This window comes from Hemitrygon akajei, chromosome 2, assembly GCF_048418815.1.
Source record: "Hemitrygon akajei chromosome 2, sHemAka1.3, whole genome shotgun sequence".
In the NCBI taxonomy this organism is placed as follows: Eukaryota; Metazoa; Chordata; class Chondrichthyes; order Myliobatiformes; family Dasyatidae; genus Hemitrygon; species Hemitrygon akajei.
Window position 1 is genome coordinate 74,674,534 of NC_133125.1, and position 72,089 is coordinate 74,746,622.

General features: G+C 44.1%; 1 protein-coding gene across 7 annotated transcripts; it reads left to right on the top strand.

The window, feature by feature from the left end:
* The first annotated feature begins 6,267 nt into the window (after positions 1-6,267).
* Positions 6,268-58,822, top strand: LOC140714186 (uncharacterized). Of its 7 annotated transcripts, XM_073025087.1 has the most exons (5): positions 6,268-6,527; positions 7,048-7,236; positions 8,188-8,455; positions 9,060-9,230; positions 42,075-44,074. In XM_073025087.1, the coding sequence occupies exon 5, from the start codon at positions 42,555-42,557 to the stop codon at positions 43,674-43,676; it is 1,122 nt and encodes a 373-aa protein (XP_072881188.1). In that variant the 5' UTR covers positions 6,268-6,527; positions 7,048-7,236; positions 8,188-8,455; positions 9,060-9,230; positions 42,075-42,554; the 3' UTR covers positions 43,677-44,074. The 7 variants fall into 7 exon arrangements, 6 of the variants coding, with proteins under 6 accessions (XP_072881188.1, XP_072881198.1, XP_072881207.1 ...); XM_073025097.1 differs by lacking the exon at positions 9,060-9,230; XM_073025106.1 differs by lacking the exon at positions 8,188-8,455.
* The last annotated feature ends 13,267 nt before the right edge of the window (positions 58,823-72,089 follow it).

Here is a 72,089-nt window from a genome sequence, read left to right on the forward strand (position 1 = left end):
ACATTCCACCTTTGTGTATCTCTGCGTTGTCTCTCTCTCATTACTGACATGCTGTGTATCTCTCTCATTTCCTGGGTATCAGACCCGAAGTAATAGCGATTTTGCGATTCTCAAAAATGGGGGGGGGGGCGGGCATTAGCGATTCTGTACCCTTCTGCCCATCAGAGTTGCTCCTCATTCGTAACACCTCTCTTTTAGCAAGGAGAGCAATCTTGCTTAAATGGAAGGAGTCTACCCTTCCTACACACCTTCAATGGCTACGTGATATTATGACTTATTTAAATTTAGAAAAGATCCGCTGCACAGTCTTAAATTCGAAACAATCTTTTTATGATATATGGGGACCTTTCATAACTTACGTTTCCAATTTCTAAAGTTTAACAGTGCACAGACTTTTATGTATATTTTTATCTTCTCTTCTTAAGCGAATATGTTTTCTTTTCTGATTTATCCATTATCATCCATCAGCTTTTTTCTTTGGTAGTTGGTAGGGGGTTGATTTTTTATATATAATTTTTTTATGATGTATGACCTATCTTTAAATTTTTGATTACAGTGGTATACCTTTATGTGTTATGCTATTACATTTTGATCAATTTTATCACAATATATGAATGTACACAAGTTATGTTGAGATGTATCTATGTGTTGCACTCTGTAAATCTTGTTTTTTTTTATAAAAAAAAGTTTAAAAAAAAAGCTCAGCGATTTGCTTACAGTGTCAACCATAATTCCAAAAATTATCCAGCTGCTGCTGGGTGATCAGATTAAATCGGTTATTTCCCTCAGCCCTATTGCTTGGAACACTGTAACTGCAGACGCCAAATATAGTTGTAGAGTGTACCAAAATTTTGACCACCCTTGCGGAATACAGCTGCACACTGTCTTCCAGCCAAAATTCACTCTGATCATCTGCCATCTGCCTTCTGTTCGTAAACCAATTGTGAATCTACCAGCCAGGTTTCCCTGGATCCCATGCCTCCTGACTTTCTGAATGAGTCTATACTGTGGAGAGCTGCTCAAACGCCTTACCAAAATTAATACACGCACATCGACCGACTGTTCTGTTTCGTATGTTCGTTTTATATTCACTTTTTCATACAATTCAATCTGGCTCATGAAGCACAATATTCCATGTTGACTCTCGGTAGCCAGATTACATTTCTCCAAACCCTCCTTGTTACGTGTCAACATTTTTTTTTACTGCGAGCGTCATTTTAAGCGGCCGGACGAGGCGGGTGGATGCCGTCATTGTAAGAAAATGTGGACAGGTTGCTGGGACATTTGGCAGAGAAGGGACAGCGGACTGCGAGCGACCAGCAAGAAAAGCGAGCTGGGTGGAGATAGTTGAAGAGTCTAATCCTTCTCTATGTCCAGAGGATTGTGATAATCAGCGGCACACAGTGCATATTGGATACGTGTCTGTCACTTTACATGATCCATACTCGGATTTATGGAGTTTCCTATGGCGACCACTTTTTGTTAACCCATACATGGATTTGGGTGTATTCGGTGGCGACCACTTTGACTGTCACCTTGTAACATCCCTAGGTGGATTTTGGAACACTAGTCAACATCTGGAATCTGCTGTGACTGCTATTTCGTTTTCCCAGCGTGGATCCTCTGGAATTTTCCGTGATCGCCTCCTGGTGTCATCTTAGTGTGGATTTACAAGTGTTTTTCCCTCACCTGTTTCCGTGGATTTCTGGAATCATCTGGATTGCCATTCCTGGGACTGTGTTTGAGTAAGATTTGAGAAGAACTGTTCCCAAACCTGACACCGTTTGTGAACTACAAGTGCGTAGCACTGTTAATTTTTATTTAGGGGAGTAATTTGTTTACTTGTCTGTGTTTTGGGTAGATACTGAAAATATAGTTGTTTAGCATTAAAACTGAGTCGGTGGTCTATTGCTGCTGGCACGTAATATCATAAATTCCTTCTACAATAATCGTCTCCAGTAGTTTACTCATTACTGACGTAAGACTCAACCGTCTATAATTCCAAGGAGTATCGCCATCATTTTTCGAATGAGTACCATTTGACACCCTTCAACCATCTGGTTCCGTGGCCAGTGAAGACAGAAATATCCTGTCCAAAAGCTCAGAAATCCCTTCACTTGCCTTCCCAAATTACCTGGACTATATCCCTATATGAGAATCATCTATCATAATGTTTTCCAAGTTTCCCGCGCATCCTCTTTCTTAGCGTCGACATGTTCGATCATATCTGCCTTTTAACGCTGTGTTCACATTCATCAATGTATTCAGTAAGGAGTCCCACTGCCTCCTTGGATTCCAGATACAAGTTTTCCTCTTTTCCTTCTGATCTGCCCACACTCTGTCCAGTCTCCTGTTCTTCACAGCACAACTCGCCAAGTCCTCTTCTACCTCTTCTAAGTCCATTGTTAAATTCATTTCTGTCTACTGTTATGACCCCAGCCCCCTCCTTTGTGAGATTCGCAAGAGCCCTAGTCAAGGGGGGGGGGGGGTCAAATGACCCAAGAGAGAGAGGGAGACGTGCTGAAGACCACGTTCCCCAGGGAAGCAGAATAAAGCGACTCTTTGACTATTGTCTCATGAAAACCACGTGTAAAGCCCTCGGGCAAAGTGGGCTGGTCGCTCAACAAGACAAAAGCCTCGGACATAGCCATTGTCTTGGGAGACACCTTTGTGGGATAAGGAATTGGCCTACGTGCAAAATCTCAGGGCAATGTGAGATGGGTGATGGGGGAAGGATTGCCTCGCCCCCCTACCCTGATGGACATCTACAACCCTTCCAGTCCAGATAAAAGGTGGGCTGCCGAAGCGGGGCGCCAGACGCACCAGAATATACGCGAGAATTCCTGCGACTGCGTTTGGAGAGCGACAGCCGGTGGTGGGGTTCGTGTGCGTCCTTCCCTTGCCTGGGATTGGCGACCTCACCATGGAAGAACGGCCTAGCTACAGGGAAAGCCACAGATGAGAGCCCATTCCCCAACGAGACTTCCGACTACCTCCTACAGGTTGGAAAACCTGTCGGGTAAATGTTTCATTCTCTCTCTCTCTTTCTAACAAAAGTGCACCAACGCGACACCACAACCGACGGCGGCTGGTGGAACTGCAGTGACCGCAAAAAGACTTTTAAATATCCAGTAAACAATATATATCTACATTACCCCTAGACAACTGTAGAGCTTATTTCTGATTGATTATTACTATACCTGTGCTTTAGATTGAGTTGTGACGACGTATATGATCTGAATGTTTTGTATTAACCATACGTTTGTGTCCCTTTATAAATAAAAACGCTTGAAAATAGTAGCATCAGGCTTCGGTGGATCCATCTATCTTTGCTGGAAAACTACCCGGTTACTGGGGAACGTAACACTACATTGTGACTTACTACAGCCTTAGCTGATCCTTTCTTCCTAATCTATAGATATCGTTCTTTCTTCCGCTTGACGAGTTGTTCCAACTTTCTTGTCTCCGAGGGTTGCTTTACGCTATCATCCTTTCCCTGCCTCAATGATACAAGCCTATACTAAACCTTATTTTAGTGTTCCCTAAGCAATCCCAACCTATTTGTTGCGCATTTCCCTGAATACATCATTTCCCAATTTACCTTCCCATGTTCCTGCCAGATAGCACAATACATCACAGAACCCCAATTAAACACATTCCATGCTCCCTAGTCCTATCCCTGTGCAAGGTAAATGGAGAGGAGTTCATTTCTATCGTTCTGAAATGCTGACCAGCGGAAAGATCTGTCACCTGATCCATTTCCTTTTCTAATATTAGATCCGGTATGGACTGTTTGCTAGTCCACCTTTCTTCATATAATGACATAAATCCCTCCTGGATATAGCTGAGAAATTATGCCATACCTAAACCTTTTACCCTTGTTATGCCATCGGCCCCCTCCTTTGTGAGAATCTCAAGAACCCTAGTCAAGGGGGGGTCAACTGACCCAAAAGAGGAAGAGACGTGCTGAATGAACGCAGAAAAATGGGAGAGAGAGAGAGAGACCACGTTCTCCCAAGAAGCAGAATAAAGGTGACATTGACTATTGTCTCATGGAGACCACGTGAAAAGCCCTCGGGCAAAGTGGGCTGGTTGAGAGAGAGATCGCATTACCTGCAACCTGATTGACACCTGTGATCCCATGAAGAAGTATAAAGGAGTGTCTGAAGGGGGGGGGGGGAACCCTCAGACGCACCCAGGAGACGAAGGAAGCACGATATCGATTCCCGTGGGAGCGGGAAGCCATTCTGAAGGAAGCCACGTGCGTTAGATTCCAACTTTTGAATCTGTGGCTAGAACCAACGAAAGACTGCTTTTAGCTAACAACGGGGAAGTCTGCGCCCCTGATTCCAAGGATTTGCTCTGCCAAGACGACGGGCAAGTGTTTATCTTTTCCAAATCATCTCTTTCTCTCTACAACGTGAAAACCCCAGCGGTTCCCAAAAGGGAAAAGCCTGCAAACTTCTGAGTGACTCTTTATATTTCAATTGGACTCTGTATTAACCCCTAGACAACTGTAGAGCTTATTTCTGATTGATTATGGTTACACCGGTGTTTTAGATTGAGTTTGACGATGTATATGATCTGAATGTTTTGTATTAACCATACGTTTGTGCCCTTTTCGAATAAAACATTTGAAAATAGTAGTATCCGACTCAGCTGATCCATCTATCTTTGCTGGTAAGTTACCTGGTTATGGGGTTACGTAACACCCTGAAAGCTGCCGAAGAATATTGTGGAAGTTTTAGTTGCCCGTGCCAATAACATGGCACATGTCCAAGATCCGCTTCCCAATCGATTCATCACCGTTCCCGTTGCATTTTCTTTGCTAAACTGGTGTGCCGCTGTACAGAATACCCCATACAGGGTGTTCGCGCCCTTCATGTATCTGTGTTCGTCTCACAGTCTATTAACAAACGAACGCTCCACGTTGTTCTCCCTTTCTGCATCTGCGATGCGATCCCTGGTTTGCTATCGCACTCCCTTTACACTCTGTTAGCTGAGTCTATCCATTTTTCAACATCTAAAACACGGACAGTCCTGAAGCCATTCCTGCCCTTGTGACACTCAAGTGTCTTTGATAGTTTGCAACATATTTCAACCAATATAACGATCACTCCAGCAGCATTGAACGTTTAGTATGCTACCTACTGTAACTTACCCCGTCTGACCTGTATCGTACCCTGCAGTGTCGGCTCTGAACTCCCTCTTCACTCCATCAATATTAAGGCGAGTAAACAAACCCCGGGAAACAAAAGCGCACAGTGATACTTATTTAATTTTACCTAACTCCCGAAACTCTTGGGATCTAATATATAGTTTTTTGTCATTTTCAGGATATAAATGTACATTTTTTGTCAGTAACAGACTTGGGAATGTTGATTTGGTCCCTCAGCCAAATTGTTGACACAGTTTGGGAACAACTGGGCTCCGAGCTCCGGTTCCTACAACACCGACTAAGACATCCTGCAGGCCCAGGAAGGGTCTGGTTATTCCCTGTATTTAAACACACGGACACCAGGAACAGGAGCAGGCCACTCGGCCTGTCTCTGACGTCTTGTCATTCAACAAGACCTGGGCCCCCAACGCCACTCCTATCCCCTCTTTGCACAGACCATTGGCCCCGCTTGCAGGGCAACAGTCTGCTGGTGTTTGCCCCCAATGTGGTGAATCCCTCTGCTCGCCACCACCGTGGCCTCAGACATTTCCACAGATGAGACCCTCCTGTCCCCACCGGGACAAACATCCTGTCCGCCCCCGCTCACACCATCTTTATCCTTTCAATAAAATCCCCACCTACCTCCCACTGCCGGGATCCCTCCCTCCCACCAACCCCGGGGAGCCGGCATCAGGCCGACGGGCCGAGCGGTCTTCTCCTACCTCTCAGTGATACATCAGACTCCGGCCGCAGGAGACGCTTCACAAACGCCCCCATCTTCCCTCGGAGGGAAATGGAAATAAATCAAAAAGCGGGAGATTTACTTCGGGATTTGTTCCGCATTTTGTTCATGGTGGAAGCGGGGGGCGGGGGGTGGGGATGCTGGAATGTTAGCGGGGTAACGCTCTCTTGGCTGGTCCGCCTGCGCTATTGGGCGTAAACAATGACTGACATCGCCTCGGGCCAATAACTATAGCGCAGCGGAGGCGTTTCGTAGTCGGTAGCTCAGCCGTTAAACTGTCTCAGCGCGACCATAGCAGAGCGTGTGTGCACAAGGGGAAGCCATGTGTGACGTCAGGCGCGTGGGGGTGCGCTTGTATTTAAAAACAACTTAATGGACGTTTCTTATGATTTCAGTGGGTCAACAATATTAATCACGGGTTTCAGCACTGAATCCAGTGTTGTGAGATGTAAATTCCCCTGTTATGTGTCCGGCTGAGCCGTGTTGTTGGTGGAATGGGAAGTATGGTGTTTGTCTCGATTCGGGTCCACAGCGGGGTCCACAGACCATGTTAGTCAACAGAAAACCTCTCGTCCCTGCAGTCTTTGTCTCCTGGTAAACTCAACACCCTGACAATGTGAACCGCAGGTACCCCTTCCTCTTTAAAGTCAGTTATTCATTCTCACAGCTGATTACTGAGCGGTATTATATTTGCTAGTCATTATAGTTCACCCAGATTCGTTTCGATGGACTTGATGCGGAGTTCATGGGTGTCACAGTGAAAGGGCGGCAAGGCTGAACTCTCCCCTTGTCCAAACATCCTTCCAGCTGAGGCAGCAATTCACAATTTACTTCCTCTGACCTTTCATTCCTTTCACCTGCATTTCACTTCTCCCTGGGTCCACTCCTCCAGCCCTTTCTCCTATTGTCTAATCTCCTCTCCTATTAGATTTTTTTTCCCTCCTGCTCGTGAGATTTCCCACCTACCTGGCTTCAACTATCATCTTCGATCGAGCCTTTTCCTCATCCGCCCCGTTTTTATTCAGATATTTCCCCCTTCTCAGTCCTGAAGAAGGATCTCAACCGGAAATGTCGATTCTTTTCGATAGATGCTACCTAACCTGCTGGGTACCTTCAGCATTTTGTGAGTGTTGCTTTGGATTTCCAGCAGCTGCAGACTTCCTCGGGTTTGTGATTTATTCTCCGTCGTCACTACGGCCACCGGAGGCGCTGCGGAGACCTCCGACAACCGGCGGCGATGTGCAGACCTCCGGCTGCTCGTGGCGCTGTGGTAACCTGAGAGCTTCCAGTTGGACGCAGGCGCAGTGCCGACCCCAGGTGTCGTCGTGGTTCTCCGGTGAGAAAGGGGCAGATGGCAGGTTTCTGTAAATCGGGGGGGAGGTTGCGGTGGGAAAGGGTCGGGACCGAGCTCTGTCGAACGACTGGAGGCTTCGCCTTCTCTGGTATCGTAGCCGCGGTTTAGGTTTTGCTCTCGAGCCCGGGCTGTGGGATCAATTAGTTGTTGCTCCCAAAGCGGGGAAGGGTTTGGGGTTTGGGGATCTGTGTGTGTGGGTGGGGAGAGGTGGACGTGTGGGTGCGGGGTGAGTGATCGGAAAGGTGTGGGACGGTGGGCAATCGGGGGGGGGGGGGGAGAGGGTAGGGTGGTGATGTGAGAAAGTGGGATGATCGGAGGTTCCGTGACCTGGTCAAATGAAGTAGGAGACAAGGGAGGATCTGGTCCATTGTATCGGACGCTCGCGTGTCCTTTCAGGAAACAACAACTCTCTTGTCATATTAATCACTGACTGGTCTTGCTGTTAACATTATGCTTGTTACAGAGCCCCAGAGTCTGGGAACAGTTGTCACCGTCATGGGCTGCGAGTGTAGATTAGGAAGTGGGTGGGGAGTTGGGGCTGGTCTGTGACTTCTACATCAAAGAAGGACACGGGGTTGTACAGTGGATTCAGATTTGTTAGCATATCTGCAGTTACAATGGGAAAGGGAGAAAGGAAGGGGCTGAGGAGGGAGATTTAATCAGTGAAACATGCTCAGGGGTGGAGGGGTACAGGAGCTGTTTGATAGATCGTTTTAATTGTTTTTGTTTTATATAATCTCACAAATGGTGACTGAGGATGAGGCTTGGTGAGGGAGGATACCCGGAGGTGAGCAGGTCAGAGACAGTATCAGGAGAGTGACAGTGTTGTGATTTCCTGTGTCACGGGTGTAGACAGTCGTCTCATGTGAGCAGTTTGTGAAGGTGCAATTGTCAGTTGTTTAGCAGAACTCTTTTGGTGTTTGTATTGTCCAGGTGATCTGAGGCCGTGTGAAGAGCCATTGCGATCACATCTGCCGTAGACCTATTGTGATGATGGGCAAATTGCAGTGGGTCCAGGTCCTTGCTGAGGCAGGAGTTCACTCTCACCATGACCAACCCTTCAACATTTCATCACGAGAGGTGTGACAGCCACTGCACGACAGTCATTAAGGCAGCTCACATTGCTATTCGTGTTACTTGTCATCTGTAATCAGTAGTTTGCTTGAGAATGTACAGGGTATGGATCGTAAGTTCGTAGCAAGTAAGTTCAAGCAATTACATTTTTGAAAAATACTAAGTATAAACACCCCCTCCATTTTCTTGTTCCCAATCAGCCTCGCCCCCTCCCTTTATTGCCTTCCTTTGCTGCCCCATCCTCCCTCACACACCCACATTGGACATAAGTTCAGAGTGAAAGTAAATTATTTGAGGGGAATCTGAAGGGGAATTCTTCACTCAGAGTTTGGTGGGAGTGTGGAATGAGCTGCCAATGGAAGTGGTGGACGTGGGTTTGATTTAGACACTAAAGAGAAATTTGGGTGATGACATGGATGGGAGGTGTATGGAGGCTGTGGTGCAGGTAGTTGGAACTAGGCAGTAAAAACAAAAACAGGTTAGCATTGACTTGAAGGGTCAAAGGGCCTGTTTCAGTGCTGCTGGGCTCCCTGACTCTCATAATATTCTGATTTCCACAGTCAGTGCTTTGCTGCTAATGACTGAACCCAGAAATTTACAGAATGGGTGAAGAGGCTGCCCAGTGACTGTTCCTGTGCTCAAAGTCACTGGGACGTCCCATCACTGAGCTGATATTGTCTTCTCCATTCTCTTTCACTCAGTCTGTCACTCAACACGTTCATTGTTTACAGGAAATCACAGAACTTACGGAGAAGGGAACCCTGACAGAGGATTCCCCGCTCTTCCTCAGCCTGGTGATGGGGAAAGGCTCCCAGTCCCAGGGAGTGATGTGGGAATTCTTTGTGGAATGAGGAATGAGTTGGCAAAGTTGGACAAAATGCTGAAATAAGTTCTGGAGCTTGGTACGGTAAAACAACACACTGAAATGAAAATCACATTGAAACATTGTAAACTGAACAATGTTATAGAATATTGACCTAGAACATAGACCAGTACAGCACAGGAACAGACCTTTCGACCCTCAATGTTCATTGCTCTCTGAAAGTGGCAAAGTGAACTAATGATCAAATGGCTGACTAAACTAATCCAATATTCAGATGCAATATCCATATCCCTCATTTTTCCTCACATTCATGTGCCTATCTAATAATGTCTTAAAAGTCCCTACTGTAGCTGCCTCTAACAAACCCTAGGTACTTCCAGATACCAACAAATCTGTGTAAAAGAACTTGCCTTTCACACAGAGGTTGCCTTTCTCCTTTGAACTTGCTTCCTCTCACAGTGAATGTCCAGTACCCTCTGGTACTGGACATTTCAACCCCTCAAAAGGGATACTGTCTGCCTACTCTATCTACATCTCTCCTAATCTTATAAACCTCTATCAAATTTCCTCTCAGTCTTCATCACTCCAGAGAAAACAGCCCAGGTTTGTCCAACCACATGCCTTCTAATCCAAGCAACATAATCGTAAACCTCCTTTGCACTCTATTCAAATCTTCAACATCCTTCCTAGAATAGGGTGACCAGACCTGTATGAAGTGTTCCACATGCAGTCTAACTAGAGTTTTATAAGTTGCAACATAACTCCCTGACTTTTGAACTCAGTGCCTCAGCTAATAATGTCAAGTATACCATTTGCTTTCTTAACACCCCTGTCAATCTGTGTAGCCACTTTCAGGGAATGATGAATTTGGACACCAAAATCCCCCTGCTGATGGACACCATTGCATTTAACAGTGTACAGTACTGTCTGTTTACATTTGTCCTACTGAGGTGCACAATTTCACGTTTGGCCTGTTTAAAACTCCATCTGCCTTTTCTCTGCCCATATCTGCAACTGATAGACAGGATATACTGTATTCTCTGACTGTCATCTAGTCTATCCACATCCGTGGACATTTTCATCTGGGCTGTTTACATACATCACAGATGGCAGAGGTCCCAGTACAGATCCCCGCAGAACACCACTAACCCAGACCTCCAGTTAGAAAAACTTCCTTCAACCACCAACCTTTGTCTTCAATGGATAACCCAGTTCTGAATCCAATTCACCATGGATCCCGTACACCTTACTCTTTTGGATGAGCCTCCCAAGTGGGATATTGTCAAATGCCTCACAAAAATGTGTGAAAACAACCCTGAGCTGGACCCTCATCAATCATCCTCATCACTGCATCAATAAAATCAATCAAGTTAGTAAGACACAATTTGCTCCAAACAAAGCCATGTTGGCACCCCCTAATAAAGCTATGGTTTTACAAATACTTATAAATCCTGTCCCTACCACTGACAGTCTATAACTTCCAGGATTATCCCTGGTTCCCTTCTTGGTGGTGCAAAAATATCAGCGCCGGACTCTGAAGTGAAGGTTCCCCGAGTTCAAATCCAAGTCGTGTTGAGCATCGAGCTAGCAAATCAGCCTCATAAAAACAGGAATAGCTTGCTACGGAAACAACGTCATGACGGTGCCCCAATAACTCCACTGCTGAGTTGAAGGCTATTCTTCTTTTCTTTTCTGCTTGAATAATGGCTGCTCAACAGTCCTCCAGGACCTCGCTGGTGGCTAGGGAGGGCACAAAGATATTGACCAAGGCCCCAGCAATCTCTTCACTTGTCTCTGTCAATAATCTGTGGTGTTTCCCATCTGGCCCTGGGGTTTATCTTCCTTAATACTATTTAAAAGCCCAAATCTACCTTCTCAATTACTTCAAAATACTCAAGCATATTAATACTCTTTGCCTTTATCTCCACATGCTCCACGTCCTTGTCTTTGGTAACTATTGATGTAAAGTTCTCGTTATAAACCTCAGCCACATCCTTTGTATCCAACCAAATGTTCCCCCCTCCCTTTGTCCTTGAGTGGTCCCACCCTCTCCCTTGTTATCATCTTGCTCCTGATGTATGTATGGAAAGCTTTGAGATTCTCCTTAATCATACTTGCCAAGGAGTTTTTATGGGCCGTCATGGCTTTCCTAATTCTCCTTGAGATATTTTTCTTTCTTTGAGTTCTTTTCTGGCTTCATATTAATCCTCAAAGTCTCTGATTCCAGCTTCCTAAGCTTTACCTACTTTCCATTTGATTCTGGACTACATTCATGAAATCCCTCAACATCCATGATTCTCTTCCTTGCCACCCTTGTCCTTCCTTCTGATTGGAACATACCTGTCCTGTACTCTGTGTAGTTAGACTTCAAACACCCTCCACATGTTGGATGTGGACTTGCCCCAAAACAGCTGTTCCCTGTTAACTCTCCCTCCTTCCTGCCTAATCTCTCGTAATTTGCCCTGCTCCAGTTTAATACTCACCAGGAAGGTCTATGCTTATTCCCGTTTGTACTTTTCATTCTCCCCATGCTTTCCTCCATTCACCATAAAATTACTTCCAGTCATAACCACCATTTCTGCCCTGGAGAAAAGTCTCTATCTGTCCACTCACTCGACCTACTGTATGCCTCTCATCACCTTGTACATTTCTAATGTGGCTGACAGCCAATTCATCATCTAAAAGTGCCCATCAACGTGTGAAGAAACATTGCGGGATCTGTAGATGTGGACCCTATCATCCCTCTGTTCCACCACACTGCTAACAATCCTGCTGTTAACCCTGTACTCTGCCTTCAAATTCATCCTTCCAAAGTGAATCATTTCGCCACTTTCAGTGTTGAACTTCATCTGGCACTTCTCATCCCTGTTCTACATCCTGTCAATGCCCTGTTGTAACCTATGACAATCTTCTACACTAACTACAACTCTAGAAATCTCCATATCATCTGCAAACTTACGAATTCCACCCTTACACTTCCTCAAACAAATATTTTTTTTAAAAATACACTAAAAAATAAGGGATCAGAGAACAGATCCCTGCATGTCACCACTGGTTACTAACCTCCAGAGAAAAAACACTCTCTGCATAATTATCTTCTGCCTTCTCTGGATAAAAAAACAATTTTGAATACACCAGACAACTTTCCCTGGATACTGAAATAGCTTATCATGTTGAAACCTATCAAATGCCTTATTAAAATCTATTTTTACCAGATTAACGTCTCTACTTTTATCAATGTGCTTTTTCAAATCCTCACAAAATACAGCACGGCTTCTGAGACATGACCTGCCCCTCTGAAAGCCATAATGACTATTTCAAATCAGGTCTCCAAATTCTCATACATAATGTCTCTAAAAATCTTTTCAAATAGTTTGCACGCAGAGGTAAGTCTGACTGGACTATAATTTTCAGAGTTATCTACTTTTTTTTAAACAAAGAAATAATATTTTCCACATTCCAAAGCTCTGACACTACTTCCCTGGCCAGTGATAAAGCCAAGATGCAGAAATCTCTAACCCATGCTTCCCGCAGTGACCTGGGGTATATTGTAACTACATGAGAGCACTTACTTATCCTGATAATTTTCAAAAGTTCCAGCACATCCTCACTCTTAACCTCGACATGTTTTCTCACATCAGCCCATTTAATGCTGTCCTCACAAACGTCACAATCCCGCTCACTGGTAAATACTGAAGTAAAGTCTTCATTCAGGACCTGCCCTACCTTCCCTGACCTCAATGCATGTTTCATTTTCTGTCCTAGACCAGTTCCTATCTTCAAACTAGTCATCCTTTTCTTCTTCACATAAATTAATAACGTTTTGGACATTTCCTTAATCTCAGTTGCTAAGTCCTTTTTCTTCTTCACGTGCCTTGGGCGTTACACACTTGGGCGGTCATGGTTTTCCACATCGAATGATCGGTCACAGCGTCAATGATGTTTTGCACACTTAGATCTGTTAGTTCATTCACAGTGTCCATATATTTTCTTCTTTGCCTTCCTCTTCCGCGTTTCCCGGGCATACAGCCTTGTACTGTAAGGCATTCTATTTCTCCCTTTCTGATGACATGGCCCAGGAATTTAAGTTTCTTCTCATTTAATGTTCTCATTAAAGATCTTTTTATACGGGCACATTGGAGTACTCTCTCATTGGTTACCCTATCTCTATATGATATTTTCAGCATTCCTCTAAGAAACCACATTTCTGTTACTTCTTTGAAGTTCTGGTGTTATAGTCCATGTTTCAGAAGCAGACAGCAAGAGTGACCAGATGTAACATTTTAGTAGTCTAAGCCTTGTTGTCATAGAAATGTGTCTATTGGTAAAAATGGGTTTCATTTTTTGGAAGTTTGTTTTGTCAATGGCAATTCTTCCATTTATTTCTACTTTACTTCTAGTGTCTTGTGATATAAAGTTACCAAAGTAATTAAAGCTGGTCTTTTGTTCAATCTCTTGGTTACTGATGTACAATTGGCAGTTGGGAGTATCCCGCTGATTGGATATTACCATACACTTGGTTTTTTTACAGATGATGGTTAGGCCAAAATCTGCATTTATTTGTACTACTTTGTCTAGGAGGATTTGTAGGTCTTCTGCAGCACTTACTATTCGCGTGGTATCATCTGCATATCTTATATTGTTGATGTAACACCTCCAATTTTTATCCCATCTAGGCCTTCTATTTCTCTGAGGATCATTTCAATGTAGATATTAAATAATTCCAGTGAGGCAACACTTCCCTGTCTAACTCCTCTTTGAATTTTAGTCCAACTGCTTACATTATCATCAATTTTTACCACTACTGTTTGGTTCCAATATAAAGTTTGAAGTAGTTGTTGGTCCCTTCTGTCAATGCTTAGTTTAGTGAGAATTTGAAATAATTTTTCATGTTGCACCTTGTTAAATGCTTTAGTGAAATCAATAAAACATAAAAAGACATCATTTTGATATTCATTTGCCCTTTCTGAAAACATTTGTAGTATGAAAATACTAGAAAGTACTTTCTAGCTCTCCTAATTCCATTTTTCTGTTCATCCTTGATGACCGCGTAACTCTCTACAGCCCTGTCTGAGCCTTGGTTCCAAAACCTTAAATCAGCCTCTTGACTAGAAAGAAACATAATACAACACAATACAGACCCTTCGGCCCACAAAGTTGTGCCGAACATGTTCCTACCTTAGAAATTACTGGACTTCCCCATAGCCGTCTATTTTTCTAAGCTCCATGTACCTATCTAAAAGTCTCTTAAAAGATCCTATTGTGTCCTTCCCACCACCATTACCGGCAGCCCGTTCCACGCACTCACCACTCTCTGTGTAAAAGTTGATACCTCTGTATCAACTCCCCAGCACCTTAAACCTGTGTCCTCTTGTGGCAACAATTTCAGCCCTGAGAAAAAGCCTCTGACTATCCACACGATCAATGCCTCTCCTCATCTTATACACCTCTAGATAGATAGATAGATAGATACTTTATTCATCCCCATGGGGAAATTCAACATTTTTTCCAATGTCCCATACACTTATTGTAGCAAAACTAATTACATACAATACTTAACTCAGTAAAAATATGATATGCATCTAAAATCACTCTCTCAAAAAGCATTAATAATAGCTTTTAAAAAGTTCTTCAGTTCTCTATCAGGTCACCTCTCATTCCACATCTCTTGGCAACCATGGTTCCTTCACCCTACCATCCTTTCCCTGCCTCAATGGGACAAACCTATCCAGGACCCCAAGTAAATGCTGCCTACAGTGCTTCCACATTTCTGTTGTGCATTTCCCAGAGTGCATCCGTTCCTGATTTAAGCTCCGAGGTTCCAACCTGGGAACATTTTAATTCCACTTTCCACAATTAATTACTTTGGGTCTGACACAGAGCTGCGGGAAGAGACTGGGGCAGTGGGATTCTTTTGAGGCTGACATGGGCTGTTAGACCATAAGACCATAATATATTGGAGCAGAATTAGGCCATTCTGCCCATCAAGTCTGCTCTGCTGTTCTATCATGGGCTGATCCACTTCATCCAGTCATCCCCACTCACCTGCTTTCACCCCATATCCTTTGATGCCCTGGCTAATCAAGAACCTATCTATCTCTGCCTTAAATACACCCAATGACTTGGCCTCCACAGCTGCTTATGGCAACAAATTCCACATATTTACCACCCTCTGACTGAAGTAATTTCTCTGCAACTCAGTTCTAAAAGGTCGTCCTTCAATCCTGAAGTCGTGCCCTCTTGTCCTAGAATCCCCTACATGGGAAATAACTTTGCCATATCTAATCTGTTCAGGCCTTTTAACATTTAGCATGTTTCTATGAGATCCCCCCTCATTCTCCTGAACTCCAGGGAATACAGCCCACGAGCTGCCAGACATTCCTCGTACAGTAACCCTCTCATTCCTGGAATCATTATCGTGAATCTTCTCTGAACCCTCTCCTATGTCAGTATATCCCTTCTAAAAAAAGCCCAAAATTGCACACAATATTCCAAGTGTGGTCTCACAAGTGCCTTATAGAGCTTCAACATCATATCACTGCTCTTATATTCTGTACCTCTAGAAATGAATGCCAAAATTTCATTTGCCTTCTTCATAACCGGATCAAACTGGCGGATAACCTTTTGGGTTATCTTGCACAATGACTCCCAAGTGCCTTTGTGTCTCTGCATTTTGAATTCTCTCCGCATCTAAATAATTGTCTGCTCATTTATATCTTCCACCAAAGTGCATGACCATACACTTTCCAACATTGTATTTCACTTACCACTTCTTTGCACATTACCCTAATCTATCTAAGTCTCTCTGCCGGTTCTCTGTTTTCTCAACACTACCAGCTCATCCACCCATCTATATATCATTGGCAAATTTAGCCACAAATCCATTAATACCGTAGTCCAAATTATTGACATATATTGTAAAACATTATTGGTCCAGCAACGACTCCTGTGGAACTCCACTGGTAACCGGCAGCAAACCAGAACAGGATCCCCTTATTTCCACTCTCTGTTTTCTGCCGACCAGCCAATGCTGCACCCATGCTAGTAACTTCCCTGTAATATCTGGGCTCTTATCTTGCTAAGCAGCCTCATACGTGGCACCTTGTCAAAGGCCTTCGGAAAATCCATGTACACCACGTTTACTGCATCTCCTTTGTCTACCCTACTTGTAATTTCCTGAAAGAATTGCAGTTAGTTTGTCAGGCTGAATTTTCCTTTCAGGAAACCATGCTGGCTTTGGCCTATCTTGTCATGTGCCTCCAGGTACTACATAATCTCATCTTTAACAATCGATTCCAATAACTTCCCAACCACTGATGTCAGGCTAACAAGTCTATAGTTTCCTTTCTGCTGCCACCCACCCTTCTTAAATAGCGGGGTAACGTTTCCAATTTTCCAGTCATCTGGTACAATGCCAGAATCTATTGATCCTTGAAAGATCATCGTTAATGCCTCCACAGTCTCTCCAGCTACATCCTTCAGAACCTGAGGGTGCATTCCATCAGGTCTAGGAGATTTATCCACCATCAGACCATTAAGCTTCCTGAGCACCTTCTCAGTCGTAATTTTGACTGCACAAACTTCACTTCCTTGACACTCTTGAATGTCCGGTATATTGCAGATGTCTTCCACTGTGAAGACTAATGCAAAATACATATCTAGTTCCTCTGCCATCTCTGCATCTCTCACTGTAATATCTTCAGCATCATTTTGTATTGTCCTATATCTACCCTCAACTCTCTTTTACCCTTTATATACTTGAAAAAAACTTTTAGTATCTTCTTTGATATTAGCCGCCAGCTTCCTCTCATAAATCAGCTTTTCCTTCCAAATGACCTTCTTAGTTTCCTTCCGCAAGTTTGTGAAAGCTTCCCAATCCTCTGTTTTCCCACTAGCTTTGGCTTCCTTGTATGTCCTCTCTTTTGTTTTTACCCTGGCTCTGACTTCACTTGTCAGCCATGGCAGTGTCCTTCTTCCCTTTGAAAATTTCTTCTTATTTGGAATATATCTGTCTTGCACTTCCCTCACTTTGCGCAGAAACTCCAGCCATTGCTGCTCTGCCGATCTTTCTGTAAATGTCCGTTTCCAGTCAACTTCGGCCAGTTCCCCTCTCATGTTATTGTAATTTCCGTTATTCCACTGAAATGATGACACACTAGAATTTAGTTTCTCTTTCTAAAATTTCAAAGTGAACTCAATCATATTGTGATCACTGTTCCCTAAGGGTTCCTTAACCTGAAACTCTCCAGATCAGTGCACAACACCAAATCCAGTACAGCCGAACCCCTAGTGGGCTCGACAACAAGCTGTTCTAAAAAGCCATCCCATAGACATTCTCCAAATTCTCTCTTTTGACTTCCAGTAGTGGCTTGTTTTTCCAAATCCACTATCATGTTAAAATCTTCAACGATTATCATGACATTGCCCTTCTGACACGCCTTTTCTACCTCCTGCTGTAATTTGTAATCCACATCTTGGCTGCTGTTTGGAGGCCTGTATACAACTGCCATTGGGGTACTTTTACCCTTGCCATTTCTTAACTCAACCCATAGAGACTGTACAGCTTCCAATCCACTGTCATCCCTTTTTAATGATTTAATATCATTTCTTATACACAGGGCTACACCAACCCCCCACCCCGCCTTCTAACCTATCTTTCCGATACACCTTATATCCCTGGATGTTCTGCTCTCAATGGCAGCCATTCTTTAGCCAAGTTTCAGAGATGGTCACAATCTGCAGCTGAATTTCAAGATCATCCATTTTATTTCTTATGCTGTGTGCATTCAAATATAACACTCTCAGTCCAGTGTTTGTTGCTTTCTGTTTTAATTGCACCACAATTCTATTGCCCTGTAACTCATGCCACTGGCTTTGATTAAGCTTTATCTCCAGCCTGTTCTTTCTATAATCTCTGTTGCATGCTATCTTTGATTTATTTCTGTTTTCCCCTTCCTCAGCCCAGTACTGCAGTTCCTATCCCTCTGCCAAATTAGTTTAAACCCTCACTAACAGTTTTATTAAAAGTGCCCACTAGGATATTGGACCCTTTGGTTCCGGTGCAATCCGTCCTTTTTGTACCGGTTGTACCTCCCCTGGAAGAGGCCCCAATGATCCAGGAATCTGAAGCCCTGCCCCCTGCACAAGTCTCCTTGCCACACATTAATACGCCTGATCATGCTATTCTTTCATCGCTAGCACATGGCACAGGCAGCAATTGATGGCCCTGTGGCCAAATTTACGAATGAGGTCGAATATTGTAAGGACTGGATAGAGAGGTCATGAAGGGCTATGATATCTGGTTATCACAATGTCATAAATACAACTTGAACATACAAACTACAGGCTTGCTCCGTGGCTTCTGAAATGGAGAATGACGCTTTATTCACAAAATCCTCATAGCCCGCAGTGACTGCACTGATCCCAGCAATGGAACCCGCCACTGCAGCCCCACAGTGCACTATGTATCGATGGCAAAGCTACAAAATTGCATGTCAATAGCCTCCCCTCCCCCAACTTCACTGTTTCTGCATCACCAGCAGACTGGGACATCTCACATTTCGCTGTCTCCACCAGAACATTAAACTGTGAACAACTGTGGTCAGGGACTGATCTCTGGGGTATTCCAAGCACTATCTCCTTCCGGTCTGAAAACAACCCACTCATCCAGCCACACACTACCGGCAGTTTACTAATCTCCAATGAGAAAGCCTAATCGCCTACTCCTGAGGTTCAATAACATTGCTGACTCTGAGTTTACCACCGTCAGATGCCAGGAGGGACATAATAATCAGAAAGTCTCTAGTCGCAGCCGTATAAATACAACGTGATCTTAGTGGGTGTGTGGCGCATGCTCAGAATGTGAAGGAGACAGACAAACTGAGCCAAGTCACAGACTGATGAAGGGGAGGAATGATCCATTCTGATACAGAGAGGGAAGGAGAGAATTTGATATTTTGCCTGAAGCCGGATCTATAGCCGGTTAGAAGATGAAGTCTTGTTCCTCCAAATTGTTTTGAGCTGTGGCTGTGTTTTTATCAGAAGGCACCATGGAGACTAAAATTATCTGAGTTGAAATTTTGTCCTTCACCAACTGATAGCAGTGAGATGTCATTCACTGGCTCTCATTTTGGAAGGGATTCAGTCGGCCATCACAGTTACTCCCAACAGCTTCGCACTGGGAAGCAGCCGTTCACCTGCTCCGTGTGTACGAAGAGAATCATTCAGTTAACCCACCTTGTGATGCTCCGATGAGTTCACAGTAAGTGGAGGCCACTTTTCTGTCCAGGGTGAGCAAAGAGTTTTTCTCAATCATCCCAGCTGCTGCAACACCAGCAACTTCTATCAGGGAGGAAGTTCAAATCAGCTCGGTGTGAAATGTTTAAACATCACGGTGACGGAAGGCAGCTGCAGGTTCTTGAGGGACTGTTACTCTCAGATTCTGCAGTTCTTGCGGCTGCTCATTGGACCCAGGACTGAACCCAGGTCATTGAGCATTGGAAGAGTTCGTTCTGCTGATGTTAGCCTTAAACTAGACTAGTGTTTAATATTGTGGATCTGTGAAAGATAAATCAGATCTGTTTCAAATCCCGTGTTGCAGGCATTTACTGTCTCTACCACACTCACGATGTACACTAGAGAGGCCACTCTGTCCATCTGGTCCCTGCCCATGTTTCTGTTCCATATCAGTGTATCAAAACCTATCCCTGCCGTTCCCCTCTCATTCTCCCTGTGATGACAGGTTGCAACTAGTCATCATTCTGTGGGAGAAGTGATTTCCCTTGAATTTCATAGAATCACAGAAATCTACAGCACATTACAGGCCCTTCGGCCCACAGTGTTGTGCCGACCATGTTACCTACTCTTAAAAACTGACTAGAATTACCCTACCGCATAGCCCTCTATTTTTCTAGGCTCCATGTACCTGTCTGAGAGTCTCTTAAACTACCCTATTGTATTCGCCTCCACCATCATTACCTGCAGTGCATTCCACACATCCAAGTCTCTTTGTGTAAAAAAAACTTAGCTCTGATATCTCCTCTGTACCTACTTCCAAGCAGCTTGAACCTTTGCCCCCTCGTATTAGCCATTTCAGTCCTGGGAAAAAGCCTCTGGCTATCCACACGATCAATGCCTCTCATCATGCTATACACCTGCATGATTTTCTCTGGGCTGAATAAGACGATGAGCTCACTGTGGTTTTAATGTTCTTCAAGGCTCTGGACTAAGGTAGTTACGCTCTTTCTTCACTGCTCTTTTCAATGTTTTGTGTCATTTTCACTGATTTCAAAGGACTGTGTCTCAGACAGTTGGGTTGTTGCAATGTGTCTCTAAAGTCTGACAGCAGACTAGTGAGTGAATCTTGGATGGAGCAGAGTCAGAAACCAAAGAGTTGCCAGCCTGAGTCAGGGCTTTGGGGCTCCAGAGAGAGATGGGATTCCAGAGTTCTGGGATTCCTGACTCCAGAGAGTTATTAAGGAGGAGGAGGAAGAGGAATCAGACCAGCAGGATGTGGCTACAAATGAAAGATCAGAAACATTGTGAAACTGATTGATTGAAAAAAATTGTGGTTAATTTCTGCAAAATACTGGAGGAAATCAACAGATCAGGCCACAAATGTGAAGTGGAATAAATAGACAACGTTTAGGCTGAGCCACTTAGGCACGCATTGACTATGTACTCCTCTGCTTAGTTGCAGCATGAACTGCAGGGTTCCTCCAACGCTGTGTGTGTACGTCTGTACTTCCAGCAACTTCAGAATCTCTTGTGTTTTATATCTGCATTTGTAAGAGGATTGTACTTTGGCATTAGACACAGGGAATGCCTGTTGATATTGAGTGTATTGTTTATGGGAGCCGTCACACAAAAAAAACAGAGGTGTGGACATGGAACTGGTGCTTGCAGAAACATTAAGGTGTTTTAAGAGGCTCTTGGATAGATACATGGCGCGTAGAAAAATAGAGGGCTATGGGGAACTCTAGGTAATTTCTAAAGTAATGTTTGGCACAGCATCGTGGGCCAAAGGGCCTGTATCGTGCTGTAGGTTTTCTGGTTTTTTTTTCTATATTGGAAATCCAAAAAACACACACGAAATGCTGGAGGAACTCAACATTATTATTCTTTTCCATGGATGCTGCCTGGCCTACTGAGTTCCTCCATTATTTTGTATGTGCTCCTCGTTCAACCTCCTCTTGTTCTGGACTTTTCTACCTGTGAGAACATGTTTTGACCCATTGTCTCTGGGCACATAATGATATCAAACTCCTTTGTTCTGGGCAACAAGTAGCTTTCACATCACAAATGTGCCAGACTCCAATGAGACAGACTACTGCCCTTCCCTTCATATTCATTGGTATTGCCATCAATGAGTTCACCACCGTCAGTCATTGGGGGAGGGTTCAGGGGAAATATTTATGTACAATACAGAAACTGGTGTTACCTGTGTGTATTTTGGTAATTGAAAAGTTGCTGGAGACTTTGCAAGTGGGAAGAAGTGGAGTGATATTTGGAAATCTGACTTTTTAAAGCATCATTTAGCAAACAAATCACATATATACGTGTAAAAGCTCTGGTGAAAAAATCCTTCATTACCTGCTACCGGCCTGCTACATAGGTTGTGTGAGAGTGCAGATGAACGCGATCGAACCCAGAGGAGATCAAAGTTCTTATTGACAGTGATTTGTTAGCTGTTGAAACGAGTACCTTGAAATATAAAATTCATTGCGCACCATGTTGTCACTGGGTAAAAATTGCACAGCGCAAGATTTTTCTGCACATATTTCAAATTAGTAGGGAGATTGGTGGGATGGTGTGGAGATGCCGAAGGGGACTAATATCCTAGTGGTAAGGCTTGCTAGTGCTACCCTGTGGGGTGGGTGGTTAAACTAAACTTGCAGGGAAGATTGGAGCTAGAATGACTGAACAGGTAGTGGAGAGGGTGAATTGAATTGAATTGACTTTATTACTTACATCCTTCATATACATTAAGAGTAGAAATCTTTATGTTACGCCTCCATCTAAATGTGTAATTTACAGTAATTTATAATAATTAATATGTACAATAGGACATTCATATTAACATAGAAATACAATTAGATCAGCATGAATTAAGCAGTCTGATGGCCTGGTGGTAGAAGCTGTCCCGGATCCTGCTGGTCCTGGCTTTTATGTTGCAGTACAGTTCCCCAGATGGTAGCAGCTGCAACATTCTGTGGTTGGGGTGACTGAGCTCCCCAGTGATCCTACGGGTCCTTTTTACACAATAATGTTAATATTCTGGGTAGTGGAAAGTTCACGTCTAAAGATGCACTGGGCTGTCTGCACCACTCTTTGCAGAGTACTGCGACTGAGGGAAGTATAGTTCCCACACCAGGCAGTGATGTTGACTCTCAGGATGCTCTCAAGTGTGTCCCTGTAGAAAGTTCTTGGGATTTGGGGAACCATACCAAACTTCTTCAACAGTCTGACTTGAAAGGGGCGATGTTGTGCCTTTTTCACCATACAGTGGTTATGTACAGATCAGGTGAGATCCTCGATGATGTGTATGCCGAGGAACTTAAAGCTGTTCACCCTCTCAGCAGCAGATCCATTGATGTCAAAAGGGTTTACCCTGTCTCCATTCCTTCTGTAGCCCACAACCAGCTCCTTTGTTTTTGCAACATTGAGGGACAGGTTGTTTTCTTGTCACCAGTCAGTTGTTGTTCAGACCTCAGATAGAGTCAGCAATCAAGTGGTTGAGCATGATGAATGTGCTGAGCTGTGTATATCACAATGCAAGAAGCATCGTAGGAAAGCCAGATGAGCCCAGGACAGGGAATTATGATATTGTAGCCATTATTGGGACTTGGTTGCACTCAACAGTCTGAGGTATTTAGAGGAACAAATTTGTAGACAGATTGCAGACTATGCCAAGAAACAAAGGTTAAGATTGTAAGCAATTTTAAATTTCCATATATTAACTAAGACTTCCAAACTGTAAAAGGACTAGAAATGGTAGAGTTTGTCAAATGTGCCCTTAATCAGTGCGTAGAATTTCTGATGTAGAAGTGGGCAATAAGCAATTAGGAAATGATCCAGGGCAGTTGACAGAAATTAGTGTATGGGAACACTTTGTATCCAGTGATCGTAATGCCATGAGATTCCAAGTAAATATTGAAAAACAAAGGTCTGGGCCATGGGTTGAGATTCTAAATTGGAGAAAGGTCAATTTTGATGGTGTTAGAAAGGATCGGACAAGTGTGGATTTGGACAGGCTGTTTTCCGGCAGCTGAGTACTTGGTAAGTGGGAGGCCTTCAGAAGTGAAATTTTGAGGGTGTAGTGTTTGTATGTGCCTGTCAAAATAAAAGTTGAAAGGTAACTGGTGCAGTGAACCTTGGTTTTCAAGAGATATTGAGGCCCTGGATATGTTGTTCCTCTAAATGCCTCAGGCTGTTGGGTGCAACCAAGACTCATTAATGACTACTGCACAATATCATAATTCCATGCACTGAGCTCATCTGACCTTTTTTAGTCAGCTTCTGTTAGTTTTTGAAAGCTTCCCAGTATGTTTTGCTCTATTATTTGCCCTCTCTTTGGCTTTTATGTTGGCTTTGGCTTCTCATTTCAGCCGCGGTTGTGTCCTCTTGCCTTTCCAATGCTTCCACTTCTTTGGGATATATCGGTTACTCACCTCTTGAATTGCTCCCAGAAACTCTAGCCATTGCTGCTCCATCATTATTCCTACCAGTCTCCCCTTCCAATCAAGTTTGGCCAGCTTCTCTGTCATAGAAATTTGGAGAAGGTCAGTACAGAAACATGCCATATGTCCCATCTAGACAATGCTGATAACATTTAAGCTGTCTAATGCAATGACCTGCACTGGGACCACAGCCCTCCATACTGCTACCATCCAGGTACCTATCAAACTTCTCTTAAATGGTGAATTCGAGCTCACATGCACCACGTGCATTCTCATTCCACACTCTCACAATCAACTCAGTGAAGAGGTTTTCCAAATGTTCCTATTAAATATTCATTAAATGGGGAAGCCACTTAACCATGACCTCTGGTTGTCGTCCCGCCCAACCTCAGTGGAAAAAGCCTGCTTGTCTTTACCCTATCTATACCCTCATAATCTTGAATACTTCCAGCAAATCCTCAAAGCAATGTACAATTTCCTTGTTTATGTTTAGAGCCTTTTTTTAGGTGTATAAGATGATGAGGGGCATTGATTGTGTGGATAGCCAAAAGGCTTTTCCCAGGGCTGAAATGGCTAACACAAGGGGCATTGTTTTAAGGTGCTTGGAAATAGGTACCGAGGGATGTCAGGAGTACGTTTTTTACACAGATAGTGGTGGGTGCATGGAATGCACTGCCAGCAGCAGTGGTCGAGGCAGAGGGTCTTTTAACAGCCTCTTAGATAGGTACATGGAGCTTAGAAAAGTAGAGAAAAGCTAGGGAAATTCTTGGCAGAGTAAGTTACATGGTTAGCATCAACTTTGTGGGTTGAATGGCTTGGAATATGCTGTAGATTTCTATGTTCTATGATCTATGTTGAACAGCGAAATAACTTTGGGTATCCTGCAATCTTCTTGATAACTCCCCCATCACTAAGGATGATTTAATTATCTCTGTTAAGGCCCAGACAATTTCTGCACTTGCATCCCATAGGGTCTGAAGGAGCACCTTGTCATAGGCCTCAGGATAACAAACAGCTCCTCTTCTTTAATCTATACAGGATCCACGACTTTAATGCTGCTTTTCCGCACTCTCATATACCTTGTGTCCATCTCCTGAGTAATTAGAGATGAGAAAAATATTTAAGATCTCCCCCATCTGCTTTGGTTCCACACGTGGATTGCCATTCTGGTCTTCCAGAGGACCAACTTTGTACCTTGCAATCCTTTTGCTCTTAATCTATCTCTAGAATCCCTGAGTATTATTTTTCATCTTTTCTGCGAGGGGAGTCTCATGCCTTCTTTTAGACATCCTGATTTATTTCTTATGTCTTCCCTTGCATTTTTTATACACCATAAGAGCCTGCCTGCCTATCCCTGTTATGCAACTACATTTTGTGCTTCACCAGGTTTTCAATATCTCTTGAAAAATAAGGTTCCCTACAGTTTTCATCTTTACCTTTTACTCTGACAAGCACATTCCCACTTTGTACTTACAAAATTTCGCTTTGAAGGCCTCCCATTTACCAAGTACACCTTTGCCATAAAGCGGCCTGTCCCAGTCCATAGCTGCCAGATCCTAGTGTCATAATTCCAGGTGTAGTTCCATGCCCTGAACACATCCGCTTTTCCTACACTTTGTATTGAAATATGCAGGGCTCAGTAATCCATACGAGCAGACAGAATATTTGGGGGAGATTTTTTTGCATCTGTATTTAGTCAGGAGATGGACGCAGTCTATAGAAGTGAGGGAAAGCAGCATCAACTTCATAGACCCTGTACAGATTACAGAGGTGGAGGGGTTTGCTGTCTTTATGCAAATTAGTGTGGATAAATCCCCAGTGGTTAACAAGTTGTTCTGCAGAGGACAAGTGCAGAAATTGTCAGGGCCCAGACGCAGATACTTAAATAATCTTCAGTGACAGGTGATGGAGTGGAGGATTGGAGAAGTGTCAATGTTGCTCTGCTGTTCAAGGAACACTCTAAAAATAAACTAAGAAATTGTATGTTAGTGAGTTTGACATCAGTAGGGGGAAAATTATTGGAAAATTATGTACAGGAACCAGACATAGAAGTATTTGGATAGATGTGGACTGATTAAGGATAGACAGCATGGCTTTGTGCATGATAGGTCATGTCTAACCAATCTTATAGAGTCTCTCGAGGAAGTTACCAGGAAAGTGGATGAAGGCAAGGCAGTGGATGTTGTCTACATGGACTTTAGCAAGGCTCTTGACAAAGTCTCATATGGGAGGTTGGTCAAGAAGGTTCAGTCACTTAGCATTCAAGATGAGATAGTAAATTGGATGACACACTGTCTTTGAGAGAAGCCAGAGTGTGGTAGCAGATGATTGCCTCTCTGACTGGGGGCCTGTGACTAGTGGTCTGCCACAGAGATCAGTGCTGTATCTGTTGTTGTTTGTCATTTACAAAGTTTGTATATCAGTAATCTGGATGTTAATGTGGTTAGCTAAATCAGCAAACTTGTGGATAACACCAAGACTTGGGGTGCAGTGGACAGCAAGGAACACTTCATGGTTTACAGTGAGATCTGGACCAGCTGGAAAAATGGGTTGAGAAATGTAAAAGGGAATTTAATGGAGACAATAGGGAATTTGATAGTTAGAGGTGCAGACAGGAGGTTCTGTGGTCACGACAGGGTCTCCCGGATGGTTTGTTGCCTCACGGGTGCCAGGGTCAGGAATGTCTCTCATCGCGTGCACAGCATTCTGAAATGGGAGGGTGAGCAGCCAGATGTCATGTTACACAATGACGTAGGAAGAAAGAGTGTGGAGCTCCTGAAGAGTGAGTATAGAGAGCTTGGTAGTGTCGTGGTTTTTCGTGCTTTTCAAATGACCAGGAGAAGCAGAAAATTCTTCAAGAAGGGTTAAACTTTAATTTGCAAATCAAAGTTGAGACAGTCATTGAGCTAGTCGCTGAATGCCTCCCGATTCTCGGATACAGCCGCTTTTTAAAGCAAACCTGGTTTAGCTGCATTAACATATCCAAGCGGTGCATATCACAGTTACTATTGTTTTTACCTATTGACTTATTCGGTCTAATCGACTATATAGTTTTAATTACACAGCAGACCTGTTCAAAGCAAAATATCCCTACATATTGTCTCTACATTGCTTTATTACGCAGTCGACAAGTTCAAAGCAAAATATCCCTGAGTTACTTTTCATTAACACATATTGTCTCTACATTCAATTGGATACCTGATTAGCATATATTGACACATCATTGTCCTTTAGCATTTCACACAGTTTTGGTTACACAGCAACTTCACAGCTGGCGACCGCTTTCAGCCACCTCTCCCTAGCATATACCAACACACCATAGTTTTTAGCATTAAGTTTTATACTCCATAATATTCATATTCTCCAATATATTCCCCCTTTGAGACCCCTCTGGGTCTCACACTCACACAGAGAGAAGACTAAGAGTCTGCGCACAAAAGCCCCAATAAACTCAAGCACTTATTCCCAAATCTCGGGTTAAACTAAAATTTCCTGCGCCAAGACCTCAAAGTATTCTCTCCCTGTTACCCTGGGCCGCTGAGCCAAAAACCTGTCCCTTTGTACCTGAGACAGGGAAAAAGACTCAAAAGCCCTTACAATCTACTCCCACACTGTCGTTCTGCTCCTGTTCATCCTGCAGGTGTTGTAGGCTGTAACGATACATTTCCGGTGTTTCTGTCTCCACTACGCCAGCTTCAGCAATCGTCACGAGCATCGGAAACTGTTTGGTTGCAGCACGCACTACAAAAGATTTGAGACAAGGAAGAAAACAGCACAGCACAAGCACACAGCTCAACAACACAATACTGACAGTTATTGCTACTTTAGTCATGCATGCTCCCCATCCTCCGAGTCTACTTTCTAACCAATCAAAGAACTGATGTTCAAATCCTGCATTCTGTTGGACCTCCTTCCGCAGATTCCTTAACTTATCCATTGCTCGGGTGAAAGACCCTTCTGGGCTAGTATTGTTCGGTATGAAAGTGCAGCATTGGTCTCCAAACATTACACACACACCCCCTTTCTCTGCCAAAAGCCAAACCAGTACCTGTTTTGCCACGCCACCCTGCTAGTTGCAGCTAGCTGTTGCCTTAAGGCCTCCAGTGCATCATCGGTGTAGTTGATGAACCTCTGTTGATTATAGTATATATAGTTTATCCATTCAACAGTTTTGCTTACCCCTATCACAGGTATGATAGCTTCCCAGTGAGCATCTCGTGCGGTGTCAGGCATGTTATTCGATTGGTTTGCATGCGGTAACTCATCAATGCTAACGGTAAAGCATCGACCCAATTAAGTTTAGTATCTACACAAATTTTGTTTAATTTGGCTTTCAGGGTTCCATTAATTCTCTCTACCATGCCCTGCGACTGAGGGTGGTATACACATCCAAACCTTTGCTTTATCCTCAGCGCCTGTAGTACCAGTTTGACCACTTTCTGGATAAAAGCTGAACCATTGTCTGAGCTAACTTCTGTAGGTATTCCAAACCTGGGGATTACTTCATTTGTCAGGAATTTCACCACTGTCTTTATCATGTCTACGTAATCGATCATTAAATGTTTAAATGGTCCTTCAGGTACGGGAATGTGGCCTATTGGGGTTGTAATTCCCTTCCGAACATTATTTTGTGCACATACCTCGCACTGTGATAACACGAAGTCCACTGAAGCCTGTAAATAAAGGTGACCAAAAACCATCCTTCTTTATTTCCCTTATCACTTCCCCCTTTGCACAATGGTCCATCCCATGCGCTTCTGAAATCAGAATCGTCAGTAGAGGGGTGGGCGCTACCAACAAACCGTCTTCCGTGCTCCACAAGCCTTCCGGGTTCTGCTTGGCCCCGCTTTTTCTCCACATTGTCTGTTCTGCCAAAGTTGCCTTACCTTGTATGTCAATTAGGTCCTCCACGTCAGGTTCTGGAGTTAGGCTTACCTGGGGGGCAATGACGGCTGACGTACATCCAGACGCTTTTCTAGCTGCCTCATCTGCAGCTTGATTTCCCTTTGTTATTACATCGTTTCCCTTTTTATGTGCCTGGCATTTTACTATAGCCAATGCTTTAGGTTTCATTATGGCTTTTATTAAATCTAGAATTTGCTGACAATGTTGTATGGGATCTCCGAAACTTTTTTTTTAAAAACCTCTCTGCGTCCACACTGCCCTGAACAAATGGCATACTCCGTGAGCATATGCTGAATCAGTATAGGTGTCTACTTTCTCACCTTCCATCATTTCACAAGCAGCTGTCAGAGCTTTGAGTTCTGCTAGTTGGGCGGAACACGGTTGGGGACAGGACTCCATCCTAATAATCTTATAGCTCGACTGATCCTGTTGCACCACTGAGAATCCTGCGTGATTTCCATCATAGTCCCTATAACAAGAGTCGTCTACGAACAGAACCTGTTTATCTATCTCTAGTGGTTCTGACCGTAAGTCTGCTCTCAATTTGGCAAATGCCATCGTCTTCCCTACACAATCATGGGGTTCTCCTTCATAGTCTAAAGGGACAAAATCGGCTATATTACTGGTAGTGCATCTCTGTATAGTTATGTCAGGAAATGTCAATAGCATCTGATACGCTGCTATCCTGGCTGGTGTCAACACAAATTTCCCTTTTTCCAGCAGTTCTGCTACTTTGTGGTGCTGACTGCAATTCCTGCTTAATAGTACTGAAAGCTATCTCCGCCTCTCCATTCCACTGTAAGCCGTTCTTTAAATTAGTATGTCCTGCTTCTTTCATTATCTTTCTTAAAGGTGCCACAATCTCAGCTTATTCTCCTATCCAATCTGAGCTGTACCCTGCCATTCCCAAAAATGTCATCATCTGCCCTACAGTCTGGGGTTTTGGGGCCTTAGCTATTGCCTCAATCTGATCTGGTGCTATCGCCTTCACTCCCTTGGATATTACCCTGCCTAAGTACTCCACTTGCTGCGTGCAGAATTGCAGTTTCTTTTTGGATACTTTATGTCCTCCGTGCGCTAGCTTCTCTAACAGAGTTACAGTGTCCTGCTTACACTGTTCCTCGCTGTGGGAGCAAATCAACAGGTCATTCACATATTGTAACAATGTACTTTCCAATGGCGTGCCCTCTAGGTCTGCCTTCAATACCTGATTAAAAATGTGTGGTGAATGTTTAAATCCTTGCGGCATTCTGGTATAGGTATATTGAGCACCTCTGTAGGTAAATGCAAACAAATCCTAAGCACTCCTGTTTTAAGCAACCCCTGCACTGTCGACGCTATTCCTTCTTTATTTTCTGGTCTTAGATGGTATTGTGGTCTCCTGGGTGGAATCGCCCCCCTTTTCAGCTTTATTTCCACCGGACTAGCTGTTTTTATTTTCCCTACGTCCGCATCATGCTGTGACCACAGAATAGACGGCAACTCATCTAACCCCTTATCTTTCTGCTGGCCTCTTCCCTTTCCCAGCACGGGCATGTGTGGTTGGGGAGTTATTTCGACCTCTCTCACTGTCCCTACCATATCTACACTTACCATTATTTTAATACAATTGTTGTCTTCTGATATCCACACCTCTGGCGTGATTTTCCTCCACACTGTTACGGTTTCAGCACTCTTAACTAAAGGTCCTAAGTCTTTAGACTGATGTCCCTTATTTATCAACAACATTACGTGGGGCGCAGCCTCCGGTATCCTGTACCATTTTTCTAAAAAGGTGTTCCACTTAACTTGTAAAGCTGCCCCTTGCTTTCCAATTATCACAGCCTCCCCTTCCAGGTGCTGCTGGGTACATACCTCTAGGCGCCATCTCTCCTCTAACTCCCTGTTCTGAGTCTCATCAAAAATCACTGTACAATGTAGCTCAGATTTGGGCACTACAGCCCTAGGTAATACAGCCTGCATGCCCTTTTTCCATTTTTCCCAGGTTTCCTGAATCTGATCTGCAATGTCTCCTATCCAAAAGGCATTAGCCTTCTTGTCTTCTTGCACTATCAATTGAGCCCCTGCTCTTTTCACACTCAGCCCATTTCTGGTGCATTCTAATTTTAATTCCAGTTTCAACAAGGCATCTCTGCCTAACAAATTCATCGGAGTTCCTTTAAGTACTAGCACCGGCAAAACAATTTCTTTACTTCCCATTCTCAACCGCACTGGAGCCGTGCACTGTGTTAACTGTGTTTTCCCGAGAACCCTACCGTCTTAATAAACTGTACTGACATGGGAAGGTGAAGGACATACTGTGGCTGGCTGATTACATTCCCAGCACAATCTCCCTACCTCTCTTTCCCACTGTCTTCTCACTGGTCTCCTTTGCCCATAGCTCCTCTGTCCCCCTCCTTGGGACTTCCAGTCCTGTCTGGGCTGTTTGAATTTAGTTTGTTCCTGATAGAACATTTGCGGGGATGCTCCCTCAAAGTTAATTATTGGCATGGGGTTTTCCAGCCCTTGTCTTACAGTATGATCGGCCCCTCCATATAGCAGTGTTTTGTCCAGTTCGGTGGCTGTACTCGAACCGGTGGTTGTTGGCAGCATCTTTTTATTTTTCTCTTTTTCCTTCTTTTTGAGTTCTTCGAGCTGCATTTGTGTTAACTTTCTTTGCACCTCTTCCTGCTGCTCAGCCAACCTTTGTTTGTCTTTCCGGTATTTCTCAACGGCATGGACTACGTGGTCTCTAAATTCTTGTGGGGTCTTTGACGTTAGCCCAACCACCTCCTCCAGTTTGGATTTTACTTGTGGCGGCATTGCGTCCAAAATGCTATGTCGGAACAGTGAGGTCATAAATAAGCTGTTCTCCACCTCTTGCTCAGTCCCCAGTCTCCACCTTTTCAACTGGTTTTCTACGTAGGCTGCTGAGTTTTCAGTGTCTCCCAGTGGATCCCCTTTTAAGGCTTTGGGGTCCACTTTGGGCGGATAAAGCTTTCTGAGGGCCTGCCATACCCTCTGCCTCACTCTGTCAAACCCGTCTCCATCAGTTCTTGGGTCGTTCGAGTTTACTATGCCAGCCATTTCCATTAGTTCGTTAAATTTGGAGGTTCCCATCAACCTTATCAACAGTGCCTTCAAATCTCCCATAGCCAATAATCGTCCTGCTGTTTCTTCCTCAAAGGCTCTCATCCATTTCCCTGCTCCTTCATGTAAATTGGGCAGAGTGTTTTTCAGCCCTTCTAGGTCCTGGGATCCCCAAGGGATATACTGCACTTGTCCTGATCCTTTAACTAACAACGGCATCATTCTTCCTCCTCCTTCCCACCTGCCCTGGCTTTCCTCCTCCCCTGACTCCCCATCTGTCTCTGGGTATGTCTTTACTGCCTCCCACACAAATGTCTCCGGGGTTCTGCTCTTCCCTCGGTCTCCCTGTGGAGTCCTTCCTTTCTGTCTTGATTCAATGCCTGGTGGGCCCCTTGAATATTTTTCACATCTCTCCTGGTAATCCCATTTTTGTAACTTATCTGACTCTCTCTCTACTTCCGCAAGCCGCTCCCCTACTGCCTCCTTCTGTCCTTCTAGGCTTCTGCCCTCTACCTTTTCCCCATAAATTCTCACACCCTCTCTCTCTCTCCACTTAACTCTTGCTCCTCAAATGAGTCACCTTCTCTAGTCTGTTTATTCCTATGGTATAATCGGTACTCCTCATATTCCTTCGCCTCCCTCAAGTATATCATCCGTTCAATTTGTTCTTGCATTTCTCTCTGTACCTGTTCTATCTTTATCTTTTCTGCCTGCATCTCCTGCCATATCGCCGCTTTTTCCTTCTCATATTGTTTTTTCTCCTCCTCATTATCCCAAACCTGTACTTCTCCCTGCATGTTTACTGTTCCCGTTAGCAGGGGGCACTGCTTAGGGGTTCCTTCCTCATTATAGGGAGGGGGTTTTTCTGTTTCTTTCGCATCCGGGTACGGAGCTGAAGCCAGCTTCTCACTATACCTCTCTCTCTCTCTCTCTCTCTCTCTCTACCAGGCTGTTTCTCCAGCACCTCTGTATCTTTCTCACTTGCAATCAATATTCTACCTGTCCTCCTCAGCCTTTCTCCCTCCGTTCTAAAGAGTTTTAGCACTTCCATTTCTTGTTCTCTTTTTTGCTCCCTTTTCTTAGATTTATCTTTTGATTTGTACTTTTTAGTTAGTTCCTCCATCTCTTCGTACAAACTTACATCAAATGTTCCTTCTTTTGGCCACTTTGTGACCAGGTTTTTGGTTCTTTTTTTCCCATTTTTCTGAAGTTTTTGTGATCTCATTTTGAAAAAATGGGAATTTTTTGCTCAGAATCTCTACTGCTGTTCCTTTACCTGTCATGTTATTCTCTCTTGTTAATGTACTTTTGTCCCTACTTCTATTCTAACACCTCGCCCGAGCAGACCCTTCTCTCGAGGCGGTAACCGCGAGGACTTTCTTCCCTAACTCTATTCTAACACCTCGCCCGAGCAGACCCTTCTTCTCTTAGGGCGGTAACCGCGAGGACTTTCTTCCCTAACTCTATTCTAACACCTTGCCCGAGCAGACCCTTCTTCTCTTAAGGCGGTAACCGCGAGGACTTTCTTCCCTAACTCTATTCTAACACCTCGCCCGAGCAGACCCTTCTTCTCTTAAGGCGGTAACCGCGAGGACTTTCTTCCCTAACTCTATTCTAACACCTCGCCCGAGCAGACCCTTCTTCTCTTAAGGCGGTAACCGCGAGGACTTTCTTCCCTAACTCTATTCTAACACCTCGCCCGAGCAGACCCTTCTTCTCTTAAGGCGGTAACCGCGAGGACTTTCTTCCCTAACTCTATTCTAACACCTCGCCCGAGCAGACCCTTCTTCTCTTAAGGCGGTAACCGCGAGGACTTTCTTCTTAACGTACTAACTTATTCGTACTTACCCTCACTGCAGTGTTCTTGAGCAATCCTCTGAGCCTCCTCCGTTGACCCCAAATTCTGCCAGATTCTTTGGACCGGAGAGACCCTTTGGCAGCGGTTCCACACTTCCGAGACTCCAAGACCTCCTCAAAGCCAACAGAATTCTTAGTCCAAATTGTCGCAAAAAAGCGCTTTCCTTTTGTTTTGGGTGCACCCTTAATTCTGTTAGCTTTGTGGGGGCCCCTAGAGGACCGGGAAGCGTTCCCAATCTGCCGTTTCCCTTCTGCGGGTCTCTGCCCGATCCTGTTCGTGACGCCAATTATGTCGTGGTTTTTCGTGCTTTTCAAATTCTTCAAGAAGGGTTAAACTTTAATTTGCAAATCAAAGTTGAGACAGTCATTGAGCTAGTCGCTGAATGCCTCCCGATTCTCGGATACAGCCGCTTTTTAAAGCAAACCTGGTTTAGCTGCATTAACATATCCAAGCGGTGCATATCACAGTTACTATTGTTTTTACCTATTGACTTATTCGGTCTAATCGACTATATAGTTTTAATTACACAGCAGACCTGTTCAAAGCAAAATATCCCTACATATTGTCTCTACATTGCTTTATTACGCAGTCGACAAGTTCAAAGCAAAATATCCCTGAGTTACTTTTCATTAACACATATTGTCTCTACATTCAATTGGATACCTGATTAGCATATATTGACACATAGTTTTAATTACACATAGTTTTAATTACACAGCAGACCTGTTCAAAGCAAAATATCCCTACATATTGTCTCTACATTGCTTTATTACGCAGTCGACAAGTTCAAAGCAAAATATCCCTGAGTTACTTTTCATTAACACATATTGTCTCTACATTCAATTGGATACCTGATTAGCATATATTGACACATCATTGTCCTTTAGCATTTCACACAGTTTTGGTTACACAGCAACTTCACAGCTGGCGACCGCTTTCAGCCACCTCTCCCTAGCATATACCATGTGGTGAACTAGATATACCTGTCTGACTGCTCCTGTGGCTCCTCCCACAGACCCTGCTGACTGCCCCTGTGGCTCCTCCCACACACCCCTGTATAAAGGCGACTGTGGCCTGCTGCTCTCCCTCATTTTCCCAGGATGTAGTGTTGTTCTTCAGTCAATAAAAGCCGATATCTCACTTCCTAAGTCTCAGCGTGAGTTATTGATGGTGCATCAATTTTATTGACTGAAGAACAACACTACATCCTGGGAAAATGAGGGAGAGCAGCAGGCCACAGTCGCCTTTATACAGGGGTCTGTGGGAGGAGCCACAGGGGCAGTCAGCAGGGTCTGTGGGAGGAGCCACAGGAGCAGTCAGACAGGTATATCTAGTTCACCACATACCAACACACCATAGTTTTTAGCATTAAGTTTTATACTCCATAATATTCATATTCTCCAATAGTAGGAAGTTAAAAAGCAGGACCTTGAGGGTGGTAATGTCAGGATTGCTACCCGTGCCACATGCCAGTGAGGTTAAGAATAGGATGCTCTGGAGGATGAGCATGTGGCTGAGGAACTGGTGTAGGGGGCAGGGTTTCAGATTTCAGGATCATTGGGACCTTTTCTGGGGCAGGTGGGACCTGTACAAGAGAGACAGGTTACACCTGAACTACAGGGGGACCAATATCCTTGCAGGGACGTTTGTTAGTGCTATTGGGGGGGGGAGGTTTAAACTAGATTTGCAGGGGGATGGGAGCAAGAGTGCCAGAGTAGATAGTGGAGCAGGGGTGAAAATAAATTATGTTAAAGTTTCATACATAAATAGAAGGGTTGCGTGTGGTGGTAATAATCTTCTGAGGTGTGTCTATTTCAGTGGGAGGAGTATTGTGGGGAAGGCTGACGAGCTGAGAGCATGGATTGACACGTGGAATTATGACATTGTAGCCATTAGTGAAATTTGGCTACAGGAGGGGCTGGATTGGCAGTTTAATGTTCCAGGGTTCCGATGTTTCAGACGTGATAGAGGCAGAGGGATGAAGGGTGGTGGGGGGTGGCATTGCTAGTCAGGGAAAATGTTACAGCAGTGCTCAGGAAGGACAGATTAGAGGGCTTGTTTACTGAAGCCATATGGGTGGAGCTGAGAAACAGGAAAGGTATGACCACATTAATCGGGTTGCATTATAGACCACCAAATAGTCAGCGAGAATTGGAGAAGCAAATCTGCAGAGAGATAGCAGACAACTGCAGGAAACATAAAGTTGTGATAGTAGGGGATTTTAATTTTCCACGTATTGATTGGGACTCCCATACTGTTAAAGGTCTAGACGGGTTAAAGTTTGTAAAATGTGTTCAGGGAAGTTTTCTAAATCAATATATAGAGGTGCCGACAAGAGAGATTGCAATATTAGATCTCCTATTAGGAAACGAGTTAGGACAGGTGAAGAAAATGTGTGTAGGGGAACACTTTGGTTCCACCATTAGTTTCAACCTGATCATGGATAAAGATAGATCTGGTCCTCGGGTTGAGGTTTTAAACTGGAAAAAGGCCAAATTTGAAGAAATGAGGAAGGATCTAAAAAGCATGGATTGGGACAGGTTTTTCTCTGGCAAGGATGTCGTTGGTAAGTGGGAGGCCTTCAAAGGAGAAATTTCGAGAGTGCAGAGTTGGTATTGTTACGAATGAGGAACAACTCTGATGGGCAGAAGGGTGCAATGTCACCCCACCCCCCTTTTTGGAGAAATCGCAAATCGCTACTATTTCAAGGCTGCTACTAAGGAAATGAAAGGGACAAAAGGAAATCTGCCAAAGGCAGTTGTTATTGGCAACCGCTCATGAAAATTAATGAGAGAAGAGACACAGCTCAGGTTGGAATGTCTCCTATTGACAAAAGGGGAGATTTACTGCTATTGTCTCTTGGAGAAGGATTGTTTATTGAGTACTGTTCTATTCATTGAAACCCCTCGGGGGGCAACCAAAGTGGGCTGGTTTGATGGGTTGCATCATCCCAACCTGATTGACACCTGAGACCCCGTGAGTGGGGATAAAAGTAGGGTCTGGGACAACACCCCCACAGACGCACCAGGAGAGATGCTACGAGACCGGTGGGGGATTGTGTGAGTGTCCACCCTTGCCTGGGTGACGAGTCCACCACGGAAGAACGGTCTAGCTAAAGGACGGAGGGGTCATACGTGAATGGCCACAACAACGACGCATCGATGGATCAAGATCTGGAAGGAAAGTTGGCAAGTCAATAGCTGTTACTGTTCTCTCTCTCTCTCTCTCTCTGTCTCCAACAATTGCAACACAGCGACCAACAACTACCGCAGCCTGCATGAACTGAACTGAACTTTATATTTCCATCTGAAAATTCATCAGCCCCTAGACGACGATAGAGCTTATTTCTTATTGATTATTATTATACCCGCACTTTTAGGTTTAGTATTGATGATGTATATTATCTGTATATTTGCATTGATATTATTTTTGTGTATTTTTACTAATAAATACTGTTGAAAATAGTATCACCAGACTCCAACGGACACTTCTATCTTTGCTGGTGAGACACCCAGTTACGGGGTTCGTAACAGTATGTTCCTGTCAGGATTAAAGGTTAAGTGAATAAGGAACCTTGGTTCTCTAGGGATATTGGAACTCTGATAAAGAAGAAGAGAGAGATGTATGACATGTATAGGAAACAGGGAGCAAATAAGGTACTTGAGGAGTACAAAAAGTGCAAAAAATACTTCAGAAATAAATCAGGAGGGCTAAAATAAGACATGAGGCAGATTTGGCAGTCAAGGTGAAGGATAATCCAAAGAGCTTCTGCAGATATATTAAGAGCAAAAGGATAGTAAGGGATAAAATTGGTTCTCTTGAAGATCACAGTGGTCGGCTATGTATGGAACCAAAAGAAATGGGGGAGATCTTAAATGTTTTTTTTGCATCTGTATTTACTAAGGAAACTGGCATGGAGTCAATGGAAATAAGGCAAACAGGTAGTGAGGTCATTGAACCTATACCGATTGAAGAGGAGGAGGTGCTTGCTATCTTGAGGCAAATCAGAGAAGATAAATCCCCAGGACCTGACAGGGTATTCCCTTGGACCTTGAAGGAGACCAGTGTTGAAATTGCAGGGGCCCTGGCAGATATATTTAAAATGTTGGTATCTATGGGTGAGGTGCCAGGGGATTGGAGGGCAGCTCATGTTGTTCTGTTGTTTAAAAAAGGCTCTAAAAGTAATCCAGGAAATTATAGGCCGGTAAGTTTGACGTTGGTAGTAGGTTAAATATTGGAAGGCTAAGGGATAGGATCTACAAGTATTTAGATAGACTGGGACTTATTAGGGAGAGTCAACAGGGCTTTGTGTGTGGTAGGTCATGTTTAACAAATCTATTAGAGATTATTCGAGGAGGTTACAAGGAAAGTTGATGAAAGGAAGGCAGTGGATGTTGTCTACATGGACTTCAGTAAGGCCTTTGACAAAGTCCCGCATGGGAGGTTAGTTAGGAAGATTCAGTCACTAGGTATACACGATGAGGTAGTAAATTGGATTAGACATTGACGCGATGGGTAAAGTCAGAGAGTGGTAGTGGAGGATTGCTTCTGAGTGGAGGCCTGTGACTAGTGGTGTGCCACAGGGATCAGTGCTGGGTCCATTGTTATTTGTCATCTATATCAATGATCTGGATGATAATGTGGTAAATTGGATCAGCAAATTTGCTGATGATACAAAGATTGGAGGTGTAGTGGACAGTGAGGAAGGTTTTCAAAGCTTGCAAAGAGGGATCTGGACCAGCTGGAAAAATGGGCTGAAAAATGGCAGATGGAGTTTAATACAGACAAGTGTGAGATATTGCACTTTGGAAGGAAAAACCAAGGTCGAATATACCAGGTATAAGATAGGGCACTGAGGAGTGCAGTTGAACAAAGGGATCTGGCAATACAGATACAAAATTCCCTAAAAGTGACACCACAGGTGGATAGGGTAGTAAAGAGAGCTTTTGGTACATTGGCGTTTATAAATCAAAGTATTGAGTATAAGAGTTGGAATGTTGTGGTGATGTTGTATAAGGTAGTGATGAGGCCGAATTTGGAGTATTGTCTGCAGTTTGGGATACAGGAAGGATAGTAATAAGGCTGAAAGAGTGCAGAGAAGGTTTACAAGGATGTTGCCAGGACTTGAGAAACTGAGTTACAGAGAAAGGTTCAATAAGTTAGGACTTTATTCCCTGGAACATAGAAAAATGAGGGGAGACTTACTAGAGGTATATAAAATTATGATGGGTATAGATCAGTGGTTCCCAACATGGGGCGTATGCCCCACAGGGGGGTAATTTGATTTTTAAGGGGGGCAATTCGAGAATGAGTTATTAACAGTGAATTTTTTCTAGTAAGTCTGTGTGAGTATGAGTGTGTGTGCTAGTTAATACATATGTGTATATACAGTATGCATACATAAAAATAATTGTGTGTATGTACATGTGTAATTGCATATGTACTGTATATATAGTGTATCACCATCATTACAACCATCAAATGGCTTTCATAATTAAATTAATGAATTGACTGATGTAGGAAGGAACGAATGAACAAGTCCAAATGCGTAAGAAACTCGTACAAGGTCGTGCCAATGCTGCTTTTTGCAGTAGCTTTCGGTTCTTGGTGGTGTGAAGGTGTGTACATTGCGTCATCTCTTTTAAACGATGTATCTGTCTTTGTATGCTGTAGAAACGAATCGGCATTGTTTTATTTATTCATTATTATTATTATTTTAATATCACTTAATGTTCTTTTTTTTTACAATTTCTTAGTAATTTCTTCCTCAGAACTTTAACAGTCCTTTGGTTCTTTTATTTTTCTCTTTCATGAATGCCATGTTCTTTGGAAGCTTGTTTAAACCAAGTTAATGGTCTTTTAGTCTTCCTTCAGGTGAATAGGAGTTCACTTTTTGAATAATAAGAATTATATATCACCACAGGGGGTATCAGGATTTTAGAGGTGATTAGGTGGGGCATGGCCAAAAAAAGGTTGGGAACCACTGGTATAGTTAGAGTGAATGCAAGCAGGCTTTTTCCACTGAGGCTAGGGGAGAAAAAAATAACAGAGGGTTGAGGGTGAAGGTGGAAATGTTTAAAGGGAACATTAGGGGGGGCTTCTTCACACCGAGTGGTGGGAGCGTGGAATGAGCTGCCAGATGAAGTAGTAAATACGGGCTCACTTTTAACATTTAAGGAAAACTTGGACAGGTATATGGATGAGAGGTGTATGGAGGGATATGGTCCAGGTGCAGGTCAGTGTGACTAGGCAGAAAATGTTTTGGCACAGCCAAGAAAGCCCTAAAGGCCTGTTCCTGTGCTGTAATGTTCTATGGTTCTAAGTGTAAGGTGTTGCACTTGGTAGGACCAAGGTCTTACACAGTGACTGGTAGGGAACTGCGGTTCTGTGGAAGAAAGGGATCTGGGAATACAGGTCTATAATTCACTGAAAGTCGTATCACAGTTAGATAGGGTTGTAAAGAAAGATTTTGGCAGATTGGCCTTCATAAACCAAAGTACTGAGTACAGGAGATGGATGTTATGTTGACTTTGTACAAGACATTGGTGAGGCCTAATTTGTAGTATTGTGTGCAGTTTTGCTCACCAACCTACAGGAAAGATGAAAAAGCAGTTGAAAGAGTTCAAAGAAAATTCACAAGGATGTTGCCAGGTCTGAGTTATAAGGAAAGATTGAACAGGTCAGGACTTTATTCCTTGGAACGTAGAAGACTGAGGGGAGATTTGATGGAGGTATGCCACAATTATGAGGGTTGTAGATGGGATAAATGCAAGCTGGCTTTTAGCACTGAGATGGGGTGGGAATACAACCAGAGACCATGGGTTATGGGTGAAAGGTGAGACATTAAGGGGAACATGAGGGAAACTTCTTCACACAGATGGTCATCCGGGTGTGGAATGAGCAGCCAGCGCAAGTGGTGCATGCGAGCTTGATTTCAACATTTAAGAGGTTTGTATAGGTACCTGGATGGTAGAGGTATGGGAGTGGACAGTTTAAATAGCTCAGCAGAAATTAGATGGGCCAAAGGGCCTGTTTCTGTGTTGTACATTTCTATGACTGTGATAAGAACCTGAAATAATACTAATATTCACTCTAATTCCTTTTAACAACTGTGCAAACCAACCATACATGTGAGTAGGAGATATTTACGTGGCATTAAAACTGTGGCACTAACAGTACACAAAAAAATTCCCAGCTGCATATTAACTAAGGCTATTTGTGTGAGAGTGTTTCAGTTACTGTGGTGTGTTACGAACCCCGTAACTGGGTCACTTACCAGCAAAGATAGAGAGGTCCGTTGAAGCCTGATGATATGATTTTTAACAGTATTTATTAGTAGAAATACACAAAAATAATATCAATGCAAACATACAGATAACATACGTCATCAATACCAAATCTAAAAGTGCTAGTATTATAATAATAAGAAATAAGCTCTATCGTTGTCTAGGGGATAATGTATTGTCCGATGGAAATATAAAAGTCACTCAGTTCATGCAGGCTGCAGCCTTTGGGGACCGCTGGGTTTTCAATGGTTGGAGAGAGAGAGAGTTTTGGGAGAAAAACTTGCCGGCTTTCCTTTTATGATTTTGATCCGTCAAGAGTCCCATTGGTGTGGCCGTTCACTCGTGGCCTCTCCTTTAGCTAAAGCCGTTCTTCCGTGGCGAGCCCGCCAATCCCAGGCAAGGGAAGGACGCACACGAGCCCCCCACCGGCTGTCGCTATTAAACGCTGTCACGGGATTTCTAGCGTTTCTCCTGGTGCATCTAAAGGGGTTGTTCTCCAGACCCTCTTTTATCCTTACTCACGGGGTCTCAGATGTCAATCAAGTTGGGATGATGCAATCCCTCAACCAGCCCACTCTGGTCGTCCCCTGAGGGGCTTCAATGAATAGTACAGTACTCCATACACAATTCTGTCTCCAAGAGACAATGGCCGTTATCAGTGGCTTTGTTTCGCTGAGGCCAGGACACATTCCAAACCTTGTGGATTCTCTCTCATTTCCTGGGTCCCAGACCCGAATTAATAGCGATCTTGCGATTCTCAAAAAGGAGGGGGCGACTTTGTACCCTTCGGCCCCTCAGAGTTGCGGCACATTCGTAACAGGTGTCAGGAACCCATGCAGCTCAGTGGGAGTAGGGAATAATATCAATGGGGAGAGTCAAACTGAGCCAGGTCACAGATTGGAGACAGCAGAAATGCCCCATTCTTATAGAGACATGAAGAGCATCAGAGAATTTGATGGTCATTCCAGATACCAGCACTGTGCCCAGATAGAAGATAATTTCTCTCTCCAACTTCTGTTGAACCTCACTGTAACAGTGTAGTGCCAGATCACACCTTCGCAACTAAAGTGATCTCATCTGTAATGTTATCTTTCACCCATTGATGGATTTTGTAAATCATTTTACAGGTTAAAAATGACAAGGAATTTGTCTACAGGAATCTCGAACACAGCACAACAACAGTTATGCTGTCACTGTCCAGATATTTAAGAAGTGGAGCAAGGGATTCACTCAATCATCATTCCTACTCAGACTGTGTGGAGAGATTCACTCAATCATCATTCCTACTCAGACTGTGTGGAGAGATTCACTCAATCATCATTCCTACTCAGACTGTGCGGAGGGATTCACTCAATCATCTGACCGACTGGCATGTCTGTCATTTTACACAGGGGATAGGCCGTTCACCTTTTCAGACTGGGGATTCAAGGTCATCTCATGAAGGTACATCAGCAAGTTCACACTGGACAAGGCCAGTCACCTGTTCTGTGGGTAAGAAGGGCTTCAGTCAGTCATCCTACCTGTGGACACACCAGTCAATTCACACTGGGCAGAGGCTGGTCACCTGCTGAATTTGTGGGGAAGGATTCACTCAGTCATATGACCAAATGGCTCACCAGCACGTTCACACCAGGGAGCGGATGTTCACGTGTTCAGACTGCGGGAAGCAATTCTCTTGCTCATCTAATCTGAAGGTACACCAGCGAGTTCACACTGGAGAGAGGCCATTCATCGGCTCAGACTGTGGGAAGGGATTCACTCAGGCATCTCACCTACTGAAACACCAGTCAGTTCACACTGCAGAGAGGGATTTCACCTGCTCAAACTGTGGGAAAGGATTCACTTTATTATCACACCTACTGATGCACAAATCATTTCACACTGGGGAGAAGCCATTCACCTGCTCAGACTGTGGGAAGACGTTCACTCAATTGTCCCACCTACAGAGTCATCAGCGAGATCACAGTGGGGAGAAGCCGTTCACCTGCTCAGACTGTGGAAAGGGATTCACTCGGTCATCCTCTCTATTGGCACACCAGTCAGTTCACACTGGGGAGAGGCTGTTCAACTGCTCAGACTGTGGGAAGGGATTCACTCAGTCATCTCATCTACTGAGACACCAGCGAGTTCACACTGGGGAGAGGCCATTTACCTGCTCAGACTGTGGGAAAGGATTCACTCAGTCATCTCACCTAGAGATACACCAGCGGGTTCACACTGGGGAGAGGCCGTTTAAATGCTCAGACTGTGGGAAGCGATTCACTCAGTCATCTCAGCTACAGATACACCAGAAAATTCACACTGGGGCAAGGCTGTTCACCTGCTCAGACTGTGGGAAGGGGTTCGCTCTGTCATCCTCGCTATTGGCACACCAGTCAGTTCACACTGGGGAGAGGCCGTTCACCTGCTCAGACTGTGGGAAGGGATTCACTCGATCATCTTCCCTAATGCTACACCAGTCAGTTCATACTGGGGAGAGGCCGTTCACCTGCTCAGAATGTGGAAAGGGATTCACCCAGTCATCCAACCTACAGAGACATCAGCGAGTTCACACTGGGGAGAAGCCGTTTACCTGCTCAGAATGTGGGAAGGGATTCTCTCGGTCATCCAACCTACAAAGACACCAGTCAGTTCACACTGGGGATAGGCCGTTCACCTGCTCTGAATGTGGGAAGGCATTCACACAATCATCTCATCTACTGAAACACCAGCGAGTTCACACTGGGTAGAGGCTGATCACCTACTCAGACTTTGGGAAGAGATTCTGTCAGCCATCTCCACCAAATGTGCATCATTGAGTTTACACTGGGGAGAGGCCGTTCACCTGCTATGAATGTGGAAAGGGATTCACTCAGTAACCTAACCTTGTGACACACTACCGGGTTCACACTGGGAAGAAAGTTTTAATAAGCTGCATGCTGGATATTTGACCATCCCCGTTGCTGAATGCAATTTTGAGAGTGACTGTCGGTGCTGAACTCTGCAATTATTGCTGCTGCTCACCACACCCAGTTCTGCACCCTGGTCACTGGGCATGGGAGGAGTTTCTTCTGCTGTATATTCACCTTTAATGGGACTGGAGTTTAATATTCTGGATCTGAGACAAATAAATCTTTTCTATTTTAAACTATGTCTCTGGTACTTAGTGAATTTATAACACACCTAGTGTACAGTACAGAGTCAACTCAGGCCGGCTGGACCCTACCAGTGATTCTGTTCCACGACAGTTCTTTTAAATCCTCCCCTGTTCCCCTCTCACTCTCACTGGTGATGGGCTCCAAACAGTCACCATTCTGGCTGAAGAGGTTTCTCTTGAACTTTTAACAGACTGAAGAAGTCGAGCTGACTGCAGTTCTGTCTGAGATGTTCTTCGCCCCTCTAATCTCTGGGCTGAGGAAGAATTACATTGGTAGTTAATCTCCTTAATCATGACTCATTTCCACATTATGGGTCATTTTCCCTGCTTCTAAAGGATTGTTAGAAAACACCCCTGAGGTCTAAAGACTGAATGCAGAATGGGAAATCATTAGTTGGATGTTCAGTGGAGCAGGGTCAGAAACCAGAGGCGGGTCTGCACAGGGCAGAGTTTGGGGCTCTGGATGATGGTCAGGGTAAGAACGTATGATGAGGAGAAGGGAATCAGCAGCGGGGCGTGACAACAGATAACAGAGTAGAAACATTTGGAAGCTGATTGACAGAGAAATTCTTTTGTTTGGTGACACAAACAATACCAGTGGTGACGTGCTCCACTGGTTGAGGAATATGTGTGAGTTGGGAATGGTTTTATCTATTGAGGGAGTTGTTCCTGCTTGTTTATCCTGTAATATTATTAATGGCCTCCTAGGTTCCTCTAGTATTTTGTGTATGTGTTGTTAGGATTTCCGGCATCCACAGATTTTCTCCTGCTTTTGATAAAAGCAAAAGTGGGGTCATATAATATAGCAAGAAAATAGTGGGAAGTTAGAGGATTGGAAATCTTTTACATAACCAACAGGACACAACTATATAAAAAAAAACACACAGGAGAGACAAGATGAAAAGTTAAGGTAAGTCAGCCAATAATATCAAGTATCACAAGTTTTTCAGATGTATAAAGAGTCAAAGAGGGGCAAGAGTTGATACTGTACTGCTGGAAGATGATGCTGGCAAGTTAGTAATAGAACAAAGTGTGACAAAATCTTAAGGTTTATTCAATATAGATTGTGCCTTTAAAAAGAGATAGAGTGTGTGTGTACTGATTCAGAGAGAGAGAAGTGCATGGAACAGCCTGTGAGTTGCCATGGTTATGGAACGGCGGAGCTATATGATGGACAGCTGGTGTTCGGCATGTTTGGGATATATACAAGGTCAACTGGCTTTTCAGACAGACACACGGAAGACACAGACAGAAATAGACACTGGATGAGTTTTGTGTGCCCACGAAGAGTGGCTTTTGCTCGCAGTGTGGAAAAGGGCTTTCCAGTGGAAAGCTATCGGTGTGTTTAACCCTTGCCTGGCTTGATAGCTTTACCATGTGAAGATGGTACCTTTTTGTGTAGTCACAGTCTGTGACTTTAATATTACTTTCGAGGATGATGTGGAAGAATCGACAGCATCGGCTTACTTGGAAGACAGATCACCTCCCTCTGTCTCCTAAATCTACTCAACTCAATATCACGAACTGAACTGACTTCATACCGATACCATTGTAAGACTATCTTTTACCAACTGAGCTTGAGGAAGTTCGGAGTTTTATATTTACACACATATATGCTTAAAATCTGCTAACCTGTTTGCTTTATCCTGTTTTATGTTACTTTATTATGTAGTGTTACGAACCCCGTAACTGAGTCACTTACCAGCAAAGACAGAGAGGTCCGTTGAAGTCTGATGGTACTATTTTTAACAGTATTTATTGGTAAAAATACACAAAAATAATATCAATGCAAATATACAGATAATATACGTCGTCAATACTAAATCTAAAAGTGCGGGTATAATAATCAATAAGAAATAAGCTCTATCGTTGTCTAGGGGATAAATGTATTGTCTGATGGAAATATAAAAGTCACTCAGTTCATGCAGGCTGCAGCCTTGGTTGGAGTCGAGAGAGAGATTTTTAGAAACTTGCCGGCTTTCCTTTTTATGATTTCGATCCGTCGCGAGTCCCGTTGGTGTGGCCGTTCACTTGTGGCCTCTCCTTTAGCTAAAGCCGTTCTTCCGTGGTGAGGCCGCCAACCCAGGCAAGGGAAGGATGCACACGAGCCCCCCAACGGCTGCCGCTATTAAACGCTGTCACGGGATTTCTAGTGTTTCTCCTGGTGCGTCTAAAGGGGTTGTTCCCCAGACCCTCTTTTATCCTTACTCACGGGGTCTCAGATATCAATCAAGTTGGGATGATGCAATCCCTCAACCAGCCCACTCTGGTCGTCCCCTGAGGGGCTTCAATGAATAGTACAGTACTCAATGCACAATTCCGTCTCCAAGAGACAATAGCCGTTATCAGGGGTTTTTGTTTCGCTGAGGCCAGGACACATTACAACCCTTGTGGATTCTGCGTGTCTCTCTCTCATTTCCTGGGTCCCAGACCCGAATTAATAGCGATCTTGCGATTCTCAAAAAGGAGGGGGCGACTTTGTACCCTTCGGCCCCTCAAAGTTGTGGCACATTCGTAACAGTAGATACTAATAAAATAGCGCTTGTTAACAGAAAACTCAAACTCCAGGTGTCTTCCATTTCTGCTGGTCCTTTTAACCCGTTATGGGTTACGTAAATAAATTGGGGGCTCATCCGGGATATGAACATTATTCTGATTCTTGTTGATTGAGTCAATCTTATTGGCTAATCTTCATTTGATTGGCTCGTGTGTGGAAAATAGCAGAAATGGATGTTGGGGAGTTTCTGGCATCGCCAGACCCTGCAGCTGTGAAGAAAGCTAGAAAGGATGAGTTATGGAAAGTTGTTAATGAATTGAAAGTTAAGGAGGCAGTTTGGTGAAGAGGAGTTAAAGGCGTTTTAATTTGGTAAATAGGAGATCCAGTTGCGACTGGAACAAATGAAGTTAGAATTAAATTAGCGACTGAGCATGAGTTTCAACCAAAACAGCTCGAGGCTGACAAAGCAGAAAAGCCGAGGCAGTATGATGCTAGAGAGGCAGACAAGCAGAGAGAAGAGACAAAAAAACAAAGAGTGTTCGAGAGGGAGAGAATGCAGCAAAGCAGTCCCGTGGCAGACCTTGGTGGGTTTAGTGTCAGTTGAGAAATTAAGTTGGTACCTCCATTTGATGAAGCAGAAGTTGATAAGTACTTCCTGCAATTTGCAAAAGTGACCCGGAATTGCAGTGGCCAAGGGACCAGTGGGCTCTTTTGTTACAAAGTGTCATTAAAGGGAAGGCTCAGCAAGCGTATTCTGCTTTGACAGTTGAACAGGCAAATACTTATGACACAATTAAAGATGATGGGTGCTTAAGGTTTACGACTTTGTTCTGGAGGCGTATAGACAAAACTTCAGAGATCTGAGGAAGTCTTGGAACCAAACGTATGTGGAGTTTGTCCATGAAAAACAGGTGTACTTTAATCGTTGGTGTACCTCAAAAGGGGCGAATGAGGATATTAATAACTACAGCGAATTGATGCTGATTGAAATATTTAAAAACTGTGTCCCTGATAACATAAAGACATACTTAAGTGAAAAAGAGGCTACAACCCTTTCCGTGTCTGCTCTAGTATGCCTTAGCCCATAAGGTTAAGTTTTTCCCGAATAAGAGCTATTAAAGGAATAACAGAGATAGCAAAGATAACCCACAGGTTAAACCAGAAAGTAAGTCGGGAACTAGTGACAACAGTAAGGTGGAAGGAAAGCAGTCAAAAGGAAAGTTTTCCAGTATTACATGTCACTTTTGTAAGAAGCCTCATCATGTGGCGGCTAATTGTTTTGCTCTGAAAAGGGAAAAAAGGGGAAGAAAAGGAGACAATTTCAAATGCTTGTGTTCAGTTGGTTGAGACACCGCTAATGAAGGAGGGGTCTGACCGAGTGCAAGAGGGATTTGAGCGGTTTATCTCAAATGGGTTTGTGTCTGTAAAAGAGGGGTCAACCCCGGTTACAGTGAGAATCTGGTGAGATACTGCGGCTTTTCAGTCACTAATATTGGACAGTGTTTTAGACTTCAGAGATGAGATGAAAACTAATGAAGTAAATATTATCAAAGGAATTGTAATGGGGACTGAGTCCGTGCCTTTGCATAAGGTAATTTTGAAATGTGAACTGGTATCACGACCTGCTAAGATAGGGTTACAATCTGAGTTGCCGATAGACAATGTTGATGTCTTGCAGGGTAATGACCTCGCAGGTGGGGATGTTTATTCAGCAGTGCAGCTAATGAGCAAACCTGTTGCTGATGACCCACACATGGACACCAATATTTACCCTGCATGCTCAGTAACCTGAAGCATGTCTGAAAAGTCTGCTGATGCAACTAGTTCGGGGCAGGAGAGTTCTGTGGCCCATGGTAGCAAAAACAGGGACTCAGAAATGATGATTTGTCATAGACTTCTCTTTCTTCCATGTTACAGCAGAATTAGGGTAGTAAGGAGGATGAGAAATGTTTGTCCTTGTCCAGGGATGAATTTATAGCAGAACAAAGCCGAGATTCAGAGATTCCTGCGTTAAAGGAGACAGCTCTCACAGAAGAGGAGGTTCAGAGAGAGTCAGTAGGATATCTTAATGACGGAGTGTTGATTAAGAAGTGGAGGTCACCTACTGTGCCTTCAAGTGAGGATTGGGCCGTTGAACATCAAGTAGTGGTTCCGAAAGTTTATAGGGCTGAGAGTTTAAACATGGCTCATAGAATGCCTTTAGGTGGACATTTTGGATTGAGAAAGACAGTGAACAGGATTATTAAGGAATCCTACTGGCCTAATTTAAGAAAGGATGTTGTGAATTTTTGCAGGACCTGCCATACCTGCCAGGTTCTGGGGAAACCTAATCAGGTTATTCAAGTAGCACCACTTAAACCGATACCTGCTTTTGGTGCGAACACGAGGAAATCTGCAGATGCTGGAAATACAAGCAACACACACAAAATGCTGGTGGAACGCAGCAGGCTAGGCAGCATCTATATGAAGAAGTACAGTTGGTGTTTCGGGCCGAGACCTTTCGTCGGGACACCTGTGAGTCGGCAGGTGGTATACTGCACCTGGTGCTAAAGGTGTGGCCTTTTATATATTGGTGAGACCCGAAGCAGACTGGGAGGTCGTTTTGCTGAACACCTACGCTCTGTGTGCCAGAGAAAGCAGGATCTCCCAGTGGCCACACATTTTAATTCCACGTCCCATTCCCATTCTGATATGTCTATTCATGGCCTCCTCTACTGTCAAGATGAAGCCACACTCAGGTTGGAGGAACAAAGCCTGGGTAGCTGGGTACTGGCTGGGTAGCCTCCAACCTGATGGCATGAACATTGACTTCTCTAACTTCCGTTAATGCCCTCCTCCCCTAATTACCCCATCCCTGTTTTATTTATTTTCCCTCCTTTTTTTTCTCTCTCTCTGCCCATCACTCTTTGCCTCTTCTCCATCTCCCTCTGGTGCACCCCCCCCCCCTTTCTTTCTCCCTAGACATCCCATCCCATGATCCTTTCCAGCTCTGCATCCCTTTTGCCAATCACCTTTCCAGCTCTCAGCTTCACCCCACCCCCTCCTGTGTTCTCTAAGTAAAGGAACCTCTAAGTAACACACCCCAATGATCTTCTCAGCTGACCTCACAATCCGCTGCAGGATTTGCGATCCGAGATGGTGCAATTTCCGAACCAGGCAGTGAAGCAGTTGCTCAGGATGTTCTCGATACAACCCGTGTAGAATGTGATGAGGATGGGGGGGCGGGGTGATAGATGGACTTTCTTCAGCCTTCGCAAAAAGTAGTGACACTGCTGGGCTTTCTTTGCTATGGAGCTGGTGTTGAGGGACCAGGTGAGATTCTCCGTCAGGTGAACACCAAGAAATTTGGTGCTGTTTATGATCTCTTCCGAGGAGACGTCGATGTTCAGCGGGGAGAGTTCGCTCCGTGCCCTCCTGAAGTCAACAACCATCTCTTTTGTTCACATTAAGAGACAGGTTGTTGGCTCTGCACCAGTCCGTTAGCCGCTGCACCTCCTCTCTGTAAGCTGACTCGGCGTTCTTGCTGATGAGACCCACCACGGTCGTGTCATCGGCGAATTTCATGATATGGTTTGTGTTGTGTGTTGCAGCGCAGTCGTGGGTCAGCAGAGTGAACAGCAGTGGACTGAGCACGCAACCCTGGGGAGCCCCCATGCTCAGTGTGATGGTGTTGGAGATGCTGCTCCCGATCCGGACTGACTGAGGTCTCCCAATCAGGAAGTCTAGGATCCAGTTGCAGAGGGAGGTGTTCAGGCCCAGTAGGCTCAGCTTTCCAATCAGTTTCTGAGGGATGATTGTGTCGAATGCTAAACTGAAGTCTATGAACAGCATCCGAACGTATGTGTCTTTTTTGTCCAGGTGGGTAAGGGCCTGGTGGAGGGTGGTGGCAATGGCGTCATCTGTTGAGCGGTTGGGACAGTACGCAAACTGCAGGGGGTCCAGTGAGGGGGCAGCAGGGTCTTGATATGCCTCATGACGAGCCTCTCGAAACACTTCATGATGATGGATGTAAGTGCAACGGGATGGTAGTCATTTAGGCAGGACGCTGAAGACTTCTTCGGCATGGGGACAATGGTGGCGGCCTTGAAGCACGTTGGAATGGTGGCGCTGCTCAGGGAGATGTTGAAGATGTCAGTGAGAACATCTGCTAGCTGGTCTGCACATCCTCTGAGCACTCTACCAGGGATGTTGTCTGGTCCAGCAGCCTTCTGTGGGTTGACCCTGCACAGGGTTCTTCTCACGTCGGCCACGGAGAGACATAGCACCTGGTCATTTGTAGGAGGGGTGGACTTCTTACAATGTGTAGAGAAAGTAATGTTTCCAAATAAAAACAAAATATGTTGATGACATTGAGTTGTAGACTCCTTAAAAGTTAGTCGGTAGGTTATGGAATCTTTTCAGATTTATTGGTGACTAAATTATCCACATAAGTTCAGAAGCCTGATGGTTATAGGGTAACAACTGTTCCTAAACCCAGTATAGTCAGACCAAAAAGGTCCAGTATCCCTCTCCCTGATGTCTTGATGAGAAGAGGGCATATCCTGAATGGTGGGCATCCTTCATGATAGATACTGCTTGTTAGTGGCAGTGCTCCATATAAATGTATTCAGTGGTGTGGAGAGGTTTGCCTGTGATGGACTGGGCTCTATCCACCGCTTTTCCAACACTTTCCGAAAGCCTAAAATTACAAATGTCACTCCACTCTTAAAGAAGGGAAGAAGTCAATAGCTTGAGCTCAGTGTTGGGAAGATTTCAGAATCGATTAGTAAGGATGAGGTTTTGAGGTACTTGGAGGAACATGAGAAAATAAGCCCAAGACTGCACAGGTCCCTTAAGGGAAAATCTTGCTTGACCAATCTGTTGGAATTTGTTGAGGAAATAACAAGCAAGATGGGCAAAGTAGTATTGGTGGATGTTGTGAAATTCGGTTTTCAGTGGGCGTTTGACAATGTGGAGCTTCTAAACAAGGTAAGAGTGCAGGTATTCCAGGAATGATACTAGCATTAATAAAGTGTTCACTGATTGGCAGCAAAGAGTGTGAATAAAGGGAGCCTTTCCTGGTTGTCTGCAGTGACTAGTGGTATTTCACAGGGATCAGGATTGGGTCCGCTTCTTTTTCGTGTTATGTCAACGATTTGAATGATCGATTTAATGTCTTGGTGGCAATGTTTGTGGAGAATATGAGGGTAGGTGGAGGGGCAGGTATTTTTGAGGAAGCAGGGAATCTACAGAAGGAATTAGATAGATTTGGTCAAAGCAGTGTCAAATGGAATACAGTGTCGAAAAGTGCATGATCATTCACTTTGGTAGAAGGAATAATAGTATAATCTATTTTTCTAGTCAGTGACAAAATTTAACAATCCATGGTGTGAAAGAACCGGTGTGTCCTTGTGCAAGATTCTCTAAAGGTGAACTTGCAGGTTGAATCGGTGGTGAGGAAGGCCAATGAATTGTGAGCATTCATTTCGAGAGGACTAGAATATAAAAGCAAGTATGTATTGACTGTTAAGGCACTGGTGATGCCTCACTTGGAGTATCGTAAGAAGTTTTGGTCTCATTATATAGGGAAGGGTGTGCTGACATAGGGGAGGGTTCAAAGGAGGTTCGCAAAACTGATTCGGACATGAAAGGCTTATGTGAAGAGCATTTGAATGCACCAGGCCTGTATTCACTGGAATTTGGAAGAATAAGGAAGTGCTAATTGAATACTACCAAATAGTAAAAGGCCTAAAGTAGATGTAGAAAGGACCGTTGTAGTGTGGCAGCCTAAGAACAGAGGAGACAGCCTCAAAATAAAGAGACATTCTTTTGCAATGGAAATGTGGAGGATTTTTTTTTTCACCAAGTGTATGGTGAATTTATGGAATCCGTTCACACAGTGGGCTGTGGCGGCCTCATCATTGGTAAACGTGTGAAGAAGTATAGGAGAGGAGAATGGACCACAGGAGAATGGGAAGGAGGGGGGTATCAGAGGAAGGTGATAGAGATGTGAGGACAAGACAGGAAGTCTCCAAAATGGGGATGTTTAAATTTTATTTATGAACACACAGGGAGGTGCAGGCCATTCAGGCTCCTTGAGCTGAGCCAACCAGCGAACCCCTAATTTAATCCAAGCTTAATCATGGGATAGTTTACAATAGCCAATTATCTAACCAACAAGTTGTGCATTTTTGGAATGTGGGAGGAAACCGGAGCACCTGGTGAAAACCTACACATTCACGGGGAACCGGTGGATGCTGCATACTCGCATTTTCAGAAGGCCTTTGACAAGGTGCTGCACATGAGGCTGCTTGGCAAGATGAGATCCCATGGTGTTACAGGAAACATCGGAGCATAGTGGGAGCATTGGCTGATGGCAGAGGCAAAGAGTGGGATTAAAGGAGACTTTGCTTGTTGGCTGCCAGTGACTAATGGTGTTCCTCAGGAGTCAGTTGTTGGGACAGATTCATTTGTGTTATATGCCAATGATGTGGGTGATGGGATTGATGGCTTTGTGACGAACTTTCCAGATGATATGAAAACAGATGGATGGGCAAGCAGTACTGAGGAAGCAGGTGTTACAAGATTCTCCCCTTGCAAAAATGATCAAGGGGATTACACATCAACTAAATTTTCCTGACCTTCCTTGAACAGTCAAAGAACAGAAAATATAAAACCAGTTAAAAAGGAGTTTCTGCTACTGGCCAGATGTTCCTCATAGTCCGATTTTGAATATCCTCGTGTCCATCAGGCACCTTACATCTGCGATAGTTGTTCTCCTTCACAGTAACTCCTACCCGCACACATGAAGTGTCTGATTTTATGTTCATTTCTTACCAATTCAAATGTCTCATTCCAGTGTTATTGACTGTAGTTCGTGAAGGCCAGTCTCACACAGCATGTGGTTTTTCAGAGTCCATATGAAACTTTCCTTGGAAGTTGACATATCCCAATTGTGGATGTGGAACCCACTCTTCTCCAATTTCACAGACAGGCACTGAAGAACTGTATTTACATATGTTGCATGCTCTCAATAAGAGTTTCAATAAACCAGAATGTCATCGAGGTACACAAACACGAACTTGTTAAGCTATTCCTCCAGAATGTCATTCATAAATGTCTGAAAGACAACTGGAGGGGTGCCAGGCCAAATAGCATCACTAAGTATTCATAATGGCCTGACATGGTATTTAAAGAAGTCTTCCACTCATCCTCTGAACAAATACGAATTAAATTAGAAACCCTCCTCAGGTTCAGTTTTGTGAGATTAGTTGACCTTGCAGTAATTCAAAATCCCTGCTAATTATGGGCAAGGAGGAGTGATTCACACTGTTACTTTGTTAAAGCCCCAACAATCTATGCAAGGTCTCAGACGTCCTATGTTGGGAAAGGCACCACAAAGACAACCCGATCATGTCAACCTGATTTAAAACCCTTTATAAAATACACCGGGGAAGACACTGAAGTGTGTACATTCAGCCGAAGGACAGCAGAACAACAAGACAATGTTTGTATGTGTGAGTAGTGTGTTTACCGAGTGCTCTCCGTCACAAGCCGAATGGCCGATTTCTGCTCCTATATCTTATGGTCTCCTATGGTCAGAGCTCCCTCAACATTTCTGCACAAGTTCATAGACCAAAGGGCCATGAGATAAAGGACTAGAACAGGGCCATTCGGCCCATTGAGTCTGATTACTTTTCCTGATAGATCTCTGCTTAATTTCTGACCCTTAGGGTTCTTCTGGGAGTCAAGAATGACGAGTGACCTTAGCACCAAGGCTTCAGAGAAAAGAAACAAACATGCAAATACTAAGCAAACTGAATAAAGAGCTGAGAAATGATGCTAAGTGAGGAATTAATGCTCAGAAGTGTAAGGTAAAGTAATAAATGACAGCGCTTCTGAAAAATCTATCACTTTGATAATAAAATAAAGAAAATCCCTAAGACAGTGACATATTAATTCATAGATTAATAATTCTCAGACTGCTTGCCGGTACAGGTAGCAATTTTAACTGACGTTTCGATTTGATGCTTTGCCATCTTTACTGGGGATGATACCTGGGTATGTCCACTCTGGTGGTAAATATGCCCCCAGTCACTGCTTAACTTGGTTTCAGTTACCGGATTTTCTTCCTGATCTGGTAGCTGATGATAAACCTCCTGTTTCCTTTCATAACCTCTATCATCAATTCCTGTGATATCGGTCTGTGGCTGACTTTAATGGGACAGGAACTATAGGATGATGGGCTAAATGTGAGTTTCTGTGTTCTCACGTCTATGACTGACTCTAATGGGATAGGAACATCTGGGTGACGGGACGAAGGTGTGTTCCTGTGCTGTTGTGTCCGGGACTAATTTTAATGGGACGGGAATGGCACAATGCTGGACCAAAAGGTGTTTCCCAGGCTGTTGTGTCTGTGACTGACTACAATGGGACAGGAACAGAAGGATGATGGGCTGAATGTGTGTTCCTGTGCTGTTGTGCCTGTGTGTGACTCACTCTTAGGGGACAGGAAGGAAAGGATGATGGGCTGACGGGGTGTTCCTTGCTGGTGCATCTGTGACTGACTGTAACGGGACACAACCATCAGGATAATGAGTCAAATTTGTGTTCCAGTACTGGCTTGTTAGTGACTGACCCTATTGGGATAGCAAAACCATGTGATGGTCCGAAGCGGACTTCCTGATTTTCCTGTCCCATAAGAGTCAGTCACATATATAACAACACAAACACACCTTCAGCCCATCATCCTACCATTCCTGTTCCATTAGGGTCAATCACAGACACACTAGCACAGGCCTTTCTGTTCCTTTAGAGTCACTCAAAGACACAACAGTACAGGAAAACACTTTCAGCCCATCACCCTGATATTCCTGTCCCATTAGAGCAGGGGTGTCAAACTCATTTTAGGTCACGGGCCGGATTGAGCAAAATGCAGCTTCATGTGGGCCGGATCAGTCGGACGCGTGCGAACGCAGCTTTAGTTGCCTCCGTTTTTTCAGCCTGCTCTCATGTGTCTCAGTCTCTGCTATAACTACAAAGTGTTTCACTTTACAAATTCCATTTCTTATGAAGAAGACTGCTGAGCAAGACTGCCTAATAAACACTAAAAACCCTGAAAAGCTGGTACCTGAATAAACTCAGCATTAGCCATATCATACGCCATAGGTGCTTCGATTACTGGGGCCAGCTTTAATAGTAATTAGATATTATCTCGTGGGCCAAAGATAATTCCACCGCGGGCCGGATTTGGCCCGCGGGCCTTGAATTTGACATATATGCATTAAAGCCAGTCACACACACAACAGCAAAGGAACACCCCTTCAGATATCACCCTACATTTCCTGTCCCATTAGAGACAGTCACAGACACACCAGTACAGGAAAAACCCTTCGGCCCATCACACTGATGCTCCTGTCCCATTAGAGACTGTCACAGACACACCAGTACAGGAAAAACTCTGGTGCATGACACTGATGTTCGTGTCCCATGAGAGTCAGTCACACACACAAGAGCACAGGAAGACACCTTCGGCCCATCACGAGGTTTCTCCTGTCCCATTAGGTTGAGTCACAGACAAGCCAGCACAGGAGCACACCTTCGGCCCATCTTCACACTGTTCCTGTCCCATCAGTGTCAGTCACAACAGCAAAGGAACACCCCTTTCTCCCATCACCGTGTGATTTCCATCCCAACAGAGACACACACAGACAGGACAGCACAGGAACACGCCTTCACCCCATCACCCTGATGGTCCTGCTACATTAGAGTCAGTCGCAGACCCCACAGCATAGGAACACAACTTTGACCCATCAGCCTGATACTCCTCTCCCATGATTACCTCCAATCAATTCCAGTTCATTGTACAACACCCAATGCAGGATCACTGATCCCCTAGTGGCCTCAATCATGAGGTGCTTGAAAAAGCCACTTCATAGGCATCCCAGAAATTCCTCCGCTGTAATCGAGCCCAACCTGATTTTCCCAGTCTACCTGCATATTGAACTCACGCATGACTATTGTAACATTGCCCTTTTGACATGCATTTTCTATCTCCCGTTGTAATTTCTGGACCACGTCCTGACTACTGTTTGAGGGTCTGTATATTACTCCCATCAGGGTCTTTTCACCCCTGCAGTTCCGTAGCTCCATCCACAATCATTCAAACCACCCATCCTATGTCACCTCTTTCAAACGATTTGGTTTCATTTTTTTTTACCAACAGAGCAATGCCACCCACACTGCCTGTCCATTTGACACAATGTATATCCTTGGGCATTGAGCTCCCAACTATAATCTTCCTTCAGCCATGAATCAGTGATGCCCACATCATCATACCTGCCATCCTGTAACTGCGCATCTACCTTATTCTGGATATACTGCGCGTATTCAAATAGAACACCTTCAGTTCTGTATTTGCCCTTTTCCATTTTGTCCACTCTTTATGTTGCAACTCGGCCTGGTGACATCCATTTTGCCTAATCATCTTGCCTGCAGTCTCACTGCACACTGCCAGTGTCAGCCTATAGGCGGGGAAGTGAAGCCCGCCACCACCCTGCCCGTTAGACTGTTATTAACCTCTGTTTACCACAGCCTGCTCTCGCGGACAGCCTGAATTGCAGTACAAGTTATGGTAATTCAGGCACCACCAATTTATCAGTGTGAACTGGGAAATCTTGTCACATTTCACTTGTAAATGTTGTAAATCTTACCTTAAAGGGAACTTATTTTTACTCTTTCTCACATCTCTTCTATTATTTCTATATCTGTGCACTTGTAATGCCGCTGTGATACTGCAATTGCTTCTGGAATCAATAATCTCCCCTCTCTCTCACTTTCGCTAGCTCTTTCTTTCTCTCTCTGTCGTGAGTTTTGAGATTTCTGACGTCTAAAAGTGAGGAATACTCTTTACGAACGAAACCAACACAATGATCAAAGCAGAGAGTGAAACGTTAACTGCAATTTTAAGCGCTTACTTAGGTGATGCATTTAAACCTGACACCGTTGGTAAAGAAATACGGAAGAAATGTGCCGTCGATGCTCAGTCTGGTGAGGACGGCCTTATCAGTGATGTTGAAGCGATATGTTATAAAATCAAAAGGATGTGATGGGGAACTGAAACGACAGCTTGGGCCTGGGCAACTTTAACGGAGCTATGAAGCCGCGATCGTATTGAGTTACAGATGCTGATCGATACTTTAAAACGCGAAATCACTGATTTATGAAAAAAACACATAATAACATAAAAACACAGTCTGGAAAAGACAATAAGTCAGCAGAAAACAGATCTGTGCATCGTCGGAATGGGTTAAAAGGCAGCATTTAAATTTTGTCTGCTTGCAAAAGCTCTATTCGGAGTTGCAAAGCGGAATGAGGAGAATCTGCGCGGCATCGGGGAGAAATTCCGTGGACGGCTCAGCTGTCAATGGGAGGGGTTAATGGTGGTGTGAATAATCTTAAAAGGCAGCGAAAACTGATGCATCCCCAGAAACAGCAGCACCTTGGAAACTCCAAGTACTGGTAAGGGATACCAATGCAAAAGGGACCTCCAAGTAACACACACAAAATGCTGGTGGAACGCAGCAGGCCAGGATTCTTTCAGAAGAAGCACAGTCGACATTTCGGGCCGAGACCCTTCGTCAGGACTAACTGAAAGAAAAGATAGTAGGAGATTTGAAAGTAGGAGGGGGAGGGGGTGATCAGAAATGATAGGAGAAGACCAGAGGGGGAGGGGTGAAGCTCAGAGCTGGAAAGGTGATTGGCAAAAGGGATACAGAGCTGAAGAAGGGAAAGGATCATGGGATGGGAGTCCTAGGGGGAAAGAAAGGGGGAGGGGAGCACTAGAGGGAAATAGAGAGCAGGCAAAGAATGATTGTGAGAGGGGCAGAGAGATTAAAGAGAGGGAAAGGGAGGCATCACCAGAATTTAAAGCCGTCGAGGAAAGGCTGTTCGATTGTTGCAGGCCTCACCATAGACGAGCCATAGACTACATTAACCCTCTTTTTCCCTCGGCAGATTCCAACACTTCTGAATGTGAAGACATTGGAGGATTCTTTCCATGGGGTCGTGTCCTTATAGTGATGTTGTGGACAGAAGCTTCTGCGATAATGAGCTCGATTGTTGCTCCCTGTGAGACTGGCCACACTCAGGGTGGAGGTCTGGTCATCAGCAGACATCCTACCATCGTGATGTAAGAGCCACACGACATGGTTTAAGTGACGAAAACACAAAGTGAAAAGCAAATGAAAATAGCCTAATCGCTACTACATGTTGGTTACTGATTCATATCTGCTTACCTTGGGCAAATCCCCCTGAGAAGGCAGAATCATTGTTGCTTCCATCAGTTTAAAGCAGCGATAGTACGTTTAAACGCATTGAGACAGCTTTGTTGACTGTTGACCATGGAAGCAGTTGCGTTTTTTAGCTGTATCAGCCTGAAACGGGAACATTGAATAATATCCCTCTAGAGTACTGGTGCTAAACAAGTCGCTTCTCGGTGCCCATCATCATTCCATTGTCCTGCGATAATGAGCTCGCCCATTGGGCGGAGTTGTGGACGGTGTGGAAGGATGTCGTAGATTACAGGACAAGGACAGGATGCGTTAGTTAGGTCGGTGGAGTTCAATCCTGGAAAGCAGAGTTCAGGGTTAATGTCAGGATTCTCGGCAGTGTGGAGGAACACAGCAAACCTGTGGTCATGTCATGGACCCCAGGAGTGCCACAGGCGGCTGTGGAGGTGAGGTCACTGGGTGTATCTAAGGCAGAGGTTGGTGGATTCTTGACTGCTCAGGGTGTGAAAGTTTATGGGGAAAAGCAGGAGAATGGTGTTGAATTGTGGTGAAATGGATCAGCCATGATGACATGGTGAAGCGGACTGAATGGGCCATGTTAACAATGTGGGATATGACCGAAGAAAATAATGGCTGGAGTTGCTCAGTGCAAAGGAGTTTACTATGTGCGTCAAAAAGTGAAAATTCCAGAAATAGTAAAAAGAAAATTGCCAATAAAAAACAGTCTGCAACAAGAAAACGCAAAAATAATTCCATCCTATGTTTGTCCAGTGTGACCTCTCTCACCTACTGAAAGCGACGAGACCCGTTTATTTGGCAACTGGACACTCCATCTGTAATTACCCACAAAGTTAATTGAAGACTACACATTGAAGACCATGATGCACCCCGCAATGTAGTTACAGTCATATTACAAAATAAAGAGAATTATCTATCTGCATCCAGTATACAAACAACATATACACATATACACATTATCTGTTGAATATTCCACTGTGTATGTTGGGAAAGGCTCCAGAAATCCAACCCAAGCGTATCAACCAGGTTTAAACACCTTTTTAAAATACACCAGTGAAGACATTGAAGTACAAACATTCAGCCGAACGACAAGACAATGTTTGTATTCGTGAGGAGTGTGTTTACCGAGTGTTCTCCGTTACAAGCCGAATGGCCGAATTCTGCTCCTGTGTCTTATGGTCTCCTATGGTCAGAGCTCCCTCAACGTTGCTGCACAAGTTCAGCGACCAAAGGGCCATGAGATAAAGGAGTAGAACAGGGCCATTCGGCCCATTGAGTCTGATTTCTTCTCCTGTTGGATCTCTGTTTAATTTCTGACCCTTAGGGTTCTTCTGGTAGACAAAAATGATAAGTGAGCTTAGCATCAAGGTTTCAGAGCAGAAACAAATATGCAAATACATAAGCAAACTGAATAAAGATCTGAGATATGATGCCAATTGATGAATTAATACTCAGATGCATAAGGTAAAGTAATAAAAGACAGCACTTCTGAAAAATCTATCACTTTGATAATATAATTCCAAAGACAATGACCAATTAATTAATAGATTAATAACTCTCAGACTGCTAGCCCGGTACAGGTATCAACTTTAACTACCCAGATTGGTAGTTGATGACAAATCTTCTGTTTCCTTTCATAATCTCCATCTTCAGTTCCTGAGCTGTTGTGTCTGTGGTGACTCTAATGGGACAGGAATGGTAGGATGATGGGCCGAAGGGCTTTTCCGTTGCAGTCGTATTTGAGACTGATTCTCATGGTTCAGGAGCTGTTTGATGATCGGCTGAAGGTTTGCTGCTGTGCTGTCGTGTCTGTGACTGTCACAAATGGGATAGGAGCATCAGGTTGTTGAGTCGGAGGAGTGTTCCTGTGCTGTTCTGTATGTGACAAATTCTAATGAAACAAGACCATCACGCTGATGGGCCGAAGGGGTGTTCTTGGGCTGTTAGGTCTGTGAGTGTCTAATGGGACAGGAATATCAGGGTGATGGGCCGAATATGTGTTCCAGTACTGGCTTGTCAGTGACTGACCATGTAGGGATATCAAAACCACGTGAAGGGCCGAAGCAGTCTTCCTGACTTTCCTGTTCCATAAGAGTCAGTTGTATATGCGACAGCCCAGGAACACTCATGCGGCCCATCAGCAGCCCGCTCCTATCCCATGAAAATCATTCACAGACACAACAGCACGGGCACACACACACGGCCCATCCTTGTGTTCCTGTCCCATTGGAGACAATCACAGACAGGACAGCACGATACACATATTTGGCTCATCATCCTAGCGTTCCTGTCCCATTAGAGGTACGGCATCACAGGATCACCACTTTTGCACATGTTCCTACAGTTTCCTGTCATTAGAGACAGTCACAGGCACAACAGCAAGGGACCTCCCCTTCGGCCCATCACCCTGATGTTTTTGTACAGTAGAGTCAGTCACAGACACAACAGCACAGGAACACCTCTTTGACCCACCATCCTATAGTTCCAGTCCGATTGGAGTCAGTCAAATACACGACAGCACAGGTCCACACCTTTGGCCCATCTCTCTGATGCTCCTGTCCCATTAGAGACAGTCACAGATGCACCAGCAGAGGAAAATATCCTGGGAACCATCTCCATGATTTTCCTGTCCAATTAGTGTCAGTCACATACAGAACAGCACAGGAAGATCCCTTCGGCCCGCCACCAGGTTTCTCCTATCCCATTAGGGTCAGTCACAGGTAAAGCAGTACCAGAACAAACCCTTGGCCCATCACGCTGATGTTCCTGTCCCATTAGAGTCATTCATATACACTGCTGAACAGGACCAGCCCTTCAGCCCGTCACCAGACCACTCCTATCCCATAAAAGCTAGTCACAGACAGAACAGCACAGGAATAGCCCTTCAGCCCAGCACCCCACTGCTCTTGTCTCATTAGAGTCAGTCATAGACATGACCGCACAGGAACACACCTTCAGCCCATCTCTCTGATGTTTGTATCCCATTAGAGGCAGGTACAGACACAACTGCACAGGAAGACCCCTTCGGACAATCATTCTACCGTTCCTCTCCCATTGGAGTGAGTCACAGACTCGACAACAAAGGAACACTCATTCAGCCCATCAGCGTACCATTCCTGTCCCATCAGATTCAGTCACAGACAGGACAGCACGGGAACATCCATTCAGCCCATCACGCTACCGTTCCAGTCCCATTACAGTCATCGACAGACACAACAGCACAGGAACACTTGTTCGGCCCTTCATCCTACCGTCACTGTCCCATTAGAGGCAGTCACAGACACAACAGCACAGGAACTACCTTTTGGCCCATTGTGCTGATGCTCCTATCCCATTAGACACAGTTACAGACGTACCAGCGCAGGAGAACCCCTTCGGCCCATCGCCCTGATGCTCCTATCCCATATGAGTCAGTCATAGACACAACAGCATAGGAAGTCCCCTTCGGCCCATCACAAGGCCTTCCTCCACCATTGGAGTCACTCACGGATGTGACAACACAGGAAAACCCCTTTGGCCCATTACCCTGATATCCCTGTACACATCAATCAGTCACAGACACAACAACACAGAAACAGACCTTTCAGCCCATCATTCTGTTGCTCCATAAGACCAGAAAATATATGAAACATAGAAACATAGAAAACCTACAGCACAATACAGGCCCTTCGGCCCACAAATTTGTGCCAAGCATGTCCCTACCTTAGAAATTGCTAGGCTTAGCCATAACCCTCTAATTTTCTAAGCACCATGTACCTAACCAAAAGTCTCTTAAAAGACCATATCGTATCCACCTCCACCACTGTTGCCGGTAGCCCATTCCATGCACTCACCAGTCTCTGAGTAAAACACTTATCCCGGACATCTCCTCTGTACCTACTCCCCAGCACCTGTTACTCATTACACCCAGCGCTTATTACATAGAACACAGACCCGGGACCCCTCCTTGGGTACAAGACATAGGACCAGGACTCATTACACAGAATACAGAATACCACGAGATGGTTCCCAACTCAAGGTAGCGGCAGACAGCCGGTCCTACCTACCGAAGGCGTGGACACAGAGACAGTTCAAAACAATGAAAGACAATTGAAAGACAGATCCTGCTCCGGTGGTAGAACTTGACAACAGTGAAGGCAAGGGTTACAGGCGAGGCAAGGCAAGGCAAGGCAAGGTAAGGCAAGGTGAGGCAAGGCTCCAGGCGAGGCGAGGTGAGGCACAGCTCCAGGAAGAAGTTGAAAGGAAGTGATACAGACAGGGGGTTTGGACAGGAACAATCCCCCAGCCACTGGCTGAATCCTGAAGCTATTTATGGAGCCAGCCCAAACGAGAATCAGCTGCCTCAACAGAAACTGTGGAAAACCAGAAAACCTGGAATAAGTAGCATGAACTGGAATGTGGATTTCACGGACTGGGCCATGACACTCTGACTATCCACACGATCAATGCCTCTCATCATCTTATACACCTCTATCAGGTCACCTCTCATACCCCGTCGCTCCAAGGAGAAAACGCCGAGTTCACTCAACCTGTTTTTATAAGGCATGGTCCCCAATCAAGGAACATCCTTGTAAATTTGCTCTGCATCCTTTTTATGGTTTCCACATCTTTCCTGTAGTGAGGCGACAAGAACTGAACACAGAACTGCAAGTGGGGTCTGACCAAGTTCTTATATAGCTGAAACATTATCTCTCGGCTCCTAAATTCAATTCCACGATCGATGAAGCCCCAAGCACTGTATGTCTTCTTAACCACAGAGTCAACCTGTGAAGCTGCTTTGAGCGTCCTATGGACTCAGACCGCAGGATCCCTCTGATCCACCACACTGCCAAGAGTCTTACCATTAATACTATATTCTGCCATCATATTTGACCAACCAAAATGAACCACTTCACACTTATCTGGGTTGAACTCAATCTGCCGTTTCTCAGCCAAGTTTTGCATCCTGTCAATGTACCTCTGTAAGCTCTGACTGCCTTCCACACTATCCACAACATCTCCAACTTTTGTGTAAGCAAACTTACTAACCCATCCCTCGAGTTCCTCATCCAGGTCATTTATAAAAATCACGAAGAGTAGTGGTCCCACAACAGTTCCCTGAGGCACACCACTGATCACCGACTTCCATGACGAATATGACCCATCTACAACCACTCTTTGCCTTCTGTGGGCAAGCCAGTTCTGGATCCACAAAGCAATGTCTCTTTGGATCCCATGCCTCCTTACTTTCTCAATAAGTCTTGCATGGGGTAACTTATCAAATACCTTGCTGAAATTCATATACACTACTACTAATAAGGATGACATTCTTGTTTTTTCTTTTGCATATACAAGACAACTGTGGTGTCATGGGTGAAAGCAAACTTAGAAAACAAGACATCTCTCCCCCTTGTTGCAATCAGAACAGTTGGCAGCTCAGGCTTGTTCCGCCTCACAGGGCCCACCATTTTGATTTTCTTCTACAGGAGCGCCTGACCAAGCTCCTGAGATGTGAAGTGGTTGTCACAGGTCATGGTGTGTCTTCTTAGCCCTTCTGTCATCTCGACACAACGCGCATGCCTTGCTTTCCCCCCGGGGCTCCCCCAACTGGCTTCCCAGTATATACTTGCATATTCCAAGCATAACTGGAACGTCCATCACAGGCTGCCCATAACTTTATTCCATATTTTCCCGGCTTGCTAGGCATGTACTGGTGGAAAGGACAACGACCTGCAAAAACACAAAAAGGGGAAAAATCATTTGATATCACAACCAATAGCATCTGTATATTGAAGCAGTGATTAACTAGTCTAACAATAAAAGGGCAGGCATTTATTACCTCTGAATTGAACCAGTCTTTCATCCACTGTGACCTTAGGACCAGGGTTGTACATGAGAGGCGGTTGTTCCACACACTTGTCCCAGAAGTCCCTGATTGATGCCAGTCTGTCAGTGACACACCGCGCAGGTCCTGTCACAAGTTTGTCAAATCTGAGCACCACCGATATGGTACCGAACATTTCCAGGGACATGGTGGCATGAAAAATTGGTCTTCCCGTTTCTGCATTCCAAAGACTAGAAGCAGCCTCACCTCGGGACCTACACACAACAACCAGTATTACAAGCCCCATGTAGGCATGTAGGTCAGTCACATCCATGGTCTTCCATTTTTTGACAATATCATTTAATTCCCTCCACGGTTGTCATTTCAATGACGATTTTTTCAATGGCTGGAGGAAGGAAGAACTGGAAAGTTGATAGAATGTCGGATACATGGGAAGTAGCCAGTCTTGTGGGTCCTAGAGTTATTCGAATGACATGTTCCGCTTCCAACTTGATATGGAAGTGAGGTGCAGCCTATGACTTGTTCAATAGATACGGGTCAAATTTGACCCAGAGCAGCCCCAATGTGCTAAAAAAAAAAGTAGCACCTGTACAAAATTATAAAATTATTAAATATTTTAATTCTTGCGAATTTTGGGTTACTTTTGGAAAAGTCATCAAATTTCGGCTTAAAAATGTCATTTAGGGTGTACTTACGGCTGTCAAATGTCAAAACGGGTCAAATTTGACCCTAAAAGTATGGTATGGGCTAACAGACAATGAGGTCTGTATTCAGGCTTTTCCCGTGCTTGACTCAACAATCGAAAAGGATTTTCAGAACATGTCCGTTCACGAAGTAAGAAGTTCATGTCGATCGAGCATCGCTTTTGGTTATCTCACAGACGTTGGAGTGATCCTATGAGCGCACTCTCCACCTCCCTGTACCGGGACATCCGATTAACAGATTGTCCTTTCGCATTGGTTTCTGGTTTCTAATGCGGTTAGTATTCCATCCTGTCACGGCGGCTGCTTAGTTAGTCTTGTGTTATCTTCCTATGTGCTTACAACCAAAGAGAGTTGTGGAAGGTAGGTAAGTAAAATGGTCCAGATGGTGTACACCCGATGTGGACAGATGAAACGTGGAGGCATAAGTAATGCTCTTCGAAGATTAACTTGATCCTGCAAGACTGAAAAATTGCAAATGTAATTTAAGTTTCTAGAAGGGAGAGAGGCAGAAAAAAATATAGTCAAGCTCTCGGGGTTCTTCGAGGCACGTGATAAAATAGGCCATGGACAGCATTGTTTCCTTAAGGAAAAAGCTTGTCTGGCAATTCTTTTGGAATTCTCTGTAGTAACAAAAAGCTGTATAGACAAAAACAAATCGGTAGATGTTGTATTCTTGAATTTTCAGAATGCCTTTGACAAGCTACCACACGAGGCTGCGTGACAACCTGCAAGCCCATGTATTACAGAAAATATTCTAGCATGGGAAAGCAGTAACTGTGTTGCAGGAAGCAGAGTGGGGATAAAGGGAGACTTTTCATGCTGGCTGCCCGTGACTAGTGGTGCTCCACAAGTGTCTTTGTTGGGACCATTTCTTTTTAATTAACAAGTCAGTATTTAGATGATGGAATTGATGGCTTTGTCGCAAATGTTTGTAGACGATATTAAGATAGATGAAAGGGCTGGAAGTTTCTAGTGAGTACAGAAGCTGCAGAAGGCCTCGGACAGTTAGGCGGCTCGGCAAAGAAATGGTAGATGCAATATATTGCCGGGAAGAATACTTAGGTCATGTACCTAGGTAGAAGAAACAAAATGGTCGACTATATTCGAAATGGAGAGAAAATAACAAAAACCTGAGGCTCCAGTGGACAGTGGCAGGATTCACAAAAGGTCCATTTGCAGGGTAGTCTCTGGTGAGGAAGGCAACTATGATGTTATCGTCCATTTTAAGAGGACGAGAATATAAAAACAACAATGTAATTATTATACTTTATGAAGTACTGATGAGGTCTCATTTGGAGTATTGTGAGCAGTTTTGTGTCACGATCTTAAAAGAACATGTGCTAGAATGAAGAAAGATCAAATGAGGTTCATGAAAATAATCCAGGATTGATTGGCTTGCAATATAAAAAGAGTTCAAAGGTTCTATGGTTGATGAACTGGAATTCAGAAGAATGACGAGTGGCCTAAATAAAACCGATCGAATAGTGATTGGCTTTGATACGGTGGACTTGGAGAGGATGTTTCCTATGGTCGACTGAAATTTCATATTATCGGAGTCAATAATCGTTCCATGACGATAATAATAATTTAATCCATGCTGCACAACCCACGCGGATCGGTTCTACAGTGAGATCCTGAAACAATAGTCGCTTATAGGTCAAATCAAATACTCTTCCAAATAAGTTGCAAAAAGGAATAATTATGATTTCACTTTATTTGCTACTCTCCTGCATTGGCTGAAATAGGTGCGTCACTCATTTCTTAAGTTCTTCCTGAATTTTCTCTGTGTCAGTCCATAGGTACACGTGCTGGTGCAGGTACAGTGAGAAAACATAAACCCACATTGCTGCAGGATATCTTTCCGTTTACTATAATATCTGTTTATGTAGAAATAATTTTCGGCTTGTCAGTTCATGGACTACACAACAGAGTAGTGTAAATTATCCAAAATAATTTTAAAAATTGCTGAAGGAGCGAAAAACAGAATAATTGACTTTCTCAGATTTGTCACCTCTGGTTCATTACGATTTTCGCTGCTTTTCCTGCCGTACTCTATTTGCCGCTATTATCGTTTTTAATGTTGAAGCGTTAAAGAGCAGAATTAAACAAATAGATAATAACGGTGTTGCGATGCTGTCACGCAACTGGTAGGCTTTCCATAGTGAACTATTCAGCTACGGGGACACAACGCCATTGATCGACTACAAAGTAATATGGAATGGCCTGGGCACAGCACGCTGCACTCACTGTTGCTACCACCACAGTCACTGTTCTCTCGGTGTGATATCAGTTCCGCAGCTTCTCACAGCAGCTGGCGACGCAGCGATCGAAAGTGGAAAGCAATCGTCAACCAAACAGAACAGTCCCAGGTTGCGAGACTCAGAATAAGTAGGACAGAACACGCCGGCGCTGAGAGCAAGAGATTAGCAAATAAATAGCTATAATATATCTTCTCTAATATCATAACAACGATGACCACCATCAGATCAACTGACGCCACGGCCACAAGGTAGTGCGCGATGCAATGGGACAACCAAAATTTCCAGCGGGACAGGATCTCAATCGCCATTAATTAAATGAAACAAGTTATTAAAATAACTCAATTAATATCAGATATCGAAGAATGATTAGGGTGACTTTATTTGCGTAGTGTGTGTAATAGTCAATCTGGAGTTTCTGTCAGGATAACAGTCCACTTGTGCAGAACGAAATGGGATGCAGACAATATGATTCTACGGTATTATGCACAATTTAGATCTCGTCCGTTTCATATCCAGAGGTTAACCATCAGGAGGAAAGCTAGATGCTGACAGCAGAGCTCCCTCAGGTGGTTTTGCAAAGTCGTGATCAAAGTGCGGATACCAGTGCCGGAAGGCGAGGTTATCAAGACCTGTCCCTAATGGTCTGGCGTCTTGCGGACAAAGGCAAAGGTGGTGGGAAGATCGATTTAAATTTCACGGTGTGACGTAATTGCACTTTTTAAAAGACATTATTTCATTGACTTCATTTTAAATGAATTTGATTATTAAGTACATGGACAAAGAGCTCATGAGGAAAATCATCTGAAGTATTCATACCGAGGTACCTCGTAAGGTAATTTAATTACAATTATAAAACAGCGTGAAATGATATAACCATATATCTATTTCCATAAGATATAGGAGCAGAAGTAGGCCATTCGGCCTAACGAATCTGTTCCACCATTCAGTCATGGGCTGATCCAATTCTTCCAGTCACCCCGACTCCCCTGCCTTCTCCCAATATCGTCTGATGGCCTGGCTAATGAAGAACCTATCCATATCTGCCTTTAATGCACCCCGTGGCATGGCCTCTATAGCCGCTCGTGGAAACAACTTCCACAGATTTTCCAACCTCCGACTAAAGTAATTTCTCCGCACCTCTGTTCTAAATAGACATCCTTCATCCAGACGATGTGCCCTCTTGTCCTAGACTCCCATGGGAAATAACTTTGCCATATCTAACCTGTTCAGGCCTTTTAACATTCGAAACGTTTCTATGAGATTCCCCCTCATTCTCCTGAACTCCAGGGAATACAGCCCAATAGGTGCCAGATGCTTTCATCCCTGGAAACATTCTCGTGAATCTTCTCTTTATACTCTTCCTAAATTAAGGAGCCCAAAACTGCACACAATACTCCAAGTGTGGTCTCACGAGTGTCTTATAGAGCCTCAACATCACACCCTTGTTGGCAAATTTATCCTCAAGTCCATTTATCCCGTAGTCCAACTAATTGACATACATCGTAAAAAAACAGCGGCCCCAACAGCGACCCCTGATCAGTGAACTCCACTGATAACCGGCAGCCAACCGGAATAGGATCCCTTTATTCCCACTCTCTCTTTTCTGCCGATCAGCCGTTGCTCCACCCATGCATGCAACTTGTCTGTAATTCCATGGGTTTATCTTGCTAAGTAGTCTCATGTGCAGCAACTTGTTGAAGGCCTTCTGGGAATCCAAGTACACTACCTCTATAAGATCTCTTTTGTCTACCCTGCATGTAATTTCCTCAAAAAATTGCAGTAGGTTAGTCAGGCAGGATTTTCCTATCTTGTCATGTGCCTCCAGGTACTTCGTGATTTCATCCCTAACAATCGATTCCAACAAGTTCCCAACCGCCTATGTCAGGCTAACAGGACAATAATTTCCTTTCTGCTGCCTCCCACCTTTCTTAAACAGTGGATCAACATTTTCAAATTTTCAGTCATCCGGTACAATGCAAGAATCTATCGATTCTTGAAAGATCATTGTTAATGACTTGGTAATGCCTCCAGCTATTTCTTTCAGAACTCAACGGTGCATTCCATCAAGTCGAGCAGATTTTTCCATCCTTAGACCATTAAACTTCCTCAGCATCCTCTCAGAAGTAACTTTCACCACACATACTTCAATTCCCTGACACTCTAGCATTTCCAGTATACTGTACTGTGAAGACTGATGCAAAATATGCATTCAGTTCCTCTGCGATCTCTGCATCTCCTATTACAATATCTCCAATGTCATTTTCTATTGCTCCTATATCTACCCTGAACTCTCTTTTACCCTTTATATATTTAAACATAATGTTTAGTATCTTCTTTGATATTAGGCTCAGCTTCCTTTCATAATTAATCTTTTCCTTCCTAATGACCTTCTTAGTTCCCATCTGAAAGTTTTTAAAAGCTTTCCAATCCTCTATCTTCCCACGAGCTCTGGCTTCCTTGTGTGTCCTCTGCTTGTCTTTTCCTTTGGCTCTGGCTTCACTTGTCAGCCACAGTAGTGTCCTTCTTTCATTCGAAAATTTCCACTTATTTGGAATGTATCTGTCTTGCACTTCCCTCATTTTTTTTGCATAAATTCCTGCCATTGCTGCTCTGCTGTCCTTCCTATTAGTGTCTCTTTCCAGTCCCTTGGCCAGTTCCCCTCTCATGCCATTGTAATTTCCTTTATTCCACCGAAATACTGATACATTGGAATATAGTTTCCCCGTCTCAAATTTCAAAGTGAACTCGGTCATATTGTGATCACTGTACCCTATGTGTTCCTTAACCTTAAACTCTCTTATCATCTCCGGATCATTGTACTACGCCCCGTCCAGCACAGCGGACGCCCTAGTGGGTGCAGCAGCAAGCTATAAAGCGATCTCTTAGCATTCTACAAATTTTCTCTCTTGAGGTCCGGTACTGGCCTGGTTTTCCCAATCCAATTTAATGTTAAAATCCCCAGCGATTATTATGACATAACCCTTCTATATCCTCTGCAATTTGGAATCTACAACACAGCTGCTGTCTGGAAGCCTGCATACAATTGCCATTCGGGTCCTTTTAACCTTGCCATTTTTTTACTCATCCCATAGAAATCCTGCACCTTCCGATCCTATGTCATCCCTTTCCAATGATTTAATATTATTTCTTATAAACAAGACCACACCACCCTTCTGCCTACTTACCTATCTTTCTGATACACCGTATATCCTTCAATGTTCAGTTCCCAATGGCAGCTATCCTTTAGCCAAATTTCAGAGATAGTCAAAACGTCATACTTGCCAATCTGTAGCTAAATTTTAAGATCGTACTTTTTATTTCTTATGCTGCGTGCATTCAAGTATAACATTTTCAGTCCAGTATTTGCTGCTTTCTTTTTTAACTACACTACCCATCTATTGAACCGTAACTCATCCCATTGGCTGTGATTAAGCCTCATCTCCTGCCTGTCCTTTTTATCATCTCTGTTGCACACTATCTTTGATTTAATTTTGTTTTCTCCTTCCTCAAAACTATCGCTCCGGTTCCCACCTTCTCTGCCAAATTAATTTAAAACCTCTCTAACGGCTCTGTTAAAACTACCTGCTACGATATCGCACTCCTTTAGGTTCAGGTGTAACCCGTCTTTTTTGTACAGCTCGTCCCTCCTCCAGAAGAGGCCCTCATGCTCCAGGAACCCGAAGCCGTGCCCCCCTACATCAGTCTCTCAGCCACGCATTAATATGCCCGATCATGCTTTTCTTGCTCTCGTTAGCACGTGGCACAGGCAGCAACCTTGACGTTACTACCCTGGAGGTCATGCTTTTCAGCTTCCTACCTAACTCCCTGAAGTCTCTCCTCAGGACCTCCTCTCTTTTTCTACCTATGTCATTGGTACCAACGTGTACCAAGACTTCTAGCTGTTCACCCTGTCCCTTCAGAATAATCTGCACACCGATCAAAGACATCCCGTTCACTGGCACCTTGATATTTCAGAGTATAACACAGCACAGCTTATGTATTACTCTGCCTCTTAAATCTAAATGACGTAGATCGCATAGAGACGATATGGCTTTTTTTTAAAAATTCCCTCAGTTTGTGATGACAGCAGACGAAAAATCCATTTTTCGTGGAGGCATAGGGGAAGAGCTGATAATATTTCGGGATTAATCAATATCTCGAGTAAACTGCCCAACATCAGAGAGACATATCACGGCATAGAATGGACATTTCGGTGACCGGACCCGGTGAGACATTACTGTCACTGTTACGATGCTACGTCAAACAGTATCTTTCGATTTCGATTTCATGAAGTCCGTGAATGGTCCTGACACGAAACATCGAGTTTCTCTCCATAGCTGCTGCATGGCCTACTGAGTTCCGACAGCATTCCCTCGGTGATAATTTCTTGTCCACCCGTGTTGCAAGCATGTTTAAACATTTCTGGCATGCAC

Coding starts and splice junctions, on each gene's coding strand:
- LOC140714186 (XM_073025087.1), top strand. CDS start 42,555: ATGGCTCACCAGCACGTTCACACCAGGGAGCGGATGTTCACGTGTTCA.